The sequence below is a fragment of the Octopus bimaculoides genome, chromosome 22 (assembly GCF_046866305.1).
Source record: "Octopus bimaculoides isolate indiv1 chromosome 22, ASM4686630v1, whole genome shotgun sequence".
Taxonomy (NCBI): domain Eukaryota; kingdom Metazoa; phylum Mollusca; class Cephalopoda; order Octopoda; family Octopodidae; genus Octopus; species Octopus bimaculoides.
In genome coordinates this window covers 12,486,206-12,544,168 of record NC_142949.1, presented here as the reverse complement: position 1 = coordinate 12,544,168, position 57,963 = coordinate 12,486,206, and the positions used below count along the sequence as shown (strand labels likewise).

The window sequence follows — 57,963 nt, the reverse complement described above, 5'->3', positions numbered from 1 at the left end:
CCAGAAATCCAGGACATATCTGGTGTCAAATTTTCTGGATAACTGATCTGGTACAGTATTATCTTATTGAGTGTGTCCCTGTCTTATTTTGTTCGCTGAGGGTCAAATTTGCCTGTATAGATTAATAGGGTAACTAATGACTAAAATCATAAATGGGCGGAATTTTGAAATAGTTCTCCCTCAAAGCCCCATACCTCATAGGAAAAGAAAAGTGTATGGAAGTGAGGTGTACAAAAATTTCATAAAATTGAAATTTTGGGGAAAAAAATCTTTTTTGAATCATAGTTTCCGTTGTATGAAACAGAACATGAGAAAAATAATAATAATAATCCTTTCTACTAAAGGCACAAGGCCTGAAATTTGGGCAGTGGGGAGGGGACTAATTGATTACATCGACCCAGCATTTCACTGGTACATAATTTATCGATCCTGAAAGGATGAAAGGCAATGTCGACCTCGGTGGAATTTGAACCCAGAAAGAAAAGATGGACGAAATGCCGCAAAGCATTTTGCCCGGCATGCTAACAATTCTGCCAGATAATAATAATGATAATAATCCTGAAATTTCGAGGAAGGGGCTAGTCGATTACATTGACCCCAATGCATAACCGGTACTTATTTCATCAACCCTGAAAGGATGAAAGACAAAGTTTAACAACATTTTGTCCGGCATGTGAACACTTCAACCAGTTTGCGGCTTTTCCTGTAATAATAATAATGGCTTCAAATTTTGGCACTGGGCAAGTAGTTTTAAATTGGAGAGAGAAGTTGATTATATTGACCTTGATGCTCAACAATTACTTATTCTATCGATCCCGCAAAAATGAAAGGCAAAGTCAATCTCAGCAGAATTTAAATTCAGAATGTAAAACCAGAAGAATTGTCATTGAGCATTTTGTCCGGCATGGCAAGGGATCTGCCAGCTCGCTGCCTTAATTATAAAATAATGGTTTCAAATTTTGGCACAAGGCCAGCAATTTTGGGGGCGGGGTATGTCGGTTACATCGATCCTAGTAATTGACTAACACTTAATTTATCTAACAAATGAATAAAGGCAAAATTGAGCTTGGTGGCATTTAAACCGAAAACGTGAAGTGTCTGAACAAATAGTGTGTAACGAAGCTTAGCATCGAAACCTTACAGCTTTAGTAACTAGGATCAGACCACACTTGAATCAGATGATGTGCTCTAAACATCAACCAATATGCTTGCAGAAATATCCCCCCATATTATAGAATGTTCTATCATGTTCCAGAGGTTCCTGCTTAGAAAAAAAAAAGGCTATATAAGCAACAACATAGGCAAGCACAACCAGGGAGGGAAAGAGATGACTGAGGGCGCTATGCAAATAGCAGACCTTCACGCGTGGACGCAGACAACAAACCCTTTAAGCAGACAAAGTTTCTTGGTTGTAATTTGACCGTGGATTAAAGGAATCGTTGACTACAAAGAACAGAATATTTTACCAGCCTCTCATGTGAAGCCATTCTTTTCTGTCATTAATGTAACTTCAAACAACTCTCTTCTTTTTGCATGATACACCAATGACAAGAAACGAGGTAATTATGTGAATATTGTGGTGTAATCCTGTGAAAGTGAGTTATCTAAACAATGTTAGAGTTAGTTTTATGGGACAGAATGAAGTCTAACTTCATACCAAAATATTAATATCCAGGCGCAGGCATAGCTGTGTGGTAAGAAGCTTGCTACCCAACCACATGGTTTCAGGTTCAGTCCCACTGTGTGGTACTTTGGGCAAGTGTCTTCTACTATAGCCTTGAGCCAACAAAAGCCTTGTGAGTGGATATGGTAAATGGAAACTGAGAGAAGTCTGTCATATATGTATGCACGGTACACAGCAACTTTTGTTTGCCTTGTGATGCCATGCTGGGACCAAACATGAGACTGAAGAGACCGGAAGGAATTAGTTGCTCTCTGTAACCTGAAAGATATTTCCTCATCCAGGGAGCAAGAACGGCTGAGTGTGCTGCCCTGGTAGACAAACTTGTCTACTATCTTCAGAATTGTTCCTTCAACCAAGATAGCTGGTTTCACATATAGATTTGCTGGTGCAGGCTGGAACATTACAGCAGTCTTGTCCAGGCCAATGCTGAGTCCAAATGCCTTGCAAGAAGTAGAAATGCAATTCATGAGTATTTGCATGTCATCCACTGTATGAGTGACTAAGTCACAGTCATCTGCATAAAGGAGGTCACAAATAATAGACTGGAAAGCTTTTGAATTGGCAGCAAATCAGCGCAGATTAAAGAGGTGGCCAGAAGATCAATATCTGACATATATTCCCAGAGAGCTAACCTTAGCAAAAGCATGAGTAAAAGCAGCAGCAAAGTACAAAGAAAAGAGAGTTGGGGCAAGGATGTCACCCTGCTTGACACCATTCTCTATAGGAATGGGTCCTGCCATGCCACCACCAACATTGACCCAAGCCTCTATCCCATCATGAAATGATTTAATTATAGATACAAAGTGATCCGGACATCCAAGTTTGCCAAGTATTTTCCATAGAAAGGCCCTATTTACAGTATCAAAGGCCTTTGTTAAATCAATGAATACCTGGACAAGATCCATATTCTGCTCATAGCACTTCTCCTGCATCTGTCTTGTTGTGAAAATCATATCCATTGTCCCTCTACCAGATCGGAAGCCACATTGAGATTCAGATAGGACATCATTTATGAGACACCCATTCAGACGGGTAAGAAGAATATTTGCCAGAACCTTGCCAGCAGCTGATAATAGAGCAATACCTCTGTAGTTACCACACATTGTTCTGGCTCCTTTTCCTTTATATAGAGGAAGAATAATTGCATCCTTCCAGACTGCACTAATAAGTTCATGAAGGGACTGTGTGATGTAATTACCACCAAATCGCAAGACATCAGCACAAATGCCATCCTTTCCAGGTGCCCTACCAAGATTCAATTTACTTATTGATGTCATTACTTCATCTATTGAAGGCGAGGAGTCTAAGGAGCCAATGATAGGTCTTTGTTGCATAGTATCAATCACTGTTTCATCCACAACTGACTCATGGTTTAGGAGTTCAGAGAAGTGTTTGATCCGGTGACCTGTGATTTCTGTTGATACATACATACATACATACATATTTCCTCTCGAGTACGTATATATCTTGTTACCGAATATATAAAAAGTAATACAGAGAGCCGTCACTTTTGAGCGAGTAAGGCTTGGTAACTTAGGTGTGTATATAGTTGCGAGCACACATGGACACTCTCTCGCCCCCTCCTTGACCTAGGAATACCTTGGATCTGAGAGCTGGAAGGTGAAAATGCTGCATCTGTACTCAGTTGGTATTCGTTACTGTTAAGTAGATTGGAGCAGCATGGAATGAAAGACCTTGCTCAAGGATACAATGCACTGCTCCGACCAGCAATTGAATCCATGACCTTATGATTGTAATCCCTTAACCACAAAGCCAATGTTTAAGATACGTGACTATTTGAATTAAGCACATAAAATGGCTGACTGCAAAATAAAGAAATCAAGTAAGTGAAAAAAAAAACAACGAAATGAAACTGAAAGAAACCCGACTCAGCTGTATGATATAATCCGAATGATTTACTGTAAATTTTTGTTGAAATCCAGAATGCAATCATGTGGTTTTGGGTTCAGTCCCACTGCGTGGCATCTTGGGCAAATGTTTTCTATAGCACTAAGCTGACTGCAGTACGTGCCTTGTGAGGGAATGTTGTAGATCGAAACTGCGTGGAATCCCGTTATCTGTCTATCTATCTATCTGTGTGTGTGTCTGTTTGTCTATCTGCCTGTATATCTGTTAGTTTTGTCTGTCTATGTCTCTCTCTCTCTCTCTCTCTCTCTCTCTCTCTCTCTCTCTCTCTCTCTCTCTCTCTCTCAGTGTGTGATATGTATTGAATATTTATATAGAAGATCAAAACTAAAATCACAGGTGTGTGTGTGTGTGTATTTATATACGACAGGCTTCTTTCGGGGATCTTTCTGATTTGGAGGAAAAATAAATAAAAAATGGTGTCCGCCAAATCAGAAAGACCCGAGAGACGAGTTAAGAGAAAATACGTGCAAGAACAAGAGAGAAAAATAGATAGATAGATGAGAGAGAGAAATGATTAGGAAAAGAGAGATAATGAGGGAGGAAGAGGCGGATTAAAAGAAAATGTAAGAACGAAAGATAGAGAGAAGGGTATATTGATGGAGAGAGAAGGAAAGAAAGTATTAAGAGCTAGAGACACAAATAGAATAGTGAGAGACGGATTAAAAAAGAAAGTATAAGAACGATAGATAGATAGAAAGAGCGAAGGCGTGCGAGAGAGAGAGAGAGTAAAATGAAAGTGGAACTATTTCAATTGGGTTCAAAGAATAATCCGTCACCGGTGTTATGAAGTGTGATGTGTTATGGCGGGGGGAGCAGTAACAATGGCTGAGGATTTCCCAATCATAGAAAACACAATTCACGGATGGATTGTTGGGTATTATTGTGATCGCATCCTCCAAGAATGGTCCCAGAGCTTCGAACCGTGGTCAACGAACCATATTAAACTTGGAAGTATGTTTATTATCTTAAAATTTGTTTAAATTTGTGGTGTGTGTAGTGACAAGTCATACGTCGATCCACGGCAGAATCGTTAGCGATGTTTAGAGGTATTTCGCCCGTCGCTACGTTCTGAGTTCAAATTTCGCCGAGATCGACCTTGCCTTTCATCCTTTCGGGGTCGATAAAATAAGTACCATTTGAACACTGGGATCGATGTAATCGACTACCCTTGTGGCAACAATTTGAAATAACAGTGGTCTTATTTTTATCACTTGCTTTCATTGTACAACCGATCGCAGCTGTGCAATGGTTTGTTGTGGTGCTCTGATTTTCACTGTATTGAAAGTGATTTACACAGGATGTGCGCGGTTCTTTGTAATGCTATTTTCTGTGTGTGATATGCATTTGTGAGTCCTGGTGCTTTGGTTATTATTGTCATTTTAAACGCAGATTTCTGTCCATTATGACGGGGTAGGTATATGGGTGAATATAAATGTCCTCTATACACATATACAAACATCAGCATGTTCATACACGTGTATATAAATGCAATTGTACACACACTCTTATATATATATATATATTTGAAGAAAAGCAACAAAAATTCACCAGGCTATAGCAGTACGTACGTTTTGTACAAACTTCAGGTACTACTAAAGCAGCGCGGACCCGAACGCGCAGTCGCGCGTCCGCGCTAGCTAGTCATGAGTGGTCGATCCTAACCCTAACCCTAAACACGTATTCATTTGCACACGCGGGTTAGGGTTAGAGTTAGGGATAGGGTTAGGGTTAGGATCGACCACTCACGACTAGTGAGAACAACACATTAGATGTGCAATGAAAATGTACTCCTCAGCTGCATAATGGAGTTTCATTTTTACTTGATGCCAATTGTTTGAGGACAGTTTAGTTATTCTTTCGGAATAGTTATTCTTTAAGAAATTATAATAATATTTATTTATTTATTCATTTATGGGCTTCAGCCAAGTGGCTGTGGTCATGCTGGAGCACCACCGTGACTTTCCGTCTTTATGCTGTGCTCTTTTCACATTCCTTGAATGGCTCTTCTCATCCACCTGATATAGTCCAATCAAGAGTTTTGATGGCACATCTGGTGTATAAGACAATTTGACATCGCTGCCCTAAACTGTGTCTCATTTCGAGCCATTGGTTCGTCTGGTATCGTGGAGAGGAAAGCGTCAGGTTTTGTCTTGAAGACCTCTATATCCATGTCTTGCAGATCTCTCAAATGTCTTGGCAGCGCATTAAAGAACTGAGGTCCTCTGAAACCGAGGCTGTTGCAGTACCTTGTTCTTATGTGAGATGCAGTGGACGGTACCATGCAGTGGCGACCTGTGAGGGCATTCGTGTAGTACTTGATGCCAAAGTTTGGCACCAGTCCTTCCAGTATTTTCCATATGTATATTATTACATATCTCTCCCCCCTGCGCTCCAGGGAGTAGAGACCTAGTGCCTTCAGTCGCTCCCTGTAGTTCATCTGTTGGACTGTGGCGATCTTTTTTGTATAGTGACGCTGAATTGCCTCGAGTTCTGCTGTCCGCTTGACACTGTGTGGAGACCACAACTGAGAGCAATAGTCTAGGTGGCTCAGAACAAATGTCTTCCATAGAATCAACATGACTTTTTGATCCCATGTTCGGAATGTCCTCAGTATCCACCCTGTCAGTTGTCTGCACTTTGCTGTCAACTTGACAATGTGCATGTGAAATGATGCATCACTACACATGTTGATGCCCAGGTATATATATATATATATATATATATAGATATACATATATATAGATACACACACACACACACACACATATAGATAGATAGATATATAGATAAATATATATAGATAGATATATATATATAGATACACACATAGATATATACACACGTATATATATATATATACACAGATATATAGATATACACATATGCATATACATAGATACACATAGATACATATATATATATATATATATATATAGATACATACACATATAGATATATGTATATATATATATATACATATATGTATGTATATATATATATATATATCATCATCATCATCATCATCGTTTAACGTCCGCTTTCCATGCTAGCATGGGTTGGACGATTTGACTGAGGACTGGTGAAACCGGATGGCAACACCAGGCTCCAGTCTGATTTGGCAGAGTTTTTACAGCTGGATGCCCTTCCTAACGCCAACCACTCAGAGAGTGTAACATATATAAAAATATATATATATATATATATATATATATATATATATATATATATATATATATATATATATATATATATATATATATATATGATAATATAGATTTATTCAAAAGATTAAATGTGGTACATAAAATGTTTGACGCACCAGAATTTGGTAGGGTAAAAACCAAAAACAAAATCAAGAGATTTGATGAATAAAATTCGAAGAAAAGCAACAAAAATTCAATAGGTTATAGCAGTGCGTACGTTTCGTACAAACTTCATTTATTCATGTAGTGAGGACACTACATAAGATGTGCAATGAAAATGTACTCCTCAGCTGCATAATGGAATTTCATTTTAGAAAGTCATTTTGTAGATGTGTGCAAAAACAAGAGTAGGAGAAGAAGAAAATACCATCTTGACTGAGCTGCCATTCAACAGTCTAGTGAATCAAACAAGAATTTAATTTCTATATAATCTAATTAGAGGGGTAAGATAGTAGTAAATTCAATATAGAGGAAGGTAGAATAAGTAGTAATGGACAGCAGGTTAGGGGTAAATCAAGCAAGAGAAAAAAAAATATATATCATCATCATCATCATCATCATTTAACGTCAGCTTTCCATGCTAGCATGGAATTTAGGTCAAGATATTGGAGAATTATATCTGTTCCTCAGTATATTTAGAATAATACAACAAAACACTAAAGTACTAAATTTAAAACCATAGGGAACATTAATAATTAAATTAGAACAAGACAAACATTTATAGTTAAAATAAGATATACATTAATGTGGGGTAGTAGAATAGAGATATTATTTATAAGTAAAACCATAATATTAATGGCCAAAAACCAGAACAAAGAGAAAGGGTGAGAGAAGGAGGAGGAAGAAAAGGAGGAGGAATAAAGTTAGAAGAACAGGACTGAATTAAGAGAATTAAAGCTAAGGTTTTCGAAAAAGTAATATGGTAGAAGAGACTCAGAATTACCTAGAGAAAATAGGAATATTATCAGTGGGTTGGGAAAGGTTAAAATCTATTCAAAATTTATATTTAAAAGCTATAACTCAAATAAAGTAGTTAATAGTCGGGGAAACAAGAGGAATTAAAATAATAAATTATTAGCAAGATTTACTTTTTAAAATATCTTAAGGTGCGAGAGTAACAATGTACACATAGAACCCTAAGGTCAGATCTATTGTTAATTAGATTAGGATTATCCTTAAGTTTAAAAATTTCATAAATTTCCATAGAGCACAGTCCACAGCCATATCTACTATTTCTATAGGGTTGTGCTCTCCTGACGATTTCCTATTTAAGATTAAAATCGATACCATTTTCTTTCAATTCCCAAATTTTATTAGATAATGATGTGCTATTGGCCTTCTGTTTAAGTCTAAACAAAGAAAAATGATTGTATAATCGCTGTTTCAGATTGATTGTGCAACCAACATAAATGTAATTATTAGTTGGAGTAGCTACTGTACATTTATAGACCACATTATGGGCTAAACAACGGCCAGATACCGGGGCAGTGGGCTTTAATTCTACAATTGCAATCATCATCATCATCATTGTTTAACGTCTGCTTTCCATGCTAGCATGGGTTGGACGATTTGACTGAGGACTGGTGAAACTGGATGGCTACACCAGGCTCCAATCTGATTTGGCAGAGTTTCTACAGCTGGATGCCCTTCTTAACTCCAACCACTCTGAGAGTGTAGTGGGTGCTTTTACATGCCACCCGCACGAGGCCAGTCAGGCAGTACTGGCAACGGCCACGCTCAAAATGGTGTATTTTATGTGCCACCCGAACAAGAGTCAGTCCAGGGGCACCGGCAACGATCTCACTCGAAAGTCCATTACACATGCCACAGGCACAAGTGCCAGAAAGGCGACGCTGGGCACAGGTGCCATCCCGATTTTACTTTCGCTTGCCCCAATAAGTCTTCGCAAGCTGAGTTTCGTGCCCAATGAAGGAGACGACGTTGGCATGGGTGCCAGTCGTCGAATTTAGTTCGGTTTCGATTTCACTTGCCTCAACAGGTCTTCGCAAGCGGAGTTTAGTGTCCAAAGAAGGAAAGGTACGCATAAGTGGGCTGGCTACACCCCTGGCAGAGGCCTTGGATTTAGGTCTCACTTGGCTTGCTGGGTCTTCTCACGCACAGCATATTTCCAAAGGTCTCGGTCAGAAGTCATTGCCTCGGTGAGGCCCAATGTTCGAAGGTCTTGCCTCACCACCTCAGCCCAGGTCTTCCTGGGCCTACCTCTTCCACGGGTTCCCACAACTATTAGGCTGTGGCACTTCTTCACACAGCTATCCTCGTCCATTCTCGCCACATGTCCATACCAGCGCAATCGGCTCTCTTGCACACCACAGCTGATGCTTCTTATGTTCAACTTTTCTCTCAAGATACTTACACTCTGTTGGGTATGCACACTGACATTACCCATCCATCAGAGCAGACTGGCTTCATTCCTTGTGAGCTTACACATGTCCTCAGTAGTCACAACCCATGTTTCACTGCCATGTAGCATGGCTGTTCGTACACATGCGTCATACAGTCTGCCTTTTACTCTGAGTGAGACTCCCTTTGTCGCCAGCAGAGGTAAGAGCTCTCTGATCTTTGCTCAGGCTATTCTTATTTTAGCAGCTACACTTTCAGTGCACCCACCCCCACTACTAACTTGGTCACCCAGATAGTGGAAGCTATCAACTACCTCTAGTTTTTCTCCCTGGAATGAGACAGAAGTTGTTTCCTGTTTGTTTACAGTGTTTATTGCACCTGAACATCTGCCATATACAAAAACTAACTTCCTAGTTAACCTGCTTTGATATTGCTGCACCCCTTATGTGTCCATAGCTTGCAATGGGTACATCTTATAGAGTTACTACCTACACCTTTTCTACATATCGAACAGGGCCATCTACCTGAAGGGGTTTGTGTTTTATCTACCTTCCTACTTATTAGGACTTTGGTTTTAGCTAGGTTTACTCTAAGACCCTTCGATTCTAGTCCTTGCTTCCACACCTGAAACTTCTCCTCTAGTTCTAATAGTGACTCAGCAATTAGTGCAAGGTCATCAGCATAGAGGAGCTCCCAGGGGCATCCTGACTTGAATTCCTCTGTTATCGCCTGGAGGACTATGATAAATAGGAGGGGGCTGAGGACAGAGCCTTGGTGGACCCCTACCTCTACCCGGAATTCATTTGCAATCAAGGGGATTATTAGCTATATATATATATTACTATGTAGATTGTTGATACAAGTATCTAAATTGGTTATATCAATATTGTTGGTTGTATTACTGGATATGCAATTGATATTGTTTGAGCTAGGAAGATTTATCTCATCAACTATGTTAACAGTTGAAGTATTAATATGTTCATTAACATGTGCATGATTATTGGTTGCGTTGGTGTTATTAATTGTCTGGTAGTTATTTGTATTGCTCTCGATAATAAGACATTTTTTTATTTTCAAGGGTCCTAGCTAGTTCGATGTTCAACTTATTGATGATAGATCCTATATTGGGGAGAGTAGAGTATGAGATACGGATTGTGTGTTGAGAGAAGATTTTATAATATCTATGGTTAGGGTCGAAATTATTTTGTAAGATATCCATAAACTTCTTATAGATGTTCGTAGATACTGCATAGTTGTAAGGGACGTTAAGCCATATAGAATTTTTTCTTCTAAATTTGTAATATGAAGGGGGTTTGTGGTTATCATAAGTATTTGGGGTTATATTATTGTTTCTATTATCATTTGTAGTTTTCTTATTAGGATCTATTTTGTTATGTAAAGTAATTTTCCTATTTTTATGGTCATTATCATAATTTCTTAACCTAGGTATTTTATTGGTGTTAATATGATTATGTAGACATTTATCAGGTTGTATTTCATTTTTATTCTTATTGCTTAATCAGGATAGATTTTTATTAGTAGGTCTTTTCTTACCATTATTTACGGTAATTAAATTGTTATTATTGGTATCATTATTTAAGATAATTAGATTATCATTATTGGTACTATCACATTTAATAGATTTACTAGGATTAAGGAAAGAAATTTTTTGGTCATAGCCTCCTCTAGATAAAGCTTCATTGTAGTAATGTGAATTAGAGTTAAAGATGTCATGGTTTGAGGACAGTTTAGATAATCTATTGGAAATGTTTTTTACAATAGATTTTAAAATATTTGTGGGGTGATTAGATTATCTATTTACATACTTAGTGACTTCATTTTCCTTTCTATAGGGATAGTGCAATTTAGAGCTAATATTAAGAGTGGTATCAAGAAAGTTAACGATTTTAGTACCATATTCAAAAGTAATGCTCAAGTTAAAGCTTTTAAAGAATTTTCTAATATTCTTTCTCATTCTCTCTATGGTTGACTTATTGTTGGTGGGAATGACAAATAACGCATCATCCCTCTAAAGACCCCCTTGAAGTTCAGGAATTTCCCTATTTAGGCAATATAAAAGATATGCTCCAACCAGATTTGTGATTTCAGCCGAATCACTCGATCCCATTGGGATATCAAAGTTATCAGGGGTGTCAGATCTGGTCCAGAGTCTATCTTCGAATTCGATGATGGTTCTTCTAGCTAAAAGAATTATATCAATTTTTTCTCTAGTAATTAGGGATCTATTTTTGGCAAAGATGAGAGCTTTGTTAAGGAGTATAGGGGAAATGCTAGAATAGTAATTATTGATATCAAATTGGATGAAGGAAAAATTATTATTATTGTCAATAGAATTAAACCAATTAAGTGCTTCATCTGTATTAATCCATAATTTTAGAGTAAGGTTAGGAATAATGAAAGGTATAATGTTATCGAGAATAAGCTTACTTAGTCTTCCAATATCAGATTTAGTTGGGCAAATGAGTCCAACAGTAGGGTTTTCCTGAAAGTTTTTCTGAAGGTCCTCTAAATTAATTTTAGGTTCACAGGGTGTAAGTGGTTCAGCTCTATCAGTTAGATTATATTCTGGCATAATTTTTTTGATTTTTAAATTGATGTCTGATAATGTTTTTCTTGAAGTTATTTTATATTTGCTGTTAAGTTCCTTTATAATTAGTTTTTTGTCGGTAGTATAATCCATTCTATATAAATTTCCAGTTTTTTTCCGCCGGGACCAGAATACCTGGTTTGCTTTGTATAGATTTGATAAACTCCTTCAGTTTCCTTAGGTGCGGGTTTTTTCTTAGTGGGTGCTTCTTAAACTTGATATTAGCAATAAAGTTGAGTAAGTCTTTTTCAAAGTTTTCTAATAATGGATTTGGAGGTGGATTTCTTCTACTTCTAAATAGTTTCTTAAAATGGTTTTTTTCTTGTGATTCATTGGTTTTCATTTTCATCTTGTTATCATAGTGGTAGGCAATCCATCGTACTCTTCTGATAAAATCATTGGTTCTGTGAATAAGTAGCCACATATACATTTCTTTGCTGTATATCTTATTTTAACTATAAATGTTTGTCTTATTCTAATTTAATTATTAATGTTCCTTATGGTTTTAAATTTAGTACTTTAGTGTTTCGTTGTATTATTCTAAATATACTGAGGAATAGATATAATTCTCCAATATCTTGACCTAAATTCCCTTCCCTTAAATTTCCTCTAACCACTCCTTAGGGTATTGTCCTTCCATTTTCATTTTATTTCTATAGTGCCCTTGGACTGGCTCTTGTGCGGGGTCATCGTGGGATTTTCGAGTGAGATTGTTGCCAGTGCCCCTGGACTGGCTCTTGTGCGAGTGACACATGAAATTTTGGAGCGAGATCGTTGCCAGTGCCCCTGAGCTGGCTCTTGCGTGGGGCCGTAGTAGGATTTTAGAGCGAGATCGTTGCCAGTGCCCCTGGACTGGCTCATGTGCGGGTGACACATGAAATGCACCATTTTGGGCGTGGCCATTGCCAGTGCCGCACGGCTGGCCTTCGTGAGATTTTCGATCGGGATCGTTGCCAGTGCCCCTGGACTGTCTCTTGTGCGGGGCCATCATTGGATTTTCGAGCGAGATCGTTGCCGGTGCCCCTGGACTGGCTCATGTGCAGGCGACGCATGAAATGCACCATTTTGGGCGTGGCCGTTGCCGGTGCCGCCTGGCTGGCCTCCGTGGGATTTTCGATCGAGATCGTTGCCGGTGCCCCTGGACTGGCTCTTGTGCGGGTGACACATGAAATTTTTCGAGCGAGATCGTTGCCGGTGCCCCTGACTGGCTCTTGTGCGGGTGACACATGAAATTTTTCGAGCGAGATCGTTGCCAGTGCCCCTGGACTGGCTCATGTGCGGGTGACACATGAAATGCACCATTCTGGGTGTGGCCGTTACCAGTGCCCCTGGACTGGCTCTTGTGCGGGGCCGTCGTAGGATTTTCGAGTGAGATCGTTGCCAGTGCCCCTGGACTGTCTCTTGTGCGGGGCCGTCGTTGGATTTTCGAGCGAGATCGTTGCCGGTGCCCCTGGACTGGCTCATGTGCGGGCGACACATGAAATGCACCATTTTGGGCGTGGCCGTTGCCGGTGCCGCCTGGCTGGCCTCCGTGGGATTTTCGATCGAGATCGTTGCCGGTGCCCCTGGACTGGCTCTTGTGCGGGTGACACATGAAATTTTTCGAGCGAGATCGTTGCCAGTGCCCCTGGACTGGCTCATGTGCGGGTGACACATGAAATGCACCATTCTGGGCGTGGCCGTTGCCAGTGCCGCCTGGCTGGCCTTCATTAGATTTTCGATTGGGATCGTTGCCAGTGCCCCCGGACTGGCTCTTGTGTGGGGCCATTGTGGGATTTTCGAGCGAGATCATTGCCAGTGCTCCTGGACTGGCTCTTGTGCGGGGCCGTCGTAGGATTTTCGAGCGAGATCGTTGCCAGTGCCCCTGGGCTGGCTCTTGTGCGGGTGACATGAAATTTTTTGAGCGAGATCGTTGCCAGTGCCCCTGGACTGGCTCTTGTGCGGGTGACATATGAAATGCACCATTTTGAGCGTGACCGTTGCCGGTGCCGCCTGGCTGGGCCTTCGTGCGGGTGACACGTAAAAGCACCCACTACACTCTCTGAGTGGTTGGCGTTAGAAAGGGCATCCAGCTGTAGAAACTCTGCCAAATCAGATTGGAGCCTGGTGTAGCCATCTGGTTTCACCAGTCCTCAGTCAAATCGTCCAACCCATGCTAGCATGGAAAGCGGACGTTAAACGATGATGATGATGATGATGATATATATATATTTTTCTCTTGCTTGATTTACCCCTAACCTGCTGTCCATTACTACTTATTCTACCTTCCTCTATATTGAATTTACTACTATCTTACCCCTCTAATTAGATTATATAGAAATTAAATTCTTGTTTGATTCACTAGACTGTTGAATGGCAGCTCAGTCAAGATGGTATTTTCTTCTTCTCCTACTCTTGTTTTTGCACACATCTACAAAATGACTTTCTAAAATGAAATTCCATTATGTAGCTGAGGAGTACATTTTCATTGCACATTTTATGTAGTGTCCTCACTACATGAATAAATGAAGTTTGTACGAAACGTACGTACTGCTATAACCTATTGAATTTCTGTTGCTTTTCTTCAAATTATATATATATATATATATATATATATATATATATATATATATATATATATACATATATGTGTATATATATATGTATATATATACATATATGTGTATAGAATCGAAGGGCCTTTGAGTCAACCTAGCTAAAACCAAAGTCCTAATAAGTAGGAAGGTAGATAAAACACAAACCCCTTCAGGTAGATGGCCCTGCTCAATATGTAGAAAAGGTGTAGGTAGTAACTCTATAAGATGTACCCAGTGCAAGCTATGGACACATAAGAGGTGCAGCAATATCAAAGGCAGGTTAACTAGGAAGTAAACAAACAGGAAACAACTTCTGTTTCATTCCAGGGAGAAAAACTAGAAGTACTTGATAGCTTCCGCTATCTGGGTGACCAAGTTAGTAGTGGGGGTGGGTGTGCTGAAAGTGTAGCTGCTAGAATAAGAATAGCCTGGGTAAAGATCAGAGAGCTCTTACCTCTGCTGGCGACAAAGGGAGTCTGTATGACGCATGTGTACGAACAGCCATGCTACATGGCAGTGAAACATGGGCTGTGACTGCTGAGGACATGCGTAAGCTCGCAAGGAATATATATATATATATATATATATATATATGCAATTTGGTGCCCCACTGTTGATATTTGTTTCTGCATAACTTTCTGAGAAATATAGGTTTTTCATGAAACCTTGCAAAGATGTATTTTCGAAAGTGTAGATTATAATTATGTTAATAACATTTATTTTTTTGCGGGAGATGAGTTTCGGGGCACCATTTTGTAGTTATACCTAAATATATTTATGATATGGTTGAAGGAGCTTCATGTTTCACTCTCTATCGCTCTCTAGATTAGAACTTACATGAGAATACATGAATATTGCAATACAAAAATCATTTTCTAAGGCATTCTAGGTAAACAGCTGTTCATCATCTCTATTACAGTCTTACATTATTAAGTCAAGACATAAGAGCTTTGTGTTAGTATCTCAACGCTTTCATTGCACCAAAAAAGGAGACTCTGCACGTTCGTTCAACATGGAAGAAATAATAGCTGAAATGTCATCATATCGGCATGAAAGAATACCGTATCATCCTTTTATCCACTTTCTACTATCTTTAAAAAATAGGACATTGAATGGTGTAACCTGAGTTACGCTGTGTTTGAATAAAATGTGAGACAGTCATGCTTCAAAAACCAAAAACTCAATCCAGGAAGTCGGTTGTTCTAACCCTGAACGTACTCGAAATAACAGATATTTGAACAGCCAAATCTATTGGTTTCCTGTGATCGGTCTGGAGTGGAAATATTCTGTGGGTAACCGACGGCGATTTGTAGTGTCCTGTAGGTAGCTTTTCCACAGTTGTGTGTGTTCCATTGTTTCATTTGTCATATTTCATAGAGAACTAAAGCGGCGAGGTGGCAGGAACATTAGCACGCCGGGCAAAATGCTTAGCAGCATTTCGTCTGTCTCTACGTTCTGAGTTCAAATTCCGCTGAGGTCAACTTTGCCTTTCATCCTTTTGGGGTCGATAAAATAAGTACCAGTTGAACAATGGGGCCGTTGTAATCGACTTACCCTCTCCCCTGAAATTGCTGGCTTTGTGCCAAAATTTGAAACCAATATATTATTGAGTATTAAAGCAACAAGGTGACAGAATCGTTAACACGTTGGGCAAAATGCTTAGCAATATTTCGTCTATCTTCGTGTTCTGAACTCAAATTCCATTGAGGTCCACTTTACCAGTTGAACAATGGGGCCTTTGTAATCGACTTACCCTCTCCCCAGAAATTGCTGGCTTTACTTTCTGAGTTCAAATTCCGCCGAGGTCGACTTTGCCTTTCATCCTTTCGGGATCGATAAATTAAGTACCAGTGGAGTACTGGTGTCGATCTAATCGACTGGCCCCCTCCCCCAAAATTTCAGGCCTTGTGTCTAGAGTAGAAAAGAATATTGGGAGCTAACTTTATTATGTATAGAGTCACGTCTCCGAAGCAAGGGAGACAACTCTGAATACAGGCAAAGGACGCCAATCTTATAACTGGCGAAATGGTAGAAACAAGAACACCAAAGTAAAATGGCTACGGTTTTTATTTCCCTCTTCTCTACGTTCTTAGTTTCAGTTCCACGAAGATCAACGTTGTTTTTCAGTCGTCTGAGTTCGATACACTGGTTTAGTTGTACAACACTTTGGATTTTGAGGTGAACCTGGTTTTGTGTTTGTTTCAGCCTACATTGATTCAATCTCCAGTGTGACGAGCTTCAACAACGAGGTGCAATACAAGCTGGAGCTTATCTGTTGGTTGCCAAAATTGTTTAGATTGGAGAAGCAAGAGAATGAAGAACCTTTCTTGAAAATTATTCAGAGTTTGGATGCGATTAAAGATATTTATCCCGAATCCTTTTTGGAAGAGACAACAGAATTTTTTACACAGCTCAAGAAACAAGTGAGTATTTATGTATATTAGTGTTTGTGTGTCTTTGTGTATGCGTGTTTGTGTGTGTGTGTGTATGTATGTGTGATTTTGTGTGTGTGTCTATATGGAGTGCAGACAGAGTCAAATGATTAAATAATTCTCTATGTACTCTTGAGCTCCTGGGTTCAGTCCCACTGTGCAGCACCTTAGCAAAGTGTATTCTGCTATAACATTGCATCCATCCAATGCTTGTCAGTGAAATTAGGTACATGGAAACCGTGTGGAAGCCTATTGAACAGACTATAACTGTAATTCAAAAATGTGGCCTTGTCACACACTGTGTGTCATGCACATTCTGCCTGAAGATTATGGTAAGCGTTTGAATGTCTGTAGAATAGTCAGCCACTTACATTGTAATGCAAGAAATAGGAGATTCCATTCATCATTATTTAACATTCACTTCCCCATGTTTGCATAGAATTTGTTGAGAATTTTCTTTGGTCAGAAGCTTCTCCTGTTACTAACCCTCACTTATATCCAAACAAGGTCATATTTTCCCATGACCAGACATGTTTTTCACAGAAACTGAAGCTTGGAAATGAATGACTCTTCTTATATGATGGATACACTTGTCTACAACTATCAGACAATATCTAGACAAGGAGACACAAACACACACATACGTAATGGGATTTTTTAAGTTTCTATCTACCTAATGCACTCATAAGGCTTTGAGGGATATAGGAATATAGTAGAAAACACTTGCTCAAGGTGCCATGCAGTGGGACTGAACCCAGACCCATGTGGTTGGGAAGCAAACTTCTAAACCACACAGGTATACCTGCATCTGATGATCAACCAACAAAAATCAGAATAAGTGGATGATTGATTTTTACCGTGTATTTTTTCCATACCACCAATGGTTGGCTCTGCCTTACAATCATTATAGAGCCATTTGTTACAATCACAATCCTCTCTCATATTGTTTGTTAAGACCCAACTTTCTTTGAGATGTGGCACCACCACTTCTCATGTCTTCCAGATTTACCTTCTGTTGTCATTACCTGACAACACCTTCTCATTTCACTCTCATTGTTCATTTACATCACATGGTCATACACATGTAACCAGCTTCTCCTGCACTCATCCGCTCATGTTATTAATGGCAGTGTCATTAGCACACTGCACAAAATGCTTAATGGCATTTCTTTTGGCTGTGCGTTCTGAGTTCAAATTCCACCAAAGTCAACTTCATTGTTTTTCCTCTCAGGATTAACAAAATAGGTACCGGTTGAGCCCTGGGGTTGTAGTTGATGAGCCTCTTCCCCACGAAATTCCAGGCCTTGTGTCTAGAGTAGAATGAATTATTTCATACCTGGCTGCTCCAGGTATGAAATGGCTGCTCCATCAGCTCATTTGTACTCTGTCTGCCATACAAACTAACATTGTTAAATAATTGGGTTATGTTCTCTCAAGTGCATTGGTGCTGCAACTGCATAGACAGGGTGCATCGAATGAAGAACTGCACCTGACTGCTTGACCCAAAGCTATTCTGTCTCCTCTTCTCTCTGCTGCTTTTCCCCGAATGCTTCAGAGCTGGTTGGTCTTATGTCACTTTCACAAAGGTATTTCTCCAGCCCCCCCTCTTCACTTCTCTCCCATTCCTGCTTGTTGTGGCCAACACCTCCCAAGTCCTGTTCTACTCTGCTACTGCCTTTTCTTTCTTGTCCACAACATTGCTCATGCCTTTCATGCAGTGATTGTTGGGTGGGGTGGGGGCCTGAGTGTCAATGACAAAGGCAGCAAGGAGGACATTCATCATCATCATATTCATCATTACCACCAACACCAACATCAATATTGCTGCCATTGCTATCACCACTATCATCATCATTATTGCCTCCTCCTCCTCCTCCGCCGCCGCCGCCAATTTATATTTGTTATTCAAACCTGTCAATGTTTGGATAGGACCATTCTATCTCCCCCTCTCACCAGTCCTTATTAGCCAATGTAATCTATTTGACAAGGTCCAACCTCTTGAGACTAGATCTTCCCCCATTTTCTCCCCCCATTTTCCTCAGTCTCCATCGTCTGCAGGTTTCTTCCTCTTGGACCATTTGGTTCTTTCTACTTAACCCCTTCCCTGTTCATAAGTTGGTCATAAACGTCCATGCTTGTTTACAGACTTTTAATTTAGCCCTTGTTTCAGACAATCTCAGTAACTTTAAGATTTCCTTTCTTAAGTCTCAAGTTACTCTGGCAGTGGAATTAAATTGTGAAAGGACGCCAGAGAAATATGAATAGAGAAGACAGTCAAAGAGTTAGGGTGAAATACCCATATTCATCTGCAATGATTTTAACTGTTTGCCTGGCCAAAGCATTTCATAAGTCTGTCCTTAACATCCATACTTGTTTTCCAATTTTAATCAGCCTTTCTTTCATACATTCTGAGTAATATGAAACTTCCTTATCATAAGTCCCAAGTGGTTGAGAAAAACATCATCATCATCATTTGCCTGTCCTGTATCTCACTTTTTATACAAAGGACATATTTCTCTGGCAGTGTCACTCCCATTACTGAAGAGGAGTAGCCTGCAAGAGCCCTGTGCTGGTGTCACATAAAAAGCTCTTGTGCTGGCATCAAAGCCACATCAGAATCAGCCATCACACTGCATGGGTTGGATGATTTAACCAGAGCTAGCAAGCTTGTGAGCTGCACCAGATTTCAGTCAAATTTGGCTTGGTTTTTGTGTCGGGATGCCTTTCCTAACATGCCAACCACTTTACAGTGTATGACAGATGCTTTTGATGTGGCTTTTTATGGGTGCTTTTACATGATGCTAGCACAGGGCTCTTGTAGGATATTCCTCGTCAATAACAGGAGTGACATTGTCAGAGAAATATGTCCTTTGTACGAAATGTGAAATACAGAACAGGCAAATGGTTAAAAACCATCATGGTGATATTGACATCCTCAGAAAATACCAGCAATAACAAAGATTATTAATATTCTTCCTCCATTTTTCCGGTTCCTATTTATGTTTACAAACACTTCTTTCCATTTTTATATCAGTGTATTCTTCTCTGCTCGCAAGAAGTTGGTTTTGTTGCAGCAAAGAATCTCTCCAAAAAACTGGCAAGTGAAAGCAAACTTAACAAGGTAAGTTCAGAAAGACCACACACCAGCTTATCATTGTTCTTATTTCTTGTGTTAATATTGATTTCCAATGTTGGCACAAGGCTAGCAATTTCAGGGGAGGGGGCAAATCGATTATATCAGCCCCAGTACTCAACTGGTACTTATTTTGTTGACTCCCAAAAGGATGAAAGGTGGCATTTGAACTCAGAATGTGAAGTCGGCAGAAATGCCATTTCTTTCATTAATATCGGTGAAATATTTGTGATTCTCTTCATTGTTATAATGGATCTTTGTCATTTTTGACGAGTATTCAGGTGTTCAATCTTCCGAATTACCTGCATTTAAGTGGCTGAGTACTCCACAGATGTGTGTACTGTTTGTGTAATTCTTAGGCAGAATCGGCACAATGCAGTGTGACAAGGCCAGACTTTTGGATTATGGGTAAAATATAGCCGAGGCACTCCCATACAGTTTCCATCTTCTCAATTTCATTTATGAGACTAGTATTGGCTTGAGGCTTTGGTGAAAAGAAGACCAAGAAGAAAAGGGGGAAAAAACCCCCAAAAAACAAACCACTGGTCCCAGATGCCCTGCAATGAGATTGAACCAGGAACCTTATGATTTCAAAGCAAACTTCTTAATCATTTGGCAATACTACTACATCTACCAAAACGCACAGCAATACATTTAGAGCTTTGATAGAAAACCTTCTCAGTATTTGTTCCAAATTTCTGCACTTTGAGTTCAAATCCTACCAAGGTCAGCTATTCCTTTCATCCCTTTTGTGGGGTCAATAGAAAATTATTAATAAGGGGAATGGATTGGTGGAAATGTAAAAGGGTCGCGTGAGAGGCTTTTGTAGCATGTGTTCTGGTACATTGCATTCTGACTGAGAGCAAACACTTGTGAGGATACCAATGTCAAACTGTATCAACCTAAGTCAGCAGCTTTTTCCTTGGATAAACATTGGTGACATGAAGAAGGGAAACTTGTATTATGCATGGGCACCTCTGGTCTTCCTCAAAAATGTCTTGTTGTCCAGATCTGTACATATATATATATATATATATATATATATATATATATATATATATATTGCAGATACTTGGTCCACACTGACCAATGAAGTTCTTGTACATATTATGCTGTTGTTATCATTTTGATGAACAGTTATGTTCTTGAATGTCCAACTAAAACTTTGTCAAGGGACGATGCTAAATTGTCCATTAAGTTGCTCAATGTAGCGTTGAAAATATTTCTAAAGAAATAAGTTGTGAGGAAACAACAGGACATCATCATCATTATTATTTTAACATTTACTTTCCCATGCTTGTATAGGTTGGATACAGTTTGTTAAATCAGATGGATGCCTTTCCTGTCACCAACCTTCACCTGTTTCCAATCAAGGTAATATTTCCCCACAACCAGAGACACACATACGCACATATATGTATGTGTATTTTATCATTTATGATTATTCTGCTGAGGTCGACTTTGCCTTTCATCCTTTTGGGGTCGATAAAATAAGTACCAGTTGAACACTGGGGTTGATGTAATCGACTCATCCCCACCTCTCCCAAACTGCCCTTGTGGCAAAAATTTGAAATAATTATCTATTAAACGATTAGGCAGTGAAGCTTGGCAGACTCGTTAGCATGCCAGACAAAATGTTTAGCAGCATTTCATCTTTACATTCTGAGTTCAAATTCCCCCATACTCAATTTAGCCTTTCATTCTACTGGGGTTGATCAAATAAATCCTGGTTGGATACTGGGGGTCAATGTAATCGACTTAACCCCTTTCCTGAAATTGCTGATCTTGAGGCAAAATTTGAAATCATTATTTATTAAATAACAAAAAGGAACTTGTATTCCTTTTTAATCAAGCAATCCCTTTCATTAGTTTACTTCAAGACATTAACTCTAAAACTGAATATTCATCCCTCCCTGTAGATTTTCCACAAGTAAACACTAGTAAAACCCTGTGAGGGGCCAGTGTCCTATCTAGGAGCTGGGGAATATATGGTATATACTTGAGTAATAGTTGATCTCATGTAAAAGTCGGCACCCTATTTTAGGCCAAAAATTGGGAATTTTCCAAAGACCCTGTATAAAAGTCAACCCCAGTATTTCACAAACAACAGGACAACATTTGTGGGTCAAGGTACCGTATTATCCTGTATGTAGAAATAACACTGTTGCAATGTTGTGTGGCTACCTTACTGTAGCCACCTCTATAAGTGGAATGCTTGGTGTTTATAATGGAATGCTCGGTGCTTATAGTAAAACACCATTGTTGATGGATGCTACATCGCCATCACTAAAATGTATGCACAGGATATGTTGCAAGCCTGCATACATCTTCCAGCACAATAAACACATGCATCATACACTTGTTGTTTACATTGTGAGAAACGTGTTTCACAGACAGCATTATTGGTGAAAAACAGCAAACACCACTGCACAAGACATCCTGCAAAGTTTTTTTTTAAAGTGAAAGTGTAAATATAAGAGTTTTGTGGTCTTGTTTCTGGGTTTTGATATATAATAGAAAGTGTGTTTTGGTGCATAGAATTGGTAATATTACTGTAATTCATTGTGTTTTTGTTTTTATTCATTTAGAGATCAGTTGGGTTTCTGCTGCTGATACGGTAATTCGGATTCTAATTTGAATTTCAGCCCCTCAGAAGTACTATCCATGTTATAGTCAACCCCATAAATTTGACTTTTACATGAGTATGTACGGTATAAGCCACAGAATCCAGAGAACCAACCTTATGAGCCTAGGGCTCAGCAAGGACCTTTCGATTCTCTTTGTTTTTTTTCTTTCATGAATATGGAATACAAAGTAAAACTAGACCATACTTCCTTTAAGTACATAATTATTTCATTTATTTTAATCAATTGAGACTTAACTACATAAATTCACAATCGCAGAATAATGCTAATAATATAGCCTGAACAAGATAAACTATCTCTATTTTGCAGAGAAAAGTGTAGGTGGCTAGCTAGCCACCTACACTTTTCTCTGCAAAATAGGGATAGTTTATCCTGTTCAGGCTATATTTTTAGCATTATTCTGCGATTGAGAATTTAAAATCACTTCTTTAACTTTCTAAAAGACATCTCAACGCTTCTAAAAGCAAACTTCGCTTGTTTATTTACATTTGTCGTAATTTGAATTTTTACATAAATTCAGTTTAAAAATTATTTTTTATTAGTTGTTTCGCTTGCATTTGTTGATTGTCAAACTCCTCTCACTTTTCATCGAAAGTACAGGTAGTATAATCAACATCTGTGTTTTAACGTCCATTTTTTCCATGCTTGCATGGGTTAGACAGAGTTTATTGAGATGGATTTACGATGGCCTGATGTCCTTCCTGCCATCAACCCTCTCCTGTTTCCAAATAAGGTAATATTTCCCTCATGGCCAGACATCTTCTGCAGACTACTAGAAGTGAACGACACTGCTTGTAGGACAGTGACACTCGTTTACAATTACAATCTTGGCGTTGGGAAGGGCATTCAACCGTAAAAACCATGCCAAATCAGATTGGAAGCTGGGACAGCTCTCTGGCTTATCAGTTTCAGTCAAACTGGCCAAACCCATGCCAGCATGGAAAGTAGACGCTAAATGATGATGAACATTGTCAAGACAAGGACACACACACACACACACACACACACACACACACACACGCATATACAGGTACAGACATGGCTGTGTGGTAAGAAATTTGCCTCCCAATTACATAGTTCATTGTTCAGTCCCATTGTGTGGCACCTTGGGCAAATATCCTCTATTATAACCCTGGGTCGAGCAACGCCCTCTAGGTGGATCTGGTAGATGGAAACTGAAAAAGTACTATTTGTGTGTGTGTGTGTGTGTGTGTGACGTTGTCTTAACATTGCATGATAATTATAAAATGAGCATCTCCATGCAAGGAATGTTATTCATTTCCAATATTCTGCAAGATGTCTGGTCATGGAGAAATATTACTTTACTTGGAAACAGGTAAGGGTTGGTGACATAAAGAGCATCCAGCCGTCGAAAATCTACCTCAAGAAACTCTGTTTGACCCATGCACGCATGGAAAAGTGGACGTTAAAACATTGCCGATGATATACCTGTACTTTTAACGAAAGGTGAGTAAATGCAACACACTTGATGGACCTCAGTTTCATGCACAAAGTCGACTAACTCCATGCTAAAGAAAATGACATTTGCTTAATGCACCATGTAGTAGAATTGAACCCGGGTCCTTCTGAGTACATCTAATTTAGACTCATTGACAATTCCGGTGTTACCATTCTTTCAGTTCCGATCGATTCCGTTTAGTACGAAGGAACACAAGAACAACGAAAAACATCTTTGTTGTATTAAATGTATATATATATTATTCAAGGGAAGTAACTCTAGCATCCAATTTAGACTCCTCGACAACTCGGACGTTACTATTATTCGCGTATTCTCTCAGTTCCGATTTAATTTGTCCACGTTAATTAGTAAAATTAATGAATTTGGATATGAGGAATCAGACTTTTCAAGGCTGCTCAATCATGTATGAAAGAGGAGAGGCCTCACCATCTTTATCCTTCAGATAATGGGCTTCATGTATTTATGAAATATATTATCATCATCATCGTTTAACGTTTGCTTTCCAAACTGGCATGCACCTACGTATATGTGTGTGTTTATGTGTGTGTGTGTGTATGTGAGTGTATGTGTGTGTGTATGTATGTCTATGTATATATATATATATATATACTGGAGTAAGCACATAAATGTGCAACAAGGTGGAAAAAGAGCACTCAAATACGGGAGGTAGAATAATATGCTTTATTTGAAAGCAACAGAAATAAAAAACTGTTACTCGGAGTTGCACGTTCCCATTCATCGGACAGTTTTGTTAGAAATGGGAAAGAAATGACGATGCAATCAAAACTAATATAAAATTAAAACATGGATCTGTTTCATTGGTCGTTTCAAATAACGGTCTTAGGCATGCAATGAACAAAACAAATGAATTCAATATAGATTCATCCTATTTTTTTTAAAATCAAAGAAAACCTTAAATTGAAAAGTGGGTTCAAAATACATATTGTAAATAATTATATTCGAATTATTGCTCAATTAGCACATTAAAATTAAAATGAGTGGCTGTGTGGTAAGTTGCTTGCTTACCAACCACATGGTTCCGTGTTCAGTCCCACTGCGTGGCACCTTGGGCAAGTGTCTTCTACTATAGCCTCGGGCCGACCAAAGCCTTGTGAGTAGATTTGGTAGACGGAAACTGAAAGAAGCTTGTCGTATATATGTATATATATATATGTATATATGTGTGTGTGTGTGTATTTGTGTGTCTGTGTTTGTCCCCCAACATCGCTTGACAACCGATGGTGGTGTGTTTACATCCCCGTAACTTAGCGGTTCGGCAAAAGACATCGATAGAATAAGTACTAGGCATCCAAAGAATAAATCCTGGGGTCGATTAGCTCGACTAAAGGCGGTGTTCCAGCATGGCCGCAGTCAAATGACTGAAACAAGTAAAAAAGAGTAAAAAGAGAGAGCTGCATTAAAATAAAAAATAAAAATTCTACAACAGTATCTATGCATACTAGACTATCTACAACATACATATATACATCAAAATACACAGATGCATATGTACAGACAATATACGTATATAGGCATATATTTGCAAGACATAAATACATGCACGAATATGCATGTATACACAAACACATATGCACGCAATCATGCTTGCATACGAAAATTATTCAGCGTTGCAAAAGGCAAGTGTATCTTAAACTTATGGAGGGGGGTGTGGAAGTAAGGGTTAGGAAGAGTAACGTATAGATAAAGGACGTTACTAATGTAGAAAGGGAGAAAGTATGGTTTTCATGAGGAAGGAAAGAAACATCATCATCATCATCATCATCGTTTAATGTCTGCCTTCCATGCTGGCATGGGTTGGACGATTTGACTGAGGACTGGTGAAACCAGATGGCTACACCAGGCTCCAATCTGATTTGGCAGAGTTTCTACAGCTGGATGCCCTTCCTAATGCCAACCACTCTGAGAGTGTAGTAGGTGCTTTTACGTGCCACCGGCACAAAGGCCAGTCAGGCGGTACTGGCAACGGCCACGCTCAAAATGGTGTATTTTACGTGCCACCTGCACAGGAGCCAGTTCGGCGGCACTGGCAACGATCTCGCTCGAATGTCTTTACACGTGCCATCTGGCGTAAGTGCCAGGAAGGCGATGCTGGGCACAGGTGCCATTGACGGTTTCACTTTCACTTGCCCCAATAAGTCTTCGCAAGCCCAAACAAAGGAGAGAAAGAAGGAAAGAAAGAGAAAGAAGGAAAGAAAGAGGGAAGTGTAGTGTATATAACAAACATACACAAAATTGGATTACGTATATATGTGTATACAAAAATGTATATTAGCATCACGTATACAGATATATAGGGATATGTACGCGAATACACACAAATATAATTGTATACGTGCGTGTAAATTTTATTTTAATTTTAATGTGTTAATTGAGCAATAATTCGAATATAAATGAAAACATAGAAAACGAACTTTTTTTCGAGCAACGAAAAAAAACAGAGAAACGAGACATGCAACATAAAGAATGTACCCCTTCTTCATTTTCTTTGCATTCATAATAATTTTTCCATCGTCTTGGCTCAACAGCCCTCACCGTTTGTTTTTACTGTCTTGTTCTCACTGTCCTGTTCTTCTTAACACTTTCACTTTCCTCAAAAAATCCCAAATTTTATTTAATTTGTTTTGCAGGAAGAACTGCTTCAACAAAGTCGCGTATTGTCCTCGCCTTCGAAACGTAGAGAAGATGAAACAGGGACAACTGACGAAGGGGTAAACTCTTTTTGTTGCATGTCTCGTTTCTCTGTTTTTTTTCGTTGTTTGAAAAATGTTCGTTTTCTATGTTTTCGTTTCTCATTGTGTTTAATGTTTTTTTTAAGTCTTGTACCCATATATGCATGTATATATACATATATATGTAGGTATGTATGATCGAATGCCAGGCATCCTTTTCCAAGTAAGTTTTATCTTCTCTGTCTATCTCTCTCTCCCTCTCTTGTTCTTCATCCTTTCTGTTTTTCTCTCCCGCTCTTTCTCTTTACTTCTCTGCCTTTCACTGTTCCCTCTCTCTCTCTCTCACTCTTCCTCCTTAACCCTCTTGTCGCTGACACGTGACGAAAGGGGATCTCTCTTTCTGTCCACTGCCTTCCTAAAAAAAAAGACGTGCTTTTTTCTGTCTCTTCTCTCATGGCCCGTCTACCTAGCGTTCATAATAATTTCAACAGCCCTCACTGTTTGTTCTCACTGTCCTGTTCTTCTTAACACTCACCCTCCGCAAAAAATCACAAATTTTATTTAATTTGTTCTGCAGGAAGAACAAAGTCACGTATTGTCCTCGCCTTCGGAACGCGGAGTAGATGAAACAGAGACAACTGACAAAGGGGTATACTCTTTATGTTGCATGTCTCGTTTCTCTGTTTGTTTTTTTCATTGTTCGAAACAAAGTTTGTTTTCTATGTTTTCATTTTTATGTTTTTGTTTCTCATTGTGTTTAACGGTTTTTTGATGTCCTGTACCCATATATGCATGTATATATACATATATATGTAGGTCTGTACATATATGTATGTATATATGCATATATTTAAAAGCACCCACTACACTCTCTGAGTGGTTGGTGTTAGGAAGGGCATCCAGCTGTAGAAACTCTGCCAAATTAGATTGGAGCCTGGTGTTGCCATCCGGTTTCACCAGTCCTCAGTCAAATCGTCCAACCCATGCTAGCATGGAAAGCGGACGTTAAACGATGATATTGATGATGATGATGATTTATATATTATTTATATTATATATATATATATATATATATTCAAAGGCGGTGCTCCAGCATGGCCGCATTCAAATGACTGAAACAATTAAAAGAATATATATATACATATATATATATATATATATATATATATATATATATATATATATATATATAAAGAATATGTATATAAAGAAAGTGCCAATAGCATAGACTTGCTTAAGGTGGACCTCAACTTGCCAGGTAGTGACCCACACACTTGTGGATTAGGTATACGGAAAATGAAACAAGCCCGTCATATTTATATATACATATGTATGTGTATATATGATTGTGTGTTTGTGTTTACATTCCTGTAACCTAACGGTTCAGCAAGAGAGACTGATAGAATAAGTACTAGGCTTACAAAGAATAAGTCCTGGGGTTGATTTGTTCGACTGAAGGCAGTGCTCCAGCATGGCTGCAGTCAAATGACTGAAACATATATAAAAGAATTAAAGGATGTACACATACGTACATGTTTGTTTATTTAATAACAATTTGGCTTAGCTCCACATGACTCAGAGTTTCATGGGGACCAAGCCATGTCTACCTCATCAGATGTTTGGAGAAAACTGTTGTTAAAAATCTATTTAACTCGTACCAAATATGTCAAGTGCTACTTTCTTTCATTTGTCTACTCACCTATAAAAGCTAGGTTTCATATGGAAAGGTGGGGAAATATGATTACATGGAGGTATAGGTTGGGGGCAAAGGAAAGGGAGATGAAATTCAATGGGTGAGTGGATGTAGGAGTACGTTGATTGTGTACTTTCTTTGGACTGTGTTTTGTTAAAGAGATTATTACAATTGCTATGATGGTACTCTGAGTCCTGTATTCTATGACCACACAACCATCGTCTGCTATTTGGTCCATAACTGTGGTCCTTGTTATGTGTTACCACCCTGGGCCTGAGCAGACCTGAGAGCAGCAGTGACTAATGAGTAACTCTAGACTCCACAAAATTCCTGGACGCTCAAGCTGGAGCTGCACTTCCAGATACAGTTTAATGTCTTGCTGAGGACATGGTACACATAGACATGTGTCCTGTGGAAGTAATACAGCCAAATGTAGCATGATAGTAATTGTAGTAACGGCAGTCAAATGTTCTATAGTGGTAACCATAGCAATATAATAACCATAGCAATGGCAGTCATGTACCATCACAGTTACCATAGTAACGCTGGTCAAATATACCACCTTAGCAACCATAGTCAAGCAGTGTTGCATGGCAATAACCATAGTAATTGTAATTATCATGTGAGTAACTACAATCTGTGACCAGTTTAGGATGGAACCTTTATTGCTATATCCGTATGTTGCTGTATTAGAATCCATTGCTGTGTACACAAGTTCAGTCTTGGTACAAAATGCCACTAAACCTCTTTTTTAACTGACTATAGCTAGTTGTATAATGGGTATTAGCAATAGCAACGGAGTATAGGTATATTTACTGTGTTCACAGGAGTGTCAATGATAGCAAGGAAATGGTGACACATTTACTATGCTTTCAGGAGCATCAGTATATTTGTTATGTTTACAGGCTTATTGATGATAATGAGTATCAAGGTATTCCCTGAACCTTATGAAGGAGATGACAGAGGGCTGAGATGTGTGTTGCATTGTTCTACTTAAGGAGACCATAAAACCAGGGTGCCACATTAAAAGCATTAGTGTCAAAAAGCACTGGTGCTGGTGCCACTTAAAAAGTGCCCAGTACACTCTGTGAAGTGGTTGGAATTAGGAAGGACATCCAGCTGTAGAAACCAAACCAGAAACAGACTATGGAACCTGGTGCGACCCCTGGTCTTGTCAGTTCCTGTTAAGCTGTCCAACCCATGCCAGCATGGAAAACAGATGTTAAATGTTGATGAAGATGATGATCGCAGGTGTATTACCATGATCAATGTCTTCACAGGTTATCTATGTATCTGCTGTGCTTACAGATATATTACTTTAATTACTGTGACCAAATGAGTATAACTGTAATTGCCGTATTCACAGGAGCATCTGTTCAATCCGTACCCAGGAGTACAATTGTATTCACTTATATGTTTGCAAGGGTATTGGTGTAATCACTGTGTTCATAGGGGTATCAATAAATTTACTCTGTAAAGTGGTTGGCGTTAGGAAAGGTATCCAGCTATAGGAACCAAGCCAAAACAGATGACTGGAGACTGGTGCAGTTCTCTGACCTACCAGCTCCAGCCAAACCATCCGACCCATGCCAGCATGGAAAACAGACATTAATCCTTTAGTATTTAAATTGGCCATATCTGGCCCAAATATTCTATCTGTTATATCTTCAAACTGGCCAGATCTGGCCTCTCACACCTACCCTACAGTGTCATCCTAAAAATCAATCAATCACATCATCAAAATGTCAAAGCTACAAGATAAGGCATGACTAATTTAACCCTTTCGATACCAACCCGGTTGGAACTGCCTCTGGTTCTATAGTCTTTGTTATATTCAAAATTAATTGAGAGACTCACAGAGCATCTCAACAGAAATACGGTAAGAAAAGGGGTAAAATATATAATAGAGAAACAATTCGTAACCCTTTTGATACCAACCTGGCTGAAACCACCTCTGGCTCTGTAGTACAAATGTCTTGTTTTCATAAGTTTTGAATTAAAATCTTCCACCAAACCTTTGTCACAATTTATGTTCCTAACACTAGCTTAATGATTACTAAGTTATTTTACTAAATTCTTTGTTATATTTAAAATTAATTAAAAGAAACACAGAGCATCTCAACAGAAATATGGTAACAAAAGGGTTAAAATATATAATAGAGAAACAATTCTTAACCCTTTTGATACCAAGCCAACTGAAACCACCTCTGGCTCTGAGTACAAATGTCTTGTTTTCATCAGTTTTGAATTAAAATCTTCCACCAAACCTTAGTCACAATTAATGTTCCTAACACTAGCTGAATGATTACTAAGTTATTTTACTAAATTCTTTGTTATATTTAAAATTAATTGAAAGAAACACAGAACATCTCAACAGCAATACGGTAATGAAAGGGTTAAAACAATGTGAATGAATAAGCAGTACATTAGACAGAATAATCTGAATGCTAAAGGGTGAAATGATGATGTTCACAGGAGTATCTTCACAGGAGTATCAACGGATTCACTGCATTTATTGGAGTATAAATAAATTGACTGTATTCCAAAGAGTATCAATGTAATCACTGTTTATAAGAGAACTAATGAATTCACAGGAGTATTACTATATTGATTGTATTCACAGGAATTTCAAATATATTCGTTGCATTCATTGGAGTTGCTACTTTATTGTCTCATACTCTTTTACTCTTTTACTTGTTTCAGTCATTTGATTGTGGCCATGCTGGAGCACCACTTTTAGTTGAGCAAATCGACCCCAAGACATATTCTTTGTAAGCCTAGTACTTATTCTATCAGTCTCTTTTGCCGAACCTCTAAGTTACAGGGATGTAAACACACCAGCATCAGTTGTCAAGCGATGTTGGGGGGACAAACACAAACATATACACACATCATCATCATCATCATCATCGTTTAACGTCCGCTTTCTATGCTGGCATGGGTTGGATGATTTGACTGAGGACTGGCAAGCCAGAAGGCTGCACCAGGCTCCAGTCTGATTTGGCAGAGTTTCTACAGCTGGATGCCCTTCCTAACGCCAACCACTCCGAGAGTGTAGTGGGTGCTTTTACGAGCCACCGACACGACGGCCAGTCAGGCGGTACTGGCAATGGCCATGCTCAAAAAGGTGTTTTTTACGTGCCACCTGCACAGGAGCCAGTCCAGCGGTACTGGCAACGACCTCGCTTGAATGATTTTCTAACATGCCACCATGCCACAAGTGCTAGAAGGCGACACTGGTAATGATTATGCTCAAATAGTGCTATTTACGGGCCACTAGCATGGAAGCCAGACACCTGCTCTGGCAATGAACACGCTTGGACAGTGTTGTTAGTGCTCAACTGGCGCAGGTGCCAGTCATCAAATATGGTTCAATTACGATTTTGATTTCACTTGCCCCAACAGGTCTTCGCAAGCAGAGTTTTTAGTGTCCAATGAAGTAAAGATATGAATAAGTTAGCTGGCTACACTTCTGGCAGAGGTCACAGATTATGCTCTCACTTGCCTTGCCGGGTCTTCTCACGTACTGCATATTTCCAAAGGTCCCGGTCACAAGTCATTGCCTCGGCGAGGCCTAAAGTTCAAAGGCCGTGCTTCACCACCTCATCCCTGGTCTTCCTGGGTCTATCTTTTCCACAGGTTCCCTCAACTGCTAGGGTGTGGCACTTTTTCACACAGTTATCCTCGTCCATTCTCACCACATGTCCATACCAGCGCAGTCGTCTCTCTTGCACACCACAACTGATGCTTCGTAAGTTCAACTTTTCTCTCAAGGTACTAATACTCTGTCGGGTATGCACACTGACATTACACATCCATCGGAGCATACTGGCTTCATTCCTTTCAAGCTTACGCGTGTCCTCAGCAGTCATGGGCCATGTTTCACTGCCATGTAGCATGGCTGTTCGTACACATGCGTCATACAGTCTGCCTTTTACTCTGAGTGAGAGTCCCTTTGTCGCCAGCAGAGGTAAGAACTCTCTGAACTTTGCCCAGGCTATTCTTATTGTAGCAACTACACTTTCAGAGCACCCTCCCCCACTACTAACTTGGTCACCAAGATAGCGGAAGCTATCAACCACTTATAGTTTTTCTCCCTGGAATGTGGCAGAAGTTGTTTTCTGCACATTCACAGTGTTTATTGCTCCTGAGCATCTGCCACATACAAAAACTAACTTCCTAGTTAACCTTCCTTTGATATTGCTGCACCTCTTATGTGTCCATAGCTTACACTGGGTACATCTTATGGAACAACGGGTTTCTTTCAGTTTCCGCCTACCAAATCCACTCACAAGGCTTTGGTCGGCCCGAGGCTATAGTAGAAGACACTTGCCCAAGGTTCCATGCAGTGGGACTGAACCAGAACCATGTGGTTGGTAAGTAAGCTACTTACCACACAGCCACTCCTATGCCTATGTCTTTTTTTTTTTGGTTTTAATCTCCTAATACTCCTGTATTTTTTAGGTTTCCAAAACCACTGATGCCGACCAAAAGAAATTACAGAACAACATCCGTGATGACATCAGCAGCTTGATCTCAGCCTACCTCAAGAAATATCTTTTGACTGGATCTACAGCTTTCTTAGTTCAGGTAATTAATTAAAACTGCTCCCTTGTTTGTGTTTTTATGTCATGTAACCTTCCTGCTCACAGCAACAGAATCACTTGCTGGATATGAATGATGGAGCCTTTAAATGGTGCTCGGCTTGGCTTGCTGGTAACAGCTGTCAGATCTAGTTCAAATGGTTGCATTCATCCTGCCTCCAGACACCATCAATGCATTTATAGAGCTTGTGGGTGACGATGATTTGCCACAAGAACTTGTGGCATATTTTGAAATGCATTACATTGGTGAGGGGAGAGGCAGGGGAGCTCGTAGACATAGAGTTCCTCCTACTTTTCTTATCGGTCTTTGGAATATGTATGGAAGAACCCTATATCAGCTGGAAACACCAACAATGGAGTAGAAGGTTTCCATAATGCACTGCAAGAATCTGTTACAAATACTCATCCAAATTTATTGGAACTTATCAATGTCTTAAGAAATGAAGAATCTCTTTCTAAAAAGAAGGTAAACAATGCAACAAGAGGAGAAACTGCAACCAAGGAAAAAAACAAAGATGTTTGTAAGCGCATACTAAGCATTGTCAGAGGTTACGATCAAAATCAAAACCAGCATTATTTGAATGCAATTGCAATGAACTTAGATGATTTTTAGCTTTTTAGTTTTTTAGCTTAACTTTTTAAATAAAGAGTATGATTTAGAAAATTACTATTTTTAAATCTCACAATGAGAGATATTCAGCAACAGTACTTTGTAGTAAAGATTATTTGCCAACATAACATGGCAGTCCTGGTTTAGGACGAATGTTACTGTAACTTTAGAAACATTCATCCTAAACCAGGACTGCCATGTTATGTTGGCAGACAGTCTTTACTCCAAAGTACTGTTACTGAATATCTCTCGTTGTGAGATTTAAAAATAGTAATTTTCTAATTTATAGACCAGTGACTAGTTGTCACTTTGAAAACTATATATTTTGAACGGGAATTTGGCAGTGGCACCTCTATCCAAACAATTATTCTGTGCTGATGAAGGGAAATAACCTGGAAATCGCGATACAGATATTGTTTTGAAAATATAAGGACACAGATCATGTTGTATAGCCTGCTGGAGAGATGATGTCTCCCGGGGTTAAATTACAGCAACATTCGTCCTATACCAGGACTGCCATGTTATGTTGGCAGACAGTCTTTACTCCAAAGTGTATGACCTTCATTATTTTTATTTTTAATTTTATTTTTTATCCTTCTCTTCTTATGCTTTACTACAAAATGTCCTTGCGGTGAAATACCTGTATAGTGAATTGCCTTACAGTGAATAGTCCTACAGCCAATTGCTTTACGGCGTCTTGTCCTAGAAAAGTGAATGTTAAAATGCTGATGTAATTATTGGATTCCCAGAGGAAGACATTTACTCCAAGAGCCTACTACTTTTATGAACTCATTTCTTATGTCATTGGTAATTAGTGTATGGTAATGAGATTTCTTTTGATCTTTTTTTTGTCTTCATTTTTATGTCTATTTTTCTTTGGTAGCATGGGTTAGGTGAATATATTATTGGCCATTGTTATTACCCCTGGAAAAACAGACATAGAACGGACAAACAAGTAATAAACTGGTAGTGGAGTGTGAGAAGGGGGTGGATTATCATCATCATCACCATCATCAGCACCATCATCATTATCATTTAAGATCCATTTTCCATGCTGGTATGGGTTGGACAGTTTGATAGAAACTTGTAAGGCTTGGGGTTGCACCAGGTTCCACAGTCTGCTTTGACATGGTTTGTACAACTGGACGCCATTCCTAATGCCACCCACTCCACAGAGTGTACTTGCTGCTTTTGAAGTGACACCACCACCCACACCAACGCTACTTATGTAGTAATTACAGTTTTTGGTACTTACACTGGCCATATCCGGCCCAAATATTCTCCCTGTTTTATGTTCAAACTGGCCAGATCTGGCCTCTCACACCTATCCAACAATGTCATTCTAAAAATAAACTATCACTTCATCAAAATCTCAAAGCTACAAGATAAGGCATTGATTAATTCAAAGCTATGTAAATAAATAAGGGTTGCATCTAACAGAGAACCCTGAATGTGAAACGGTTAAAGGGTTAAAAGTATTCCTGATTCTGTGTACATTTTGTGTGTAGCTTTGTGGGTGCATCAGTGGAATAGATACCAGTCATATATTGAGGGAGAGGTTTGATTTAATTAACTAATGGGTTCCAGGCATGGCTCCGTGGTTCATCATGTTTGCCTCAGTTACTATGTGGTGTTGGGTTCAATCCTACTGCATGGTACCGTGGGGGTAAATGTCTTCTACTATTACAGCTTTGAGCTGACCAATGTCTTTGGAGTAGAATTGGTAGCAGAAAACTATATGGAAATCTATCGCATATATACATCTATTTATTTCCTCTTATTCCTTTTTGTGGAAGAGCATTGGCTCGAAACGTAAAAGACATTTCCATTCTTTTTGAGCGTCAAACTAATACACTTATTTGTTGTTTCTACACAAGTCTTCATCTTTGTTTTTCTATAAATTTGAACTACATCTACATGTATATATATATATATATATATATATATATATATATATATATATATATATATATATATATATCTTAATATATAAAGCTGAAGTTGTGTGTCTGTGTGAAGCCTTTTTAAAAGTTTATAGAAATCCACATTTTCCACTTTTTCGTAAAAATTTTTACATCAATGGAATTTTCTCGATGTGAACTTTCCAGTGCAGTAATTAGATTTTTTAAATTCCGTTTACTTTGTGTGATTTAAGGGAGATTTGGCTGTTGTTTCTAGCACCTTTTATATTTCTTCCTTTCTACCTGGAACAGCATTCTTACACACGCGCTCAACAGAGAGAGAAAGTGATACATACAACGTCATAGATTAAACTTTACCTATTTTTCATAACATTGATACGCAAAAACACACACAACCACACATACGTAATCTGTGCCAACAACATACACATTGCTCCCGTTCTCTATCTCCCCCTCTTCCTCTCTTCCTCTCTCGCTCTCTCAATCGCATACACGTGCAAGTAAACACAATCATTCACGTTCGTCAATGTGGCATAACTACAGAGTTGTACTCACCGACTTTGGAAGGTCATAACTTTCAGAAAAAGTCTTGGTCCCCTGTTATCCCTTCTGTGAGTCCCAACTTTTGTAGATCCTTTCTCACCACTTGCCCTCCCCCATTGCTGGCCTTGTATCAAAATTTGAAACCAATAATTCTACCAGCTCACAACTCTCCCTTCCTTTTACAGATTGCGGTCTTTCGTATCAATATAAATAAATCAATTTACGTCTCGTATTCTGAACCATATTCTAAGTGATGCCTTTAATGGTATCTGTTGTGTGTTTCCTATGTTTAGGCTGCCAGCAGAGCACTAGAAACGGAGAAGAAAGACAGTTCTGGTATCGTTGATAGCCAAAAGAAAATCAGGTAAGTTGCTATGGATACGGTGGAGTATTTTTCTCAGTTCTTAGCATTTTTGATTTCTGTTTCCTCACACAGTCACTGGTCTGATGGATGCATGCGTGGCTGTGTGGTTAAGATGTTTTCTTTCCAATAACACAGTTCAAGTTCAATCCTACTTCATGGCACCTTGGGTCAATATATGTTTTTTTGTAACAACCTTGAACTAATCAAAGTCCTTTGAGTGGATTTGTGAGATGGAAACTGAAAGAAGCCCATCACACACACACATACACATATATACATAAATATATATTCATTCCTGAGCTCTAACTGTAGAGGGAACCTGTGGAAGGGGTAGACCCAGGAAGATGTGGGATGAAGTGGTGAAAAAGGATCCTTAGATGCTGGGCCTCACTGAAGAAATGACAAGGGACCAAGAGATGTGGCGATTTTCTGTGCTGGAGAAGACATGTCAAGCTAAGTAAAATTGCTATCATCCAATCAAACAGGCTTGTCCTTTACAGGTGCCGGTGCCACATGAAATGCAGTCAGTACATTCTATAAAGTGGTTGGCATTAGAAAGGGCATCCAGCTGTAGAAACCATGTCACAACAGAAGATTGGAGCATGGACAGCGCCCTGGCTGGCCATCCCCATGTCAAAACGTCCAACTCATGCCAGCATGGAAAACAGATGTTAAATGATGATAATGACGATGATGATATATATACACACACACACACACACACATATGCATGCCCACCCCACACACATGTACACACACACACACATGTACCCCCCACACGTGATGTCAAGACAATGAAACAGAAATGTGTGTGTGTGTCTCCTTGTTGTCTTGGCATTGCATGATAGTTGTAAACAAGCGCCACTGTCATACAAGCAGTGTTGTTCATTCTTCCAATATTCTGTATAAACATGTCCAATGTCCAGCCATGAAGAAATATTATCTTGCTTGGAAACAGGAGGGTTGGTGACAGAAAGAGCATCTGGCCATTGAAAATCTGTCACAATAAACTCTGTTCAACCCATAGAAGCATGAAAAATGCACATTAGAATGACAATAGTGATATATATATATATATATATATATATATATATATATATATATATATATATACTAGCAGTATAACCCGACCTTGTCCGGGTGTGACTTATTACGCCATCTACAATAAGTTTTGCTAGGTGAAAATCAACTAAAAAAGAAAGTCTTAGAACGAAAAAACCCTTATGATGTAAATATGTTCATAATTCAAAAGACGATGAAATTAATAAGGAAAGTCTGAAGGCTGTTTTGGTAACATTATTAAGCGTACGTAAATTTTATACGTCTAATCGGCTATAGAAATGCTTGTGCAAAACAACTTTTTGCGCTGCCCTGATTATACATAGCAGAGTAATCCCTTTTCGCAGGAGCTAGGACGGCAATTTGTGATGAAGCAATTGCTGACGATCTGTTGGTACACAGTTTTGCCAGAATTCTATCAGATTGGGCAGAAGATGTTGATGCACCATTTTGCATTATGTTCAAAGTAGCTTCTGGAATGTGGTGAATTGCTGCAGTCTGTTGCTGTCATTTTAAACCGGTTGCTTTCTTTCCCCCAGCAAACTCTCTTCTTTGGAGGCATAATCTATGTATATATTAAACAGAACAACAAAAGTTATAATAGATGGCAGGGTTGGTACTTTTCACATATCTGTAATTTTTCAGATTAACACCCGCACGATTACCCAACCCTAATCCTAAACCTAATCCTAACACTAACCCTAAACCCTAACCCTAACCCTAAAACCCTAACCCTGACCCTAAAACCGTAACCGTAACACTAATCCTAACCCTAACCGTAACCCTAAGCCCTAACCCTAAACCCTGACCCTAAAACTGTAACTGTAACACTAATACTAACCCTAACCCTAACCCTAAACCCTAACCCTGACCCTAAAACCGTAACCCTAACACCCTAGTGAAAATCGTGTTATATTTACAAAACATTGACGAACATGAGTTATATTTTACTGAATGATTGTGTACTTGCACGTGTATGCATTTGAGAGAGCGAGAGGGGGAGAAAGGAATAGAGGTAGTTAAAAGTTTTCTTATGACGGCTTCTCTTCACTGCCTATTACTTCATTAGAAATCTATGGATGCACATAAGCACATAATAGAGAAAAATGAAACAAATATGGACGACTTGCTCTGAAACACCACCGAGTGGAGAACACTTCTCAAAAATAACCTGCAGTTGTTTCCTTCAAAATTCCTACATGCTCAAAATGTACATACATCAAGGTATATTTGTAGAAAATTTCACGAAAAAAATATTCATTTTCCTGGAAGTTAAAAGAAATTTAAGTGGAATTTCCGAATATTGTCTCCCACCTCCCTCCCAAAACACTTTCACTGAAAATTTTTGTATGTTCGGTATCTACATAATAAATAATATATGCATAGAAAATTTCATTAAAAAATATTCATTTTTCTGAAAGTTATGACCTTCCAAAGTCGGTGAGTACAACTCTGTAATTATGCCACATTGACGAACGTGAATGATTGTGTTTACTTGCACGTGTATGCGTTTGAGAGAGCGAGAGAGGAAGAGAGGAAGAGGGGGAGATAGAGAACGGGAGCAATGTGTATGTTGTTGACACAGATTACGTATGTATCAATGTTATGAAAAATAGGTAAAGTTTAATCTATGACGTTGTATGTATCACTTTCTCTCTCTGTTGAGCGCGTGTGTAAGAATGCTGTTCCAGGTAGAAAGGAAGAAATATAAAAGTTGCTAGAAACAACAGCCAAATCTCCCTTAAATCACACAAAGTAAACGGAATTTAAAAAATCTAATTACTGCACTGGAAAGTTCACATCGAGAAAATTCCATTGATGTAAAAATTTTTACGAAAAAGTGGAAAATGTGGATTTCTATAAACTTTTAAAAAGGCTTCACACAGACACACAACTTCAGCTTTATATATTAAGATATATATATATATATATATATATATATATATATATATATATATATATATATATATATATATATATATATATGTAGGTATGGGGATTGTGATTCAAATCTCTGTAGCCATGTATGGAATACTATTGCATTATAACCCTATGTGCTTTCTGTATGGGCTCTTTCTGCTAAATAAGGGTGTTGTTAAAAGATTTGAAATGTATTGATACAGAAGAAATGGTAATTTCACAGAAAGAAGCTTTCATGCCGATTATTTAAAGTGGAAAGAAGTTGTGGAAGAGGGAGACCCAGGAAGACATGGGGCGAAATATTGAAGTCTGATCTCAAAACACTGACCCTTATAAAGAAGATGACAGATGACGGGCATATAGCGTAGTGATTAAGAGTGCAGGCTACTGACCCCAAGATTCCAGATTCAATCCCAAGCAGTGACTTGAATAAATAATAAAAATAATAACATCAGCAAAAAATACCTTAGGAATGAGAGTCCCATTAGTCAAATAAAAGGGTTGGGTTCGAAATTCCACCAGGACACCTGATGACGGCTGGAGGTTACATCAGTGAAACATTGTGGTAACAAGGAACAAGGTGAGGACACCTGTCCGTCCATTGTAAATAATGTAAATAATTCCTCACCTCAAAAATATAGAACAGAGGATTGCGATATGTGGCATATTGCTCTACTCGAGAAAACCCACCCATCTCAGCAGAATTGATATCCTAATACCAGGGTGCCATGTAAAAAGCATTGATGTTGGTGCTATGTAAAAAGCACTGAATACACCCTATAAAGTGGTTGGCATTAGGAAGGACCAAAATAGACTATGGAACCTGGTGTGGCTCCAGGCCTTGCCAGTTCCTGTCAAGCTGTCCAACCCATGCCAACATGGAAAAATGGCTGTTAAAATGACATTAAATGATGGTCATCATTGGAGTGTGGCTATGCTGTGGCATCGTCTTGAAGGGTTGAAGAACTTGGCCCTGGTGCTTTTATTTCTTTCAAAGTCTAGTACTTATTCTATTAGTGCCTTTTGGCGATAGAGGTTGTGGAGACATAAACAAACCAATACTGGTTGTCAAGCAGTGGTTGACAGACAGACAGACACATGCATATATATATATATAATATAATAAATGCAAAAAATAATTTCCGTGTGTCAGTGTGTCACACTTCACCCCCCCAACCCCTCACTGTTCAGTGACACTTCTTCTATTGCTCATGTTGGGGTGAGAGTAATACTAGGCATAGAGATGTTGAGGGTGGTGGTGAAGACAGACAGTGAGAGAGAGAAAGAGAGACAGAAATTTAGGGAGAGTTGATGATGTTTTATTAAAAGTAGTAGTGTTGAAGGTGGCAGTGGGAGTAATAATAAGAGAGAGAGAGAAAGAGCCCTCCACAGGAGCTAGCTTAGAAGCTACCAGATTTCTGTGACTGTTTTGGCAGGATTTTTACAGCTGGATGCCCTTCCAAACAACCACTCAGCAGAGTGGACTTAGTGCTTTTTATGTGACACAAGCACAGGTAAGGTCAGTTTTTCTTAGGTTTTTACAGCCCTTCCGAACACCAACCACTTTACAGTATGGACTCGGTGCTTTTACTTGGCACCTGCACTGACAGGGTCAGCAAGTACATGCAAGACAAAATCTTTTCAGAGGGGAGGAGGCATTAGAGGAGGTGATGGTGAAAAGGTTATAGTGAGACAGATACAGGTGTCTTGCTGTAGAGGAAGTACAAGGTTACCTGGCTGGAGAGAGAGAGATCAGGAATGAAGACAGAAATAGGTGCACTGCCACAAAGGAGATACATGGTTGCCCAACCTGAGGGAAGTGCAAGAGAAGGAGAGAGAGAGTGGGAGACAGCAGGACAGAGATGGTGGCAAAGTGCCAGGCATACTCACAAGTGATGGGGATCAGAATATAAATGGGATGGTTGAGTAAAGAAAGAGAGAGATATAGATGGTGGCAAGTGCCAGGGCATACCTTTGAGGTTCAAATGCCATATATACGAGTGACAGGATATTGCGAGGGGAGTTCGAGTAAGTGGCAAAAGACCTGGGTACATATAGAGTTGGAGGGGCTACTGGAGAGCAGTGATACAGAGGAATGGGTGTGAGGACAGGATTGGGGAGTGAGAGCTCCAGGCATAGTGTATGAGGGAGGAGGAAATGCAAGAAAGAGACATAGATTGGATTGTTGGGGTAGAGTGAGGGAAAAGTTTTCTTGTTATGTGTGGGTGGAACACCCAAGTTGGGGGCTAGCATGTGGCAATAATAGAGTGAGACAAGGCATGTGGGTAGAACACACACAGAGGGGGGGGGGGCAAGCAGAGAGCAATGATACAGTGGCACAGGGCCAAGAGTGCAAGATTGGGGAGTGGGAGGTAATCATTGTAAATGAAGTGGAAATGTGAGGAAGAGAAGGGATGTAGAGACGTAGTTTGGTTCATTGGGGTAGAGTGTGTGAGAGGTTTTCTACATGTATATATATTTATGTGTATATATATATATATATATATATATATATATATATATATATGTATATGTATATATATTTACATATATGTATATATATATATATATATATATATATATATATATATATATATATATATAATATATACATGTATGTTGATGCAAACAGGAAAAATAGGACTTAGAATATGAGTATATGTATAATTTTTATTTATATTTAGCAGAAGCAACAGAGTGACTCAAGGTCGAAGAGTTTCGTGCGTGCCAACTCATGAAACTCTTGGCCCTTGAGTCACTCTGTTACTTCTGCTAAATATTGATACACACACACACACACACACACACACACACACACACACACACATATATATACATGGCTGTCTGACAATGGCTTAACTGACCGAGACTTCGAAGTCTCTGTCAACAACATTCTTGTTTAAGAATAATAGATGTGAACTCTATAAAAATATTGAGTATCCCATCGGATTAATGCAAGATTGTTTTTATTATAATTGAACTTAAAAACAATTGTTAATATATATACGTGGTGATTTATATATGATAGGCTTCAACATAATTGCCATCTACCAAATTCACTCGCAAGGTATTGGTCAGCCCTGAGCTATAATAAGTAGAAGATACTTGCCCGATGTGCCGTGCAGTGGGACTGAACTTGAGATCTTGTAGTTGCAAAGCAAGCGTCTGTGTGTAGTTAAGCCTACCCAAATTTCTAACTGAAATTCTGTCGTGATTAACTTCGCCATTCATTCTATGGAAGATCGATTCTATGATTAGATTGATTATGTTATTTCCTCAAAATATAGCTTTGTGATATAGGTCAAGTTTTGAAGATTAAGCAGGAAAACCCTCCTTAAATCTTAAAAAATACCCGTTAGATGTGAAAAGGAAAAGTTAACTCTGAAGTTAATAGTAAGAGTTACTGCCCTTACACACACCGTTAAATGACTGGAGCTGTTATAAGAGAAACACCATCCAACCGAATCTGTTGTGTACGTTCGATACGTAGTGGTGCTGTTTCATTTCCTTTGTGCTTCACTCCGGAGAGTTTTTTTTGAAGTAGACAACCACGACACACTACATGAATATGAACGGTCCAGCAAGGGAGACACAACTTGTTAAAACAGCAGTCATCATCATCATCATCATCATCATCGTTTAACGTCCGCTTTCCATGCTAGCATGGGTTGGACGATTTGACTGAGGACTGGTGAAACCGGATGGCAACACCAGGCTCCAGTCTGATTTGGCAGAGTTTCTACAGCTGGATGCCCTTCCTAACGCCAACCACTCAGAGAGTGTAGTGGGTGCTTTTACGTGTCACCCACACGAAAACGGCCACGCTCGAAATGGTGTCTTTTATGTGCCACCCGCACAAGCCAGTCCAGGGGCACTGGCAACGATCTCGCTCGAAAATCCTACAGGAGCCAGTCAGGCGGTACTGGCAACGGCCACGCTCAAAATGGTGCATCTCATGTGCCACCCGCACAAGAACCAGTCCAGGGGCACTGGCAACGATCTTACTTGGCTTGCCGGGTCTTCTCACGCACAGCCCATTTCCAAAGGTCTCGGTCCGTAGTCATCGCCTCGGTGAGGCCCAATGTACGAAGGTCTTGCCTCACCACCTCAGCCCAGGTCTTCCTGGGCCTACCTCTTCCACGGGTTCCCTCAACTGTTAGGGTGTGGCACTTTCAATTTAAAAAATTAAAGCAAGGATTAGATAATGTAGTCCTAGATGCATTAAGTGTGAAAGAAAGCAGGTGGTGGTCATGGCTAGAACGCCTATTCTGTGCTAAACGCAGCAACCTTAAGAATATGAAAATTTTATGTGTGACAACAAAGGTGTCACCTTTTGAGTTTTATCCATGTTGGTGATATAAACGATAGTCACAGTGGTTTAGCCCTAGGTCAGCCCTGATCAAGACGATCCATTTATGACCATTCCAGCTTTTTCATTGGACTACATTACCAATGCTTTGTTTCTTTTGTAAGACAACAAAGGTTGTTTTTAATTCTGTTTTTCCATGCTAGTATGGGTTAGACAAGTATACTATTGGAACACTTTTTTAACACTGGATGCTCTTCCTGTTGTTAACCCTTACCTGTTTTCAAGTAAAAGAACCCTCATTTCACTTGTCCAGCGGACGTGTTATTGACTAGGAAAAAGGGCAACAGTGTCACTGCATGTAACTCTGTGATTTTTAAACAAATATAAATGGACGTACCCATACTTGCAGGCACCACTCCCCTCAGGTAAATGGCCCTGCTCGATATGTAGGAAAGGTGAAGGCAGGAAGTTCATACAGTGTGCCCAATGCAAGCTATGGACACACAAAAGGTGCCATGAAATCACTAGAAGGTTAATGGAGAGAGTAGTGTTTGTATGTGGAAGATGCACAGATGAAGTAAACACTAACGGCACAGAAGAAATAGACTTTCTCGAATATGTCATAGTCCCACCCATGCCAGCATGGAATGTGGACGTGAAACGATGACGACGGCCGTCAACATCATCATCATCATCATCATCATCATTATTTAACATCTGTTTTCCATGCTGGCATGGGTTGGACAGTTTGACAGGAGCTGGCAAGACTGGAGGGCCTCACCAGGCTCCAATTGTCTGCTTTGGTATGGTTTCTATGGCTGGATATCCTTCCTAACACCAACCACTTTACAGAGTGTACTGGGTGCTTTTTACGTGGCCCCATCGTAAATTTAGGCAAATCGAAAATAGAAACACAAACAACAAGAGTACGTACGCAGTGAATGTATTTGCTTGATGTTCAGTTTAAGATGGGGAAAAAGATGGAGAAAGAGGGAAAAGGAAAGGTCTGAAGAGAAGGAAAAGAATAGTTGGAGAAGAGCACGTGTGTGATTGTTGGATGTGTGTGTGTGTGTTAAAAATTGTTATTAATCTGGTGTTTGGAACATAAATTTAACATGAAATTTGGATGGAATGTTTTAATTTAGATCTCTTTAAAACAAGAATTTTGCAACATAGAACCATTGTCAGCTTCAGGATCGGACCAGTATCAAAAGAGTTAACCCTTTTGTTACCATATTTCTGCTGAAATACACAGCCTTTGTTCCAATTAATTTTGAAAATAACAAAGAATTTGGTAAAATATTTTTGCCATGATTAAGCTTGGAACATTGGTCAATATGAAATTTTGATGGAAGGTGTTAATTTGGATCACTTTAAAACAGGATGCTTATGTCATAGAACCAGGGTCAGCCTGAGGTAGATTGGTATCAAAAGAATTAATCCTTTTGTTACCACATTTCTTTTGAAAGGCACTACCTTTCTTTCAATTAATTTTGAAAATAATGAAGAATTTATTAAGATAACTTTGTCATTATTATTAAGCTTGTGTTTGGAACATTAATTAACATAAGATTTTGATGGAAGGTTTTAATTTAGATCACTTTAACCCTTTTGTTACCAACCCGGCTGAAACCGGCTCTGGCTCAGTACAAATGTCCTGTTTTCATAAGTTTTTTGAATTAAAATCTTCCCCTAAACCTTAGTCACAATTTATGATCCTAACACTAGCTGAATGATAACTAAGTTATTTTACTAAATTCTTTGTTATATTTAAAGTAATTGAAAGAAACACAGAGCATCTTAAAATAAATACAGTAACGAAAGGGTTAAAGTGGAAAATTTGTATAAAACAAACATAATCATGAGAAGAAATGAAAATGTGTCAGTCATTGGACTGTAGTCATAGAACTCTGGGCAGTCTCAGATGGGTTCATATCAAATGGGTTACTCATTTTGCCAACCCTACAGAGATTCTCTGCTACAAGATTTGCACTTCCTCTCTTCCATGTATCAGTGTTTTTCTTTTCAAAGTCACTGTTCTCCTCTATGTGCATCCTCCATCCCGTCCTTCTATTTTTGGCTTGAATATTCCTTATACCTAACCATTTTAATTAATTCCATTCCTTCTAATTACTTCAGTTGAACCTGTGTCTGCTTATTTCAGGCTTTCTCCTGAATTACTCAGCACCGCAGCATCAAAATTGTTGGATAAAGACACGTTGTCACAGACATTGTATCTAAAAGATGAGGACAACAGACATTACAAAGAAAGACTTCACGACATCTGGGAAAAGGTAAATGACTTCAAATATTTTCATTTCTTTTCATGATGCCAGTACCCACTGACTGGCTCTCGTGCTAGTGGCACGTAAAAAGCACCAACCGAACGTGGCTGATGCCAGTGCCCCCTGACTGGCCCCTGTGCCAGTGGCATGTAAACAGCACTATCCGAATATGATCAATGCCAGGCCCACCGGACTGGCTCCTGTGCCGGTGGCACGTAAAAAGCATCCACTACACTCTCGGAGTGGTTGGCATTAGGAAGGGCATCCAGCTGTAGAAACCTTGCCAGATCAGATTGGAGCCTGGTGCAGCTGCTGGCTCTCCAGACTTCAGTCAGACCGTCCAACCCATGCCAGCATGGAAAGTGGACATTAAACGATGATGATGATGATGATGATTATTATGTTTGTTTGTTGTTGTTGTTGTTGTTGTTTAGTCCCAGGTTAGCTCTGATTGGGCAAACCTATGACCACAGTTATTCCATTTGTGATCACCTTTGAAAATCTAAGGTTACATTGATTGTGGGGTGTAATTAAGTGTGATTTGAGGGAATTTGATTGCTATATTTAGCAGGTTGAGTTACCTCATAGAACCTTTCTTCTCATTGATTGAATGTTTTCGTTTTGTTTAATGAGATGAAACGAGGAAAGAAATGTTGTTTGTTGTTAATAAAACTAGTTTGTTGATTAAACAGATTTTCCACAACCCTGGGGTTTTGGAGGTGGTGGTGGGGATTCATTTAAATAAATGAGGTCTTTGACAATAACAAGGCAGGAACCACTACTATGATGTGTGTCTGTAGGATAATATAGTCTTAGATACACATGTACCTGATACAAAGATGGAATGGTCATGGTTTGAGTGTCTTTGATTACAGATCTTCTCAATTAAGGTCTGCAAATTGTTATATTTTTATGAGTTTTTTTTTTTAATTGAGTTATTGCTTTAATTGAATAGTATAATTAGAAGAGTGATTAATTGAGGTCATTGTTTTAGTAATTAACATTGTGTTCTCGGTGTTATAAACCAATGTTGAGCTGTCTCAGTCAATGGTACCGAGGGGTGCTGAAAAAGTTCCTGGTTTTAAGGGTATCACGAAGGGCCTAGTTGGAGGCCCAACCTTCCGATTTCTTTTACAGGGCTTAGAAAAACTGAAGGACCGAGGCAATAAGTGTGTGAATCTGAGAGGGGAATATGTTGAATAAAATCATAATTAATTGATCCTCCCATATTTTCTTTTACCGAAAGCCAGGAACTTTTTCAGCACCACCTCCCTTGTATGGTTCCCTACATTATATTTGAATGGTTGCTATAAATAACAATAGAGCCTTATGAAAACATTCAATCTTGCCAATGTGATGGAGTGTACAGCATAATGATACACACCACATCACAAACTCTTTTACTTGTTTCAGTCATTTGACAGCAGCCACGCTGGAGCACCGCCTTTAGTCGAGCAAATCGACCCCAGGACTTATTCTTTGTAAGCCTAGTACTTATTTTATCGGTCTCTTTTTGCCGAACTGCTAAGTTACGGGGACGTAAACACACCAGCATCGGTTGTCAAGCGATGATGGGGGGACAAACACAGACGCACAAACACACACATATATATATATACATATATACAACGGTCTTCTTTCAGTTTCCGTCAACCAAATCCACTCACAAGGCTTTAGTCGGCCTGAGGCTATAGTAGAAGACACTTGCCCGTGGTGCCACGCAGTGGGACTGAACCCGGAACCATGTGGTTGGTAAGCAAGCTACTTACCATAGAGCCACTCCAACCACATTTGCTTTGTCTTTAATCAATCAATCAAACAATCAATGCCCCCTGGCCCCGAGGGAGACATTAGGTCACTCAGCAAGAAACCAGACCCCTTTTACCTTCTTCTCCATTTTCCCTCACCATTCTTTAATTCTTTGACTTGTGTCAGTCATTGGACTGTGGTCATGAAGGAGCACTCCCTTCAAGAAACCATAGTTGAATGAATTAACCCCAGTACATTTTTTTTTTGTTTTTTAAATCTGGTACTTATTCTGTCAGTCCCTTTTGCCAAACTGCTAGGTTATCAGGACATAAACATGCTAACACCAGTTGTCAAGCAATGGTGGGGGACAAACATACAAAATCACACACACTCTCTCTCTCTTTCACACACACACACACATAATGGGCTTCTTTCAGTTTCCCTCTACCAAATCCACTCACAAGGCTTTGATTGACCCAAGGCTATAGTAGAAGACACTTTCCCCTTGGTGCTACATAGTGGGACTGAACCTGTAACCTTGTGGTTAAGAAGCAAACTTCTTACCGCACAGCCATGCTTGCACCTGTATATTTGGATATAAAAGGTGAAGGAGTGAATTTGAAGGGCTTGTGAGAAGTGATAAAGAAGTGAATAGGTTCAAAAGTGGACTGAGGATAATAGGTTGCAGTGATTGAGAGATTTTGAGAAAGAGGTGTGAGTAGAGAGGGTCATAGCGGGTATCGAAGATGATTGGAAATGGAGTAAGAAAGTAACATTTTTATTAAAATATAATAAAATGAGGATTTTTGATCTTTTACTATTCATTTTAGACAGATCCAAAAGGGTGTTTAAAGTCTGAATTACACACACACACACTTACACTCTGACACAAGCGTGCATATAGGCACAAACACGTGTATCGCATACACATTTCTGCATGTGTGTTTTAACACATTTAAACACACATCTGTCATCACCATCATTTTAACGTCCACTTTCCCATACCTTGCATGGACTGGTTAGAATTTGTCGAGGTGGATTTTCTACAGCCAGATGCCCTTCCTGTCACTAACCCTCACCTATTTCCAAGCAAGGTAATGTTTTACCATCATCAGATATGCTTTTACAGATGATTGGAAATGAAGGACATCACTTGTGTAGCTGTGACACTTGTGTAGCTGTATCTGCAAATATCATGCCATGTCAAGACACAGGAGCTGTATGCTCTTCCTCCTACTAACATGGAAGGAAAACTTCTGATGATAGCCTGAAATAGTAACATTATCACTAACTTCTTAGTCATGGTTAGCACAAGTGAAACCGGTCGACTATGTCTTCTACTATAACCTTGGGCCAACCAAAGCCTTGTGAGTGGATTTGGTAGATAGAAACTGAAAGAAGCCTGTCATATATATGTATATATATATATATATATATATATATATGTGCCTGTATGTGTGTTTGTCCCCCATCACTGCTTGACAACTGGCGTTGGTGTGTTTACATCCCCATAACTTAGTGGTTCAGCAAAAGAGACTGATGGAATAAGTACTAGGTTTACAAAAATAAGTCCTGGGGTCGATTTGCTCAACTAAAACCCGTCATGGCAGTGCTCCAGCATGACACCAGCCAAATCACGGAAACAAGTAAAAGAATAAAAGAATATATATGTATATGTGTATGTGTGTGTGTGTGTGTGTGTGTGTGTGTGTGAACACATTTAAACAATTTAGAATTTCTTCATTTTTTTGTTTTCAGAGTAGAGCAGAATATTTTAAAAAAGTACAAAATTTTGAAGAAAATGCATTCACTCATCCAGGTATATATGTCTTTATCCTCTGTATTCACCTTTATTTCTAATCAAATATATGCTTTTGCAATTTACCTGTATTCACCTGTGTTTACATATGTACACCTGTATTCACTCACTAACAACCGGCTATAATAATAATAATAATAATAATAATAATAATAATAATAATGATAATAATAAGGCCTTTATATGCATGTGTATATGTGTGTGTGTCAGTGGCATGTAAAAGGCACCCATTACACTCTCAGAGTGGTTGGCATTTGGAAGGGCATCCAGCCATAGAAACCAAGCCAAAATCAGGCAGGAACCTGGTGCTGCTCTCTGGTCACCAGTTCCAGTCAAATCGTCTAACCCATGCCAGTATGGAAAACTGATGTCTAATGATGATGATGCTGTGTGTATGTACAAGTGTGTGTGTGTATATGTGTGTGTGTACAGGTGTATATGTGTGTACAGGTATTTGTGTGTACAAGTGTGTGTGTGTGTACAGGTGTGTGCATGTGTAATGGTGTGTACAGGTGTGTGTGTACAGGTCCAGACAAGAAGCTGAAAACAATACTCGTTGCTAGAAAGTAAGAATTGTTTATTGCTATTGCAGCTGTCACATCATCATCATCATCACCATCATCTTCATCATCATCATCATCATCATCATCATCATTATCACCATCATCTTCACTTTCTTCATCACCATCATCATCATTATCATCATTAAAACTTTTGCTTTTTTCCCACTTTCTATTCCTAGAAGCTGTTGTACCATCCAAACAACATTCAGAGACTTCAGAAAAACCAAATCCGAAGACTAAGTATAATGCTTGATTCTTTATGCTTCAAAGTTTTGGAAATTTTTGGTAAATTATTTTGTTATTGGTGTGAGATTTTATTTTTCTTTGTCTTTGTGTATTTGCAGAGACATTCAGAAGAAGCTCCAAGATCTGGCGTCTCCAGGTAAGGGATTCCTCATTTCAGTTTAATTCTCTTTCCTTATGAATCCTAATGTTAGGGTGCTACTCTCACGATTGCAAGATCATGGTTTCAATTCCCAGACAGGTGATGTATTGTGTTCATGTTGTCCCAGTCCACTCAGCTGTAAATGGGTGACCCTCTGACAGACTGGCGATCCATTCAGGGGCAACATTGGTTTACTCAATGGGGTGGCATCATTTGATAGCTGCAACATTGCGAGGAAGCACATTGTAATCAGCGATGTATAGCAACATCCCATAGTCTGGCCGATACAATGGTCAATCATATCATGGGAAGCATTTTATCATCATCATCATCGTTTAATGTCCATTTTCCATGCTGGTATGGGTGGGACAGTTTGACCAGAGCTGGTAAGGCCAGGCTCTGCACCAGGCTTCATTGTCTGCTCTGGAATGGTTTCTACAACTGGACGCCCTTCCTAACATGCCAACCATTTTACAGAGTTTACTGGGTGCTTTTACATGACTCCAGCACCAGTGCTTTTTACGTGGTGCCAGTATCACTTCTGCTGAACATTGCTAGGACGAACCCCAAAGACTGGCCCACTTCTTCAGTTCCAAGCAATGACTGATACTCGAGAAAGCTCAGGCAAGGGCCACAATGGAATATAACATTCACACTTTGGATGTTACTTCTACTTCTGCATACACCTGGACAACCTTTGACTACGTTGACAAAGGGGCCATTTGACTGTTTGGCATAAAGTCACTCACAGACATGTTTCAGCCTCAAGCCCACAGCTGTACTGTATCCTCTCCATCTGCCTTTTCTACCCCTACTATAATGGCCTTTGCTCAGCAGAGCTGATTGGTCTCATGCCACCTCACTTAGCTGCTCCCATCTCACTTGTTTACATCACCTCCACTCTTCATCTTGTTGTGACACCCCACTCCCCACTGCACCGGGACCCACACTAATTGTTACACCCAATTCTTCTTTCCTAGAGTGTTGGCCCTCTGGAATTCCATCTCTGCTCAATATCTTTCTGGCAGGTATTAATTTACAATAACGATGGTGGTTTTGGTGGGGGTGGTGGTGATGGTGGTGGTGGTGGTGGTGGTGGTGATGGTGGTGGTGGTGTGGGTGGTATGCTGGGAAAGCCATGGATACTGACCCCTTCTTCCAGACCCAGCAAGTAAGAAAAAATAAACACCTAATCTGCAAGAGACCATCTCTTGTTCTTTGATGCAAGTCCACTGGTCTTAGAATATATTTATATAGGATAAAATCTTCCATTGTGTTTTAATAATGGGGAAAAAAACATATTTTACTAAATTTTTTCAAATGTTTAGTTATTTTAGAAATAAATTGAAACATGGATTTGTTCAGAAAGACTGGTTCCAAATTTTGGCACAAGGCCAGCAATTTCGAGGAGGAGGGAGAGTCGATTGCATAGACCCCAGAATTCAGCTGGTATTTATTTTATTGACCCTGAAAGGATGAAAGGCAAAGTCTACCTTGACAGAATTTGAACTCAGAACATAAAGCAGGATAAAATACCATTAAGCATTTTGCCTGGCTTGCTAACAACTCAGCCAGATTGCCAGTCCTTGCTGTGACTTGACAAACAGTACAACCCCCCCCCCCCGCCTGGTACACACAATATCTTCAATCAATAACCTAATGATTTTGTACACTGTGCAGTGTCTTAATAATAATAATAATAATAATAATAATAATAATAATAATAATCCTTTCTACTATAGGCATATTACTTGAAATTTTGGATGAAGATTCTAGCCAATTACACCAAACTCAGTACTTATTTGGTATATGTGCCGGTGGCACGTAAAAAGCACTATTTGAGTGCGATCGTTTCCAGCTTTGCCTTACTGGCACTTGTTCCGGTGGCATGTGAACAAAACATTGGACTGACTCCTGTGCAACTGGCATGTAAAAAACACCATTTGAGTGTGGCCGTTGCCAGTACCACCGGACTGATCCTCATGCCGGTGACATGTAAAAAGCACCCACTATACTCTCGGAGGTGGTTGGCGTTAGGAAGGGCATCCAGCTGTAGAACCTCTGCCAGATCAGATAGGTGTAGCCATCTGGTTCGCCAGTCCCTAGTCAAATTGTCCAACCCATGCTAGCATAGAAAGTGGACGTTAAATGATGCTGATGACGATGATGATGATGACTCCAAAAGGATGAAAGTCAAAGTCAACCTTGGTGGAATTTGAACTCAGAACGCAACACTGGATGAGCTGCTGCTAAGCATTTTGCCTGGCATGCTAATGATTCTGCCAGTTTGCTGCCTTTTACGTTTAGAAATACTGCCATGAAAATGCAATCTATTGTAAAACTGTAGAATAGCAGGAGGGTATAAGTTCTTTGAGAGCCTGTCAAGAGTCACTGGTTTGAAGTCCATTACCTTGAGGACCAAACTCTTCATTCTATTCTGTCTGGATGTGAGTTATGAGCACCAGACCTTTCAAGGAAAGGCAAAGATGTGTGTCCCAACTTCAACTTCTACAGGGGTAAATAGTTGAGTCACAAATCTGACAGACCAAGTCATGGAAGAGGTGTAAACGAGATAGACCAGGGTGTAAAAGAAGTTTAAATGTGATAGATCAAGACATGAAAAGGGTCTGAGCATGATAGACCAAGGTATGCTATATGTCTAAATGTGATAGACCAAAGTATGAAATGTGGTCTAAATGTGGTTAAGCAAGACATGAAAGTGTCTAAATATGATTGACCAGGCCGGCTGATTTAGCTGTTTTTCCTGCAGAATTAAGGTCAATTTTCTGCACAGGTAACAGCTGACTTGCCATGAATCCTTGTTTCCTTCTGTGTTGGCAGAACTATTTGAATTATGCAGTATATTGACCCTTTAGGACTTAAACTGGCCATATCTGTCCCACAATTTCCTACCTGTTTTATGTCCAAACTGGCAAGATCTGGCCTCTCACACCTACCCAACAATGTCATTCTAAAAGTAAACAATCACATTGTTGAAATCTGAGAGCTACGAGATAATGCAGGATTAATTCAAATCAATGTGAATAAATAAGGATTACATTTGAAAGAGTAATCTGAATGCTAAACGGTTAAATCTTGATAAATTGTTTTCTTTTGTATTTGAAGCTCTAGACAACCCATGAAATACTATTTCATGATCAGTTTTATGCTCAGACAATTCTGTATTACTAAAGTTTATTTTCTTTGTTATTTTTTATTCACAGTTAATGACAGATATCCGCAGTTGCCATCATTACATGTGAGAAAAAGTTTGAAATACAATCAGCCTCCAAAGACAAAAAGTAGTAACAAAATGCACCGAAAAGTGTGGACCGAGGAACAAGAAGAAGAGTTCTATCAGGCTGTGAAGCTCATTGGAGTTGGTAAATGGGCTGATATCCGGGACCATTTGGGTACTCACCGGAGCAACGTTAACCTGAAAGATAAATGGAGGAGTTTCATACAAACGGGGAAAATGAAAGCCCTGAAGAATAAGTTTGGTCATGTTTCCTCATGATTTGAGATCTGGGGAGTACCTTTATTGCTTCTCGCTTGGTTGATTCCTCTAATAGCTGATGAGGGAGGAAGGACAGATTATATATATGTGTTTGTGTATATGTATCTATATATATGGTTGATTCAATGGACTTAAAATTTCAGACATTCATTGTGAAAAATTGATTTTCCACAAAGGATTAAAAAAAAAAGTCAGGAAATAAATAAAATAATGCTTCAGGTTGGAACTTTTCTGAGCTGAAAGTCTTGAAGCATCATGGTTATTTATATATATATTGTAAAATTCATCTTCCAAACATTCATCCTTCCATCACTCTCCTCTCTAGGGCACTTACTGTCTCATGTTGTAATTAAATGGATTCCCTTCTGTGCCCTCAATTATGTCTCTCTCCTTTAAACTACTTCATTTTGTCCTTTCTCCCACTTTCAGTATCATCCTTTACCATCTCATTTCCCACTGAAACCCCTTTTTCCCTAAACACACTCTCATACCAGCTTTTAATAGGTTGTCACCCTCACCTTCATTTGTCACTTACTATTTCTGCTGGACTCTGCTCCCCCCCATCTTCACCATTTTTCTCTCCTACTTCATTATATACACCTTGTAATTTGGGTGTATGGTCCCTGATCCCTTCACTGTCACATCTTTATCACCTCTCCACCACCCCTCTGCATTTGAGGTAGCCATGTTTCTCTTCTAATGCAGGGCAGCTCTTCTGTCCCTCAATACTTCTCCCCCACCCATTGAGAGGTCTTGTCTTGCAAATTACTCAGTGGTCTCACTGCTGCTGGTGTCACAAAAAAAAAAAAAAAACCCCAGTTACGCTCTTTGAAGTGGTCGGTATCAGGAAGGGCATCCTTCCATAGAAGCCACACCAAAACAGGCAGCAGAGCTTGGTGTAGTCTTCTGCCTAACCAGCCCCTCTCAGACCATCCAACCCATGCCAGCATGGAAAGCAGACCTTAAATGATGATGATGATGATTCTCTAAGCTACCATCTCTATCACTGTGCGTCCCTCCCTCACCACCTCATCTCTATCACTGTGCGTCCCTCCCTCACCCCCTCATCTCTATCACTGTGCGTCCCTCCCTCACCCCCTCATCTCCCTAGCTCCCATCTATCAATAGTTTTATTATACTTTTTACTCCCCACCCACCCCATCTTCCTCTTCCCTGACCTGCTTCTATTTCACTCACCCACCTCCATCCTGCCAAACCATTGACCATGCATCCACCTGTTGTTCACCCTTCGCTGCATTCACCACTGTCCCTGTCACTCCCCTTTCATGCCCTCGTGAACTTTCCCACCCACCCTGTATCCACTCCTCTGCTCACATTCTCTTGTCCATTCCTCACCCAATTAAGTGGTGTTGTTGGTGGAACTTCTGCAAATAAATCATTTCCTTGCTTTGCTTTGGGTTTTCAAAAGTGTTGTGGAAAACAAGTAAGAGTTTGTGTCTGGAAGGGACACACATCTGACCCAACTGTGAAAACAGTACCCCAGAAACATATTTGTTTAACCCAGTAGTTCCCAAACTTTTTCGGGCTGCCACCCCCATGACACCCACGCCACATTCCACGTGCCCCCACCCCAACTAACCATCACAAAAGTAGACCTTTCTGAAGCAAATTCAAAGTAATTGTATTTCACAAATAAAACTTAATGAACCCATTATTTTGTTGTTTTTACATAAATCGCTACCCCATTATTGCCCCAATTTTTCAAAAACACCCACTTGGAACTTTCCAGTGCCCCCAGGGGTGGGCAATACCGCCCACTTTGGGAACCATTGGTTTAACTCATTCAGGGGTAATCTGCGGCACATGGTACTTTCTAAATGGCACGCCGTCATGGAAAGTCACATTGAAGTTTTGTTTTTAGTTGCATGGCCCCCCCCCCCCCTGATGATGAACCATGTCTCATGTGGCCTACTTCTTGAAAAGGATTGCCCATGCCTAGTCTAACCCATGTTGGCATACAAAAAGGGATGTGGAAAAACATGTGTATACGCACGCCTGCATGCACACACAGACACACACACACACATAATTTAATATGACATTCCATCGGTTATAATGACAAGGGTTTCAGTTGATCTGATCAACGGAATGGCCTGCTCGTGAAATTAATGTGCAAGTGGCTGAGAACTCCACAGACACGTGTACCGTTAATGTAGTTCTCAGGGAGATTCATTCTGATACAGAATGTGAAAAGACTGGCCCTTTGAATTACAGGTACAACCCATTTTTGCCAACTGAGTGGACAGGAGCAACATGAAAATAAAGTGTCTTGCTCAAGGACACAATGTGTTGCCAGAAATTGAACTCATGACCATATGATCGTGGGTCAAATACCCTAACCACTAAGCCACGTGCCCTCACTAATTTAATATACACAATATTTAGATATGAGCTACACAAGGCATGTTATATATGCCAAACTATTGTGTTTCCATGGCATGAAACTATTTGTAGTTCATTTAAATACTTCGTATATTGGTTTCAAATTTTGGCACTAGGCCAGCAATTTCGGATGACGAGCAGTAAATCGATTTCTTTGCCCCTGGAGATGGAGTACTTTTTTGTTGATCCTACCTGTAACAGAAGCAGCAATCTATGTACATATATATGTATAACTATCAAAGCAGTGAGCTGGCAGAAACGTTAGTACGCTGGGCGAAATGCGTAGCGGAATTTCGTCTGTCTTTACGTTCTGAGTTCAAATTCTGCCAAGGTTGACTTTACCTTTTATCCTTTCAAGGTCGATAAATTAAGTACCAGTTACGTACTGGGGTCGATCTAATCAACTGGTCCCCTCCCCAAATGTTTCGGGCCTTGTGCCCAGAGTAGAAAAGTATATATGTATAGTTATCTGCATTAATGGATATGACCATCCTCATGGTAAAGCGTTGGGAGCCTTAGACACAAGCACCATGCCAGTGGGTCTTGTGCTGCAGCTGTACTCATTGCCAGGGTGCTCCTTGTCCAATCCTTCATGTCATTGTTCAAATTTTCACCTTTGTCAGGCTTGATTTAGTTTCCTATCCATGGAGATCCTAAGAATTGTGTACAGATGGTCTGGCTTCTCATAATGTACCTAATGTACCAGCTGTTGTTTTGAGGCAATCGTGTGTGTATGTGTGTGACATTATATATATAGTATGCGTGGTTGTGTGGTAAGGAACTTGCTCTCTGACTACAGGGTTCTGGGTTCAGTCCCATTGCATGGCACCTTGGGCAAGTATCTTCTACTATAGCCTTGGGTTAACCAAACTCTTGTGAGTGGATTTAGTAGATGGAAACTGAAAGAAGCTTATCGCATATACAAATGTGTGTGTATGTGTATCTGTGTTTGTCCCCCACCACCTCTTGACAACTGGTGTTGGTGTGTTTACATCTCTGTGACATAACAGTTTGGCAAAAGGGACCGATAGAAGAACCTGGCTTAAAAAAGTACTTGGGTTGATTTCTTCGAGACGTTGCCCCAGCATGACCACAGTCTAATGACAGAAACAAGCAAAAGATAATATATCTATAGATGCAAGAGTGGCTGTTTGGTAAGAAGCCTGCTTACCAACCATATGATTATGGGTTCAGTCCCACTGTGTGACACCTTTTGCAAGTGTCTTCTATAGCCTTGGGCCGACCAAAGTTTTGTGAGTGGATTTGGCAGACGGAAACTGAAAGAAACCCGTTATATATATGTGTGTGTGTCTGTGTTTGTGCCCCCGACACCACTTGACAACCGATGCTGGTGTGTTTACGTAGCCTAGCAGTTCGGCAAAAGATACCGATAGAATAAGTACTAGGCTTACAAAGAATAAGTCCTGGGGTCGATTTGCTCGACTAAAGGCGGTGCTCCAGCATGGCCGCAGTCAAA

The 57,963-nt window shown here is 39.5% G+C and overlaps 1 protein-coding gene across 3 annotated transcripts; it reads left to right on the top strand.

Moving 5' to 3' along the window:
• Positions 1–4,393: 4,393 nt before the first annotated feature.
• LOC106873135 (uncharacterized) lies at positions 4,394–55,758 on the top strand. Of its 3 annotated transcripts, XM_089339726.1 has the most exons (12): positions 4,394–4,564; positions 16,567–16,784; positions 19,828–19,914; positions 26,700–26,780; positions 27,319–27,390; positions 32,899–33,024; positions 36,407–36,477; positions 45,930–46,059; positions 49,558–49,618; positions 50,361–50,421; positions 50,526–50,563; positions 53,791–55,758. In XM_089339726.1, the coding sequence occupies exons 1-12, from the start codon at positions 4,414–4,416 to the stop codon at positions 54,081–54,083; spliced, it is 1,389 nt and encodes a 462-aa protein (XP_089195852.1). In that variant the 5' UTR covers positions 4,394–4,413; the 3' UTR covers positions 54,084–55,758. The 3 variants fall into 3 exon arrangements, with proteins under 3 accessions (XP_089195852.1, XP_089195853.1, XP_089195854.1); XM_089339727.1 differs by lacking the exon at positions 27,319–27,390; XM_089339728.1 differs by lacking the exons at positions 26,700–26,780; positions 27,319–27,390.
• Positions 55,759–57,963: the final 2,205 nt, after the last annotated feature.

Excerpts from the sequence above, each read along its gene's own strand:
- LOC106873135 (XM_089339726.1), top strand. The coding sequence starts at position 4,414 with ATGGCGGGGGGAGCAGTAACAATGGCTGAGGATTTCCCAATCATAGAA. Across the intron at positions 27,391-32,898 it reads CAGAGACAACTGACAAAGGG|GTTTCCAAAACCACTGATGC; the intron begins GTATACTCTTTA and ends TGTATTTTTTAG. Across the intron at positions 46,060-49,557 it reads TTCACGACATCTGGGAAAAG|AGTAGAGCAGAATATTTTAA; the intron begins GTAAATGACTTC and ends TTTTGTTTTCAG.